Below are 72,089 nucleotides of genomic sequence, written 5' to 3' on the forward strand. Positions count from 1 at the left end.
TAAAGTTCAAAGGTTAAATAAACGTATGAAATCATCTTAATGAAAAATGTCGATAATGCGGAATGAGGTTATTGAGGAGACAAAATGCTCTCCGCAATTCACAAAAGCTATGCTTCAATCGTAAGCAGCTGATAATATTGAAAGAAAATATGTTTATTGATATCCAAAGTAATAGGGCATAGCCTCTATTTATAATGACAGGAAATTAAACTAATTAGGATAGAATTCTAATTCCTTATTTATGCAAACTTTATCTAAAAATAAAATAACCAAGTAAATCTTCCAGAATTATAGTCCTGAAAAGAATCTTCTATCTTCTTTAGCATGGTTCCACGTCAGTCTCTCCCGCTTGAAAAGAACTCGTCCTCGAGTTATCCGGAAGGGAGTAGTAGCTTCATGGTAATACGAGAGGTCCGCAACATTGAAGGTAGACGAAATTCCCATAGACTTGGGTAAATCCACAACATATGCGTTGTCATTGATCTTATGAAGAACTTGATATGGTCCATATTACTTATGCTGTAATTTACTGTATTTTCCAACCGAAAACGTTCTTTTCTAAGAAAAACCATGACCAGGTCGCCTACTTCAAAAACATTAACTCGTCGGTGCTTGTCAGCTGCCATTTTATACTTATGATTTGTGGCTTCCAATCGTTGTTGAACTTCTAGTTGAATAGCTTGCGAGTCTCCTGCTAACTTTACTGCATCAGAATTAGTCTCAGCCACGGGTGGTAATTTGACCAAATCTACCACATGTTGGGGTGCTTTCTGATAAACTAGTTAAAAGGGTGAACGCCCCAAGGAGCTGTGAACGGCACTATTAAAGGCAAATTCTGCTTGGGGTAAGGCGTAGTCCCATTGCTTTGGTCGATCCCCACAAATACAACGAAGAAGGTTACCTAATGTTCGATTCACCACTTCTGTCTGTCCATCGGTTTAGGGATACGCGGTGCTACTATACTTAAGCGAAGTATCAAACAACCGCCACAACGTGATCCAAAAGTGACTCAGAAATCTAGTGTCACGATCCGAAACAATGGAGCGAGGTACTCCATGAAGTCGGACGACTACACGAAAGAAAAGTCGGGCAACATTAGATGCATCAGATTTTTTTTACAAGTTATAAAGTGTACCATCTTCGAAAACCTATCTACCACCACAAAAATGGAGTCAACTCCGCGTTGTGTGCGAGGTAACCCAAGGACAAAACCCATAGAGAGGTCTTCCCAAATAGCTTCAGGTACGGGTAAAGGCATATATAATCTTGTATTCTGAGCCTGCCCCTTTGCTGTTTGGCAAATAAAACACTTGCGTACAAACTTACCTACGTCTCTCTTCAGTTGCGGCCAGTAGTATCGAGCTTCTAAGGCTGCGATGGTCTTTTCGCGACCTAGATGGCCACTAAGTCCATCCCCGTGCAAGTCATGAACCAATTTCTCTCTTAACGAACATTGAGTTATGCAAAGGCGGTTCCCTCTGAACAGATAACCGTCATGCTGTGAATAATCTTCGAAGGGGATTTTACTCCATATTTCCTTGAAATCTACATCATCAGCATAGAGTTCTCGAAAGAGTTCAAACCCCGTAACCTCTTGTGTCATAGTAACGAGCAACGTGGCACGACGGCTAAGAGCATCCGCTACTTGATTCTGGTGGCCCGATTTATGCTTAAGCGTGAATGGAAACTGTTGCAAATAAGACACCCATCGAGCATGCATTTTGTTTACCTGTTTTTGACTATTGATGTATTTCAAGGCCTGATGGTCAGTTAACAACACAAACTGATCTTGGATCAAGTAATGTTCCCAATGTTTAAGAGCGCGAAATACCGCATAGAATTCCTGATCATAGGTTGACCACTTTTGACGAGCCACACTTAATTTCTCGCTAAAGTACGCCACGGGTCGGCCCTCTTGAGAGAGGACAGCTCCAACCCCAATGCCACACGCATCACATTCAACAACAAATACTTTATCAAAGTTTGGGCGCTCCAAGACAGGGGCTGTACAAAGCTTTTGTTTGATGCTCGCAAAGCTGTTGTCTTGAGCGGTGCTCCATTGGACTTTCCCCTTCTTTAGACAATCAGTTAGCGGAGCTGTGATGGTGCTAAAATTCCGAATAAATCGTCAATAAATGGTGGCCAACCCAAGAAAGCTTCTAATTTCCGTTACTGATGTTAGAATGGGCCAGTCACGAATTGCTCGAACTTTGTCTTCGTCAACTCGAATGCCTTCACCGTGAAAGGACCCGTCCTAATCCATCAGGACGAATACATTACATCTGGTTACATCGCGAGGTACTTGACCTCTATATGGTACATTTTACAAACATTGCATTTGTTTTTAAAAGACAAACTTACATTACATCGAAAGTTGACGGCATGCATACCATTTCATAATATATTCAACTATAATTGACTTAATAATAATCTTGATGAACTCAATGACTCGAATGCAACGTCTTTTGAAATATGTCATGAAAAACTCCAAGTAATATCTCTAAAATGAGCAAATGCACAGCGGAAGATTTCTTTCATACCTGAGAATAAACATGCTTTCAAGTGTCAACCAAAAGGTTGGTGAGTTCATTAGTTTATCATAATCAATCATTTTCATCATTTTAATAGACCATAAGAATTTCATTTTTCAGTTCTCATAAATATACGTCCCATGCATAGAGACAAAAATCATTCATATGGATTGAACACCTGGTAACCGATATTAACAAGATGCATTTAAGAATATCCCCTATCATTCCGAGAAATCCTTCAGACATGATAAAAACGAATTCGAAGTACTAAAGCATCCGGTACTTTGGATGGGGTTCGTTAGGCCCAATAGATCTATCTTTAGGATTCACGTCAATTAGGTGTGCACTAATTCTCAAAATTAGTGATGTTCCCTAATTCTTAGGCTACCAAGCAAAAAGAGGCATATTCGGCTTCGATCATTCAACCATATAATATAGTTTCGATTACTTGTGTCTATTTCGTAAAACATTTATAAAAATTGCGCATGTATTCTCAGCCCAAAAATATAAAGGGTAAAAAGGCAAATGAAACTCACATAATGTATTTTGTAGTAAAAATACATATGATGACTTTGAACAATGCAGGGTTCACCTCGGATTCACGAACCTATATCAGGTATATATATTAATACATATTTATGAAATCAATTTAGTTTATATATATTTTATAATGTAATAAGGTTAATATCTTTATATATAATTATATTAATACTTATAATTTGTTATAATACTTATATGATATATAATTTGATTAATGTTATATCTATAATATTATATTAGTTAATATATTAAAAACATAATATTATGTAATATTCGTATACTTATGATATATCTGTTAAATATATTTTTTTATATAGATATCTTTCGTTTATAAAAATACTAATTATAATAATACTAAAATAATGATAATAATACTTAGGGTTAATGATGATAATAATAATAATAATAAAATAATGAAATTTTTAATAATAATAATGATAAAAATAGTTATAATAATAATAATAATAAAAATGGTAAAAGTAATAGTAATAATGATAATAAAAAAATAGTACTTGATTTAGTTTTATGATTATAACTTATAACATTCCTTGATCGGTGATTCACGAACGTTAAAACTTGTAAAAACTATATGATGACATATATATGGATATATATATATAGTTAACATGATACTATGATAAGAAAACATATCATAAAGTATATTAACAATGAACTACATATGTAAAAACAAGACTACTAACTTAATGATTTTTAAACGAGACATATATGTAACGATTATCGTTGTAAAGACATTTAATGTATATATATCATATTAAGAGATATTCATACATGATAATATCATGATAATATAATAATTTAAAATCTCATTTGATATTATAAACATTGGGTTAACAACATTTAACAAGATCGTTAACCTAAAGGTTTCAAAACAACACTTACATATAACGACTAACGATGACTTAACGACTCAGTTAAAATGTATATACATGTAGTGTTTTAATATGTATTTATACACTTTTGAAAGACTTCAATACACTTATCAAAATACTTCTACTTAACAAAAATTCTTACAATTACATCCTCGTTCAGTTTCATCAACAATTCTACTCGTATGCACCCGTATTCGTACTCGTACAATACACAGCTTTTAGATGTATGTACTATTGGTATATACACTCCAATGATCAGCTCTTAGCAGCCCATGTGAGTCACCTAACACATGTGGGAACCATCATTTGGCAACTAGCATGAAATATCTCATAAAATTACAAAAATATGAGTAATCATTCATGACTTATTTACATGAAAACAAAATTACATATCCTTTATATCTAATCCATACACCAACGACCAAAAACACCTACAAACACTTTCATTCTTCAATTTTCTTCATCTAATTGATCTCTCTCAAATTCTATCTTCAAGTTCTAAGTGTTCTTCATAAATTCCAAAAGTTCTAGTTTCATAAAATCAAGAATACTTTCAAGTTTGCTAGCTCGCTTCCAATCTTGTAAGGTAATCATCCAACCTCAAGAAATCTTTGTTTCTTACAATAGGTTATCATTCTAATACAAGTTAATAATCATATTCAAACTTTGGTTCAATTTCCATAACTATAACAATCTTATTTCAAGTGATGATCTTACTTGAACTTGTTTTCGTGTCATGATTCTGCTTCAAGAACTTCGGGCCATCCAAGGATCCATTGAAGCTAGATCCATTTTTCTCTTTTCCAGTAGGTTTATCCAAGTAAATTAAGGTAGTAATGATGTTCATAACATCATTCGATTCATACATATAAAGCTATCTTATTCGAAGGTTTAAACTTGTAATCACTAGAACATAGTTTAGTTAATTCTAAACTTGTTCGCAAATAAAAGTTAATCCTTCTAACTTGACTTTTAAAATCAACTAAACACATGTTCTATATCTATATGATATGCTAACTTAATGATTTAAAACCTGGAAACACGAAAAACACCGTAAAACCAGATTTACGCCGTCGTAGTAACACCGCGGGCTGTTTTGGGTTAGTTAATTAAAAACTATGATAAACTTTGATTTAAAATTTGTTATTCTGAGAAAATGATTTTTATTATGAACATGAAACTATATCCAAAAATTATGGTTAAACTCAAAGTGGAAGTATGTTTTCTAAAATGGTCATCTAGACATCGTTCTTTCGACTGAAATGACTACCTTTACAAAAACGACTTGTAACTTATTTTTCCGACTATAAACCTATACTTTTTCTGTTTAGATTCATAAAATAGAGTTCAATATGAAACCATAGCAATTTGATTCACTCAAAACGGATTTAAAATGAAGAAGTTATGGGTAAAACAAGATTGGATAATTTTTCTCATTTTAGCCACGTGAAAATTGGTAACAAATCTATTCCAACCATAACTTAATCAACTTGTATTGTATATTATGTAATCTTGAGATACCATAGACACGTATACAATGTTTCGACCTATCATGTCGACACATCTATATATATTTCGGAACAACCATAGACACTCTATATGTGAATGTTGGAGTTAGCTATACAGGGTTGAGGTTGATTCCAAAATATATATAGTTTGAGTTGTGATCAATACTGAGATACGTATACACTGGGTCGTGGATTGATTCAAGATAATATTTATCGATTTATTTCTGTACATCTAACTGTGGACAACTAGTTGTAGGTTACTAACGAGGACAGCTGACTTAATAAACTTAAAACATCAAAATATATTAAAAGTGTTGTAAATATATTTTGAACATACTTTGATATATATGTATATATTGTTATAGGTTCGTGAATCAACCAGTGGCCAAGTCTTACTTCCCGACGAAGTAAAAATCTGTGAAAGTGAGTTATAGTCCCACTTTTAAAATCTAATATTTTTGGGATGAGAATACATGCAGGTTTTATAAATGATTTACAAAATAGACACAAGTACGTGAAACTACATTCTATGGTTGAATTATCGAAATCGAATATGCCCCTTTTTATTAAGTCTGGTAATCTAAGAATTAGGGAACAGACACCCTAATTGACGCGAATCCTAAAGATAGATCTATTGGGCCTAACAAACCCCATCCAAAGTACCGGATGCTTTAGTACTTCGAAATTTATATCATATCCGAAGGGTGTCCCGGAATGATTGGGATATTCTTATATATGCATCTTGTTATTGTCGGTTACCAGGTGTTCACCATATGAATGATTTTTATCTCTATGTATGGGATGTGTATTGAAATATGAAATCTTGTGGTCTATTGTTACGATTTGATTTATATAGGTTAAACCTATAACTCACCAACATTTTTGTTGACGTTTAAAGCATGTTTATTCTCAGGTGAATATTAAGAGCTTCCGCTATTGCATACTAAAATAAGGACAAGATTTGGAGTCCATGTTTGTATGATATTGTGTAAAAACTGCATTCAAGAAACTGATTTCGATGTAACATATTTGTATTGTAAACCATTATGTAATGGTCGTGTGTAAACAGGATATTTTAGATTATCATTATTTGATAATCTACGTAAAGCTTTTTAAACCTTTATTTATGAAATAAAGGTTATGGTTTGTTTTAAAAATGAATGCAGTCTTTGAAAAACGTCTCATATAGAGGTCAAAACCTCGCAACGAAATCAATTAATATGGAACGTTTTTAATCAATAAGAACGGGACATTTCAGTGTTACTTAATGTCTTAAATATATCATTAAGCGTAATCATAACCATATTCACTTTCATCTTAATATATCTTCTTTTATATCATAATCATAATCATAATAATAATAATAATAATAATAATAATAATAATAATAATAATAATAATAATAATAATAATAATAATAATAATAATAATAATAATAATAATAATAATAATAATAATAATAATAATAATAATAATAATAATAATAATAATAATAATAATAATAATAATAATAATAATAATAATAATAATAATAATAATAATAATAATAATAATAATAATAATAATAATAATAATAATAATAATAATAATAATAATAATAATAATAATAATAATAATAATAATAATAATAATAATAATAATAATAATAATAATAATAATAATAATAATAATAATAATAATAATAATAATAATAATAATAATAATAATAATAATAATAATAATAATAATAATAATAATAATAATAATAATAATAATAATAATAATAATAATAATAATAATAATAATAATAATAATAATAATAATAATAATAATAATAATAATAATAATAATAATAATAATAATAATAATAATAATAATAATAATAATAATAATAATAATAATAATAATAATAATAATAATAATAATAATAATAATAATAATAATAATAATAATAATAATAATAATAATAATAATAATAATAATAATAATAATAATAATAATAATAATAATAATAATAATAATAATAATAATAATAATAATAATAATAATAATAATAATAATAATAATAATAGAAGTACTACCTTAAAAAGCTCCAACAAAATAAATTGTCTCAGCCCGGACTCGAACTCAAGACCTCCCGCTAAACACCCACACCCTCCTAACCGTTGAACCATTAGTTCATTTCTGTAATAAATCGTTCGCTTAAATATTTAACACATACGAAACTGATACCATCTTCCTCAACACATCATTATCTTCGCATCATCTAAACATCATCAATCTACTCGATCATTTGAATATTTGTGATCAATATCTCGTTCTCCATTTATGATCATCATCCTTTGATGATCATACTATCATCATTGGTTGCGGAAAAAAAAAATATAGGAACATCAAGTAGTCTCCTCAACTTTACGTCTCTCAAATCAAAACAATAAAATAAAATAAAATAAAAACGTCCACTTACTAAAGTGTTTATGATTACCGGCACTTTTATCTTATGGGTGGGACTTCACTTTAAAACAAAAATAAAAGCATTAGGTATCATGGATTATCCACTGGTTGGCCATTAGATCCCATGTCCACATGCAATATTGAATTTGGTGTTGTATTCTATAATCCATCCGTCCCATATCTTCATTACCTTTTTTTTTTAAATGAACCCATGGCACTTTAGTTAGTGCTCGACAGAAAGGATATATACCGCAGCCCCACAATGAAAGTATTCGATGGCCCAAATCATATTGAAACAAGTGTCGGCAATGAAAAGGAAAAAGGGTACTCATTTGTCTATATCATGCTTTTCATGATATCTTGGTATATATACTCATCTTATGGTAATCGTTTGGATGGAAAAAAATTATATCCGCAGCTTCATGATCAATTGGGTTGTGTTTAGTGACCCTATTCGAAATAGGAAGAAGTGATAGCAACAATGATCGAAGGTGGTGATAATATAGGTGATAGCGGCGGTTTTTACCAAGGAGGTGAAGAAGAAAAAAAAAATGAAATGGTGATTTGTTTATGGTGGATGAAAACATGAAATGAGAAAAATATAGAAAGGTGGTAGTGTGTGTCGATTGTTACTCCAGCATAAAGAATTCTCTGTGTTGGTAATAGTTGTAATGATCTCCAATGGTAATAAAATATAGAAGAAACCGAGTTGCAAGTGAAGATGTTGGGTGTTCGTTTAATCATGGAGAAGAGAGAGATATGAGTGAGAGAGAAGGGTGAAGGAGATGGTGATAATCAAGTAAGTTTTGGTTTCGTAAATTTCTGTTTTAATTCCCATTAGCAAGAGTTAATAGTAGTTATATAAACGAATCAAATGAGGTTAAACGTATAATTGTAGTAGTATACTTGTTTGTTATCTAGTAATGGTGGTCGACAGAATATTTCATGATCAGACAGGGATGAAGAAAAGAAGAGAAAGAAAATGGAATTGATGGTGATGTGTAACAAATTTCTGTTATTTGTTCCGTAATGGATTTGAAGTCGACTTGTAACCATTAATCAGTCATTAACAGGAAACAAAAATAGTGTGCAGTTTGATTGTGAAGGCTAACGGATTTTGTTCCTTATGAAATTGATTTATACAATCTTGAGACAGAAAACAAAAATTAGCTATAGTTCTGATCGAGACATTCAACTGAATCTGATTCCTAATGATTTTTACGTATGATATTTATATAAATATTATATTATTAATAATTAATAATTAATATACATAAATAATTGTAATACTTTTAATATTAATAATAATAAATAATATTTCAAACAAAAATATAATTTCTGTTAGTAAGGAGAATAATAGAAATAATAACATTTAAATTAATAATAATACCAAAATAATAATATAAAAAATGATACCAAAAATAATGATATTTAATAATGATAAAAAAAATATTATTAATGATAATAATCATATCACTATCCTAATTGTAATACTATTTATATTATTACTGATAATAATACTAATACACAATGTGTGTGTGTGTGTGTATATATATATATATATATATATATATATATATATATATATATATATATATATATATATATATATATATATATATATATATATATATCCGTTTTTTTATATCTTATACGTCATATATTTAAAATAATAATATTAATAATACTAATATAGATGTTAATATTGAAAGTAATAATAATATTACTATAACAACTATAATTTAACTTGCTTAATATCAATCGAAACATCAAATGAGTATTACAATCATTTAATATTTATTTTTAATATCCATAATTTATATATAGAGATATATTTTAAATAATAATTATTATAATATCCTATTTTTATTTTATTAATTTTTAATAACAACAACATATAATATACTTCAATTTATATTTCGAATTATTATTTATATATACATACACAAATATCTATTTAAAATTAATTGTTCGTGAATCGTCGAGAGCAGTCGAAGGTCAATTGATTATATGAAACAGTTCAAACCTTTTTGAGACTCGACCTTACAGACTTTGCTTATCGTGTCGAAAACATATATAGATCAAGTTTAAATTTGGTCGAAAATTTCTGGGTCGTCACAGTACCTACCCGTTAAAGAAATTTCGTCCTGAAATTTGATTGTGGTGGTCATGGCTGACAATAAGTATGTTTTCATGACGCATACAAGCTAAAAATTTAGAGTTTTATCATCAGTGAGTAATTTGATTAAAACAATTCGATTACTCGAAGAGTACAAATGAAGTTATCACTAAATAGTGAAATGAGACAGACAAGTTTCATCATGACTTTTGACTAGTCATGGTTGAATTCCAGATTTCAAGGGATTTCAAAGAAAATCTTCGAAATCTAAAAGATTTGATTCTTCGGCTAGGAAGAAAATTAAGATCTCTATAATTAAATACGGTGATCTGCCTCGATTACTCTGTCTGATATTTCCATTATAAATTAAACTCTTCCGTTCCATTATTCTCACCATTCTTATACTTTCTTTCTTAGTTCCTACATCCAAAAGATTGTGAAAATGCTTAATCTCATTCTAATCCTTGATATTTTCCTAATTATCATTTCTGTCATCCTTCCTTTCAATCTTCCACCAGAAAAATCTGTTTACTTCTACTATTACCTTGGGGTGATACTATTCTTAATTCTACCGTGTCTTTATATTGCTATTCGTATTAATATCCACGGTTTGTAACCTCCGTGTTGTTATTGGGCTTTATATTTTCTCTTATATCTTGGAGCTCTTTGCCTTTTTATTATCTTCTCGATCTTTGGTAAAGCGAGTAACGGTCCAGAATTCGTAAGTATGGAAATTCGAATGAACTTAATGTTCTAAACAAGAAAGAATGTAATGGCACGATTTGATTTGTCAAATTACCAGAATCACTGAGAATAGAACTATCAAGAATATACTATCTTAATGTGTTCAGAAGTTAAGCAGAATGAAAGAGTTATGTAACATGGCACATGATGACGTTATGATCTGTGAATCATCACGTCCCATTAAAAACTCAGCATGACTTACTGTAATATAATCACGTTGATCAAGTGTCATTATATTATACTAACTCATGCTTCAGTTCCCAACACTACTTCAAAATCATTCATATTTTAAACTTGAAGGTTTTAGAATTTAGAAACTAAAATAGTTTCTTTTATGATGTAACACAGATAGCACGAAGAGATAACTAATTTCGGATAAGAAGAGTTATGAAAATATCCTCAGAAATATCGAAGATATTTATGATGATATTTTCAGAATTTCTAAGATCGAAGGTTGATGAAGAAAGATTTTCCACAAGATTTAATATGAGTATAGAGCAAGGTTTTCTCTAAAGATTTCATTGGATACAGAATTATCTGGATTCTTTGAATATAGGGTTTGGTCCTTGTATTTGTCCTTGGCCTCCTTCGTGGTTAGCTCAATCCGTTTTCCAGTTCCAACTTTTTTATTTTTTTTGAGCTTTTCCAACATACTATTCTTTATTATCAAACTTCTGGCTGTTAAGATCGTTTACAGTTTTTGCTGCTTCATTCAGCTTTTTCAACATTCCGAGTATTGATTCGTAGACTAGGTGCTTTTCAAAATTTCAGAATGGAAGGTCATAATTCTAAGAGATAAAGGTTATATGTATACCTATAACTGTTGTTGTAGAATTGTTGCGATATTCAAAATACTGATTGCTGATTCCCGGTAATTGGTATGACAATACTCGTTACAAGATGCAGACGAATACATGATAAGGTTTTAATGAACAAATATAATGGTTCTTCGAAGAGACTTAAGCCAATGAGTAATGAAGTTGCTGGTAAGTTTACTGCTAATGTGGCGGAATATAAAAGGTTCCCCGACAACGATGACGAAAGGCAGACTTATATATCAAGGCTATAATAAGGCTAATCCGAATGAAAGTCGAAGTTGACTTGCTGGAACTGTGACAAAATTTGTTAATTTGGAAAGAGATTGCAAAATTATTTTCGGTAATAACAACGTTAAAGGAATTAGCACAGCTACGTGTTAAACGTTTACTCAGTTTCCGAGAGTTTTTCAGGTGCATAACTATATGTATCAATCTTTTCTTCCGTAGGTAAAGTGCGGTTGATTCATCCTTTCGATTGGGGTGTTTTCAAGAATCATGAAAGGTTTGAACGCAGATTGTAATCGTCAAGATACAAATGAGGTTTAAGATGAGATCAAGTGGCAACTTGAAGAAATGTTTAGTTTCATATGTTATAATCAATATTTTAATTCATTTTAATTGTCCAATGTTATTAGTCCACAGTCGATAGTCCACAATTAACAGTCCAATAATTCATATATAGTTTAATATATAATATTCGAATTAATTAATACGTATCGTGACCCGTGTACATGTCTCAGACTCGATCACAACTCAAAGTATATATATTATTATAGAATCAACCTCAACCCTGTATAGCTAACTCTCGCATTACTGCATATAGAGTGTCTATGGTTATTCCAAATAATATATATAGATGCGTCGATATGATATGTCAAAACCTTGTATACGTGTCCCGATATTTAAAGTGCGTAAAATAAATAACAGAAATTAAATGACGATAAATAAAATTGCGAGAATAAAAATTGCGATAATAAATTACGATAAATAAATTGCGATAATTAAATTGCGATAATGTAATAGGGAATTAACAGTTAGCTAGGAACAGTTAGCTAGGATTTTGTTAGCTGGATTCTTAACAAAATTTCTCATAGTTAATTTGTTTGTTTCTAACAAATTTTATTTTGTCCAATGTTTTCTTCATTATGCCACTTGTCGGATTCTGATAGGTCAAAATCCAAATATGAAATTGAATGAAAAGGGTTATTCTGCGGTGAACGGATACGTATATCTGTGGATGTAAGTAGGATAGTAAATGGCTTGTTGAATCAGATTCGAAGAATGTACAGTGTAATTTATTAATGTGAAATCTAAATATTCCTTGGGTATTACCTACCCGTTAAAATATTTTCATCATTAACAATTTGTACAAAAGAATTTTTAATTACAATCTTTATGAAAACATATATACATATATATTTTCTTCAGATGTAATCATGGATTTAATGAGTTAATATGATATTAATCTCATTTGCTTTACCGTTAGAACAAGAATACATAATCTCTAAAACATTAGAGATTACATAATCGTCATGACGAACGAAGATAAATGAGGTATAACGATACGTAGAACGAAGATAATCGATGTAGGATGTCATGTAGTACGATGATTATGCTGGAGGTACAGAATGAGATGTTGAGGCATGGATTGTTGATGGTACAGGTGCTGTTACTGATGGTACTGTTGGTGTCGGTGATGTTGCTGAAGCTGGTAAATTTTGCACCATAGTCTCCAAATTGATTACTCGAGCGCGAAGTTTGTTGACTTCTTCTATTATTCCAGGATGATTGTCGGTCGGAACGAGCGGATGAATAAGATCTAGAATTCGAGATAGTATATAATCATGACGAGGTACTCTGGAAATGAGAGAGAAAATGGTATTACGAGCAGGTTCGCCGGTAAGTGCTTCAGGTTCTTCGTCAAGAGGGAAATTTGGTTGGTGGAAAATATCGCCTTCTTCTCGTCTCCATTGATTGAGTCGACTACGAACTCAGCCCCAATTCATCCAGAATTGATGATGGCTGATTGGTTGATTCATTCCGGTGACGCTATTTCCGGAGCTTAGGTGAACATCCATTTCAGAATAGCTGTCGGAATAACTATCGGAATAACTATCGGAATCTGAGGACTCGAACTGGTTGAGGGATTCATCTCGTACGATCAGATGAAGGATTTTCGATAAGAAATAGATTATAGGATGTAGATTAGTACCCTGCAATACATAATTTACATATGCATATATAATACTAAAATCCCATAAGTTACGGAAGAATCTACGAAAGCTGTCAGACAAAGGTAACAATAACAGATACGCTAATATATGAATTTATCTATACACTGTCTATACAATAGAGGCAGTAAGACGTGTCTAGACTTTAAGGATGATAAGCAAATAATTTTCGACACTAAATGATAAGCAACACTTTTGACATGCAGACACGGTCGAAGTCCAGACCCACTAGTGCATCTCAACAACTATCAGTTAGACGCACTAATGCAAGACCTGGTTCGCTAAGACCACCGCTCTGATACCAACTAAAAGGACCCGTCCTAATCCATCAGGACGAATACATTACATCTGGTTACATCGCGAGGTACTTGACCTCTATATGATACATTTTACAAACATTGCATTCGTTTTTAAAAGACAAACTTTCATTACATCGAAAGTTGACGGCATGCATACCATTTCATAATATATCCAACTATAATTGACTTAATAATAATCTTGATGAACTCAATGACTCGAATGCAACGTCTTTTGAAATATGTCATGAAAAACTCCAAGTATAATATCTCTAAAATGAGCAAATGCACAGCGGAAGATTTCTTTCATACCTGAGAATAAACATGCTTTCAAGTGTCAACCAAAAGGTTGGTGAGTTCATTAGTTTATCATAATCAATCATTTTCATCATTTTAATAGACCACAAGAATTTCATTTTTCAGTTCTCATAAATATACGTCCCATGCATAGAGACAAAAATCATTCATATGGATTGAACACCTGGTAACCGACATTAACAATATGCATATAAGAATATCCCCTATCATTCCGGGAAATCCTTCGGACATGATAAAAACGAATTCGAAGTACTAAAACATCCGGTACTTTGGATGGGGTTCATTAGGCCCAATAGATCTATCTTTAGGATTCGCGTCAATTAGGCGTGCACTAATTCTCAAAATTAGTGATGTTCCCTAATTCTTAGGCTACCAAGCAAAAAGGGGCATATTCGGCTTCGATCATTCAACCATATAATGTAGTTTCGATTACTTGTGTCTATTTCGTAAAATATTTATAAAAATTGCGCATGTATTCTCAGCCCAAAAATATAAAGGGTAAAAAGGCAAATGAAACTCACATAATGTATTTTGTAGTAAAAATACATATGACGACTTTGAACAATGCAGGGTTGGCCTCGGATTCACAAACCTATATCAGGTATATATATTAATACATATTTATGAAATCAATTTAGTTTATATATATTTTATAATGTAATAAGGTTAATATCTTTATATATAATTATATTAATACTTATAATTTGTTATAATACTTATATGATATATAATAATTTGATTAATGTTATATATATAATATTATATTAGTTAATATATTAAAAACATAATATTATGTAATATTCGTATATTTATGATATATGTGTTAAATATATATTTTTTATATAGATATCTTTCGTTTGTAAAAATACTAATTATAATAATACTAAAATAATGATAATAATACTTAGGGTTAATGATGATAATAATAATAATAAAAAATAATGAAATTTTTAATAATAATAATGATAAAAATAGTTATAATAATAATAATAAAAATGGTAAAAGTAATAGTAATAATGATAATAAAAAAATAGTACTTGATTTAGTTTTATGATTATAACTTATAACATTCATTTTTATCATGTCTATATAATAATAACATCGTTCTTAATACTTAATGTCTTAATTATATCATTAAGCGTAATCATAACCATATTCACTTTCATCTTAATATATCTTCTTTTATATCATAACAATTAATAATATTAATAAAAGAAAATAGAAGTACTACCTTAAAAAGCTCCAACAAAATAAATTGTCTCAGCCCGAACTCGAACTCAAGACCTCCCGCTAAACACCCACACCCTCCTAACCGTTGAACCATTAGTTCATTTCTGTAATAAATCGTTCACTTAAATATTTAACACATACGAAACTGTTACCATCTTCCTCAACACATCATTATCTTCGCATCATCTAAACATCATCAATCTACTCGATCATTTGAATATTTGTGATCAATATCTCGTTCTCCATTTATGATCACCATTCTTTGATGATCATACTATCATCATTGGTTGCGGGAAAAAAAATTAGGAACATCAAGTAGTCTCCTCAACTTTACGTCTCTCAAATCAAAACAATAAAATAAAATAAAAACGTCCACTTACTAAAGTGTTTATGATTAACGGCAATTTTATCTTATGGGTGGGACTTCACTTTAAAAAAAATTGAAAGCATTAGGTATCATGGATTATCCACTGGTTGGCCATTAGATCCCATGTCCACATGCAATATTGAATTTGGTGTTGTATTCTATAATCCATCCGTCCCATATCTTCATTACCCTTTTTTTTTTTAAATGAACCCATGGCACTTTAGTTAGTGCTCGACAAAAAGGATATATACCGCAGCCCCACAATGAAAGTATTCGATATTCGATGGCCCAAATCATATTGAAACAAGTGTCGGCATAAATGAAAAGGAAAAAGGGTACTCATTTGTCTATATCATGCTTTTCATGATATCTTGGTATATATACTCATCTTATGGTGATCGTTTGGATGGAAAAAAATTATATCCGCAGCTTCATGAGCAATTGGGTTGGGTTTAGTGACCCTATTCGAAATAGGAAGAAGTGATAGCAACATGATCGAAGGTGGTGATAATATAGGTGATAGCGGCGGTTTTTACCAAGGAGGTGAAGAAGAAAAAAAAATGAAATGGTGATTTGTTTATGTTGGATGAAAACATGAAATGAGAAAAATATAGAAAGGTGGTAGTGTGTGTCGATTGTTACTCCAGCATAAAGAATTCGCCGTGTTGGTTGCAGATGGTGTAAATCGAACAAAAGGGTGATAGTTGTAATGATCTCCAATGGTAATAAAATATAGAAGAAACCAAGTTGCAAGTGGAGATGTTGGGTGTTCGTTTAATCATGGAGAAGAGAGAGATATGAGTGAGAGAGAAGGGTGAAGGAGATGGTGATAATCAAGTAAGTTTTGGTTTCGTAAATTTCTGTTTTAATTCCCATTAGCAAGAGTTAATAGTAGTTATATAAACGAATCAAATGAGGTTAAACGTATAATTGTAGTAGTATACTTGTTTGTTATCTAGTAATGGTGGTAAACAGAATATTTCATGATCAGACAGGGATGAAGAAAAGAAGAGAAAGAAAATGGAATTGATGGTGATGTGTAACAAATTTCTGTTATTTGTTCCGTAATGGATTTGAAGTCGACTTGTAACCATTAATCAGTCATTAACAGGAAACAAAAATAGTGTGCAGTTTGATTGTGAAGGCTAACGGATTTTGTTCCTTATGAAATTGATTTGTACAATCTTGAGACAGAAAACAAAAATTAGCTATAGTTCTAATCGAGACATTCAACTGAATCTGATTCCTAATGATTTTTACGTATGATATTTATATAAATATTATTAATAATTAATAATTAATATACATAAATAATTGTAATACTTTTAATATTAATAATAATAAATAATATTTCAAAAAAAATATAATTTCTGTTAGTAAGGAGAATAATAGAAATAATAACATTTAAATTAATAATAATACCAAAATAATAATATAAAAAATGATACCAAAAATAATGATATTTAATAATGATAAAAAAAAATATTATTAATGATAATAATCATATCACTATCCTAATTGTAATAATATTTATATTATTACTGATAATAATACTAATACACAATGTATATATATGTATATATATGTATATATATATATATATATATATATATATATATATATATATATATATATATATATATATATATGTATATATATATATATATATATATATATATATATGTATATATATATATATGTATATATATATATCCTACGCCGTTGATACCTGTGGTTTGTTCATTTTTTCATCATAACACCTAAACTTTAAATTTTGCATCGTTGGTACCTGTGGTTTCATTAAGTTACCTAGTTACTACCCCAGCTAACGACAGTTTATTTTTAAAGGTTAACCCCTAACATGTGCCACGCATGTGAGGGTAATTTCATCCTTTTATTTAATTTTTTTCTTCATGTAAAAACACTTTAATAGCCCCAAATCGATGTGAGGGCATATGTGTCAAAATTTACAATAATAAACCAACATACAATTCACAATAATCTAAAATGCCCAAATTCAATCAATTAAACACTATCACACAAATCACTTACAAAAGATAGAAAAAAGTCAGTAGCATTATGTCGAAGTATAGCATTCCCTTAATCATGTATGAGATAACAAAAATATTTCCAAACTCTTAATGAACTATCAAATAACAGCAGTAAGTTTCAATTGATCTGACCATATCGTTATGTTCTTTGTGTATGTGTTATTATAACTAGCTTACTTAACAATTTAAAATCTCAGATGATACGTCGTGGTGGTAGTCGTCGTCGTCGTGGTGGTGGTCGTGGTGGTCGTCGTGGTGGTCGCGGTGGTGGTCGTGGTGGTCGCCGTCGCCGTCGCGGGAGCGGTCGCATTCGCGGGCGCCGCCGCAGCAGCAGCAGCGGGCGCGGCAGCAGCAGCAGCAGGAGGAGGAGAGAATAATAATTGAAAGGAATGTAATATAAAATAAATTATACGTATCCTCGAGTTGAAATGATAATAAAAGAAAGGAAAGGAATATAAGAAAAATAAACATTTTTACAATTATATATTATTTGTAAGTATTGAACAAACATGATTTAAAAATAAATTATATGATCAATATATAACATTTGCCAGTTATTAGTTTTATACATATTATTTTTTAACACGAGAAAAAGTAGAGAAAAAATAGTTAGTTATTTTTTTTTTTTAATATATTATTTTTTTTATGAGATAATATGATGATTAGATTTAATTTTAAGATAAACATGTAGGTTTTCCTTCCAATCCGCCCAAATATGAGCGGTAAGTGTTGTTAACAAAAACATTTACTCTCCTTCCCAAATTCACTCCTCCCCTTTTCCTTTCCACTTAAAATAAAAACTCGAGAATTGCCAATTATTTTTTAATCCGCTCAACTCCTTTCCTTTCCACCCTAAAAAAAACTCGGGAATGCAACGTAATGGCTCGTTCAATACTAAAAGAGAATGTTTATACTTTTTATAATTTTCATCCGAATTTAGATATTGTAGGTTTAACCTTTGCTAGTAAAGCTATGATTAACAGTCCTGATAATTCTATCACAATTTAATTGTTCACACTCATAAATAAATAGACATTATGAATCGAATTTACTAAACTAGCCCTAATTTATACTTATCAAAACATATACTGGTAAAATAGTTGAAGATCATCCACAAATGTAACAAGACAGCCATGGCACACCAAATCTAATCAATTTAAGACCTAGTGACAACTACTTCGAGTCTCTCCTCTTAAAAATATCCATGGAATTTATATCTTGAAAGCCAGATTGCCTCGGAGAGGTTTTACCGACCCGTATTCAGGACTCAAGTCTGACCCGCCTACCACTCGGGATGGTTTAAGGTTCGGATCCCTGTAATGCGGTTCGAATTTCCGCCCTAAAACGTGTGCGTGCGTGGCAAATAAAAATATTTGATGCCAACACTTGCATTTTAAATTTAAAAAGATTTGACGACAGTTTTAAAATTTTTTAACAAAATTCAAACGCAAAGATCGGACAAAACCGAACCTTTCAAATGCGTTATAGTTTTGCAACATTGTTTTCGATGTTTATTTTGAGTGAAAAGCAAAGATCGGACAAAACCGCACATTTCAAACGCGTTATAGTATTGCGACATCGTTTTTTTCGATGTTTATTGAGTGAAAACACAAAGATCGGACAAAACCGCACCTTTCAATCACGTGATTACATATACCACAAATTATCAAGTCATATTATCTCAAGTGAAATTTGAACCCCAAACAATTTCATAAGATTTGTCTACCCAAATAAAAAAAGATGACCCAAAACGTGTATAACTCAAAATAGAACATCTTAAAACTTGCATCACTTTATCATAATGAAAGTTATGTATTGCCATGGGTCCTGTTTTCTTTCATAATCATGACAAACTCTAAAGACACCCGCAGGGAAGTTACAAGTCATTGAATCACATAATAACTTTTCAAAAAAAAAAAAAAAAAAAAAAAAAAAGACAATCACAAAAATACCATACAAACCACGAATTTAACAAAGATACAATGATTACCAATTACCATAAGATAGTCTCTACTATTAGTTGTATTTTTCTTCCCTATAGTCTCTACTATTAGTTGTATTTTCCTTCCCTCGCATATCAAAGTGAACGCAACATCGCACTAGAGTTTTTTTTTTTTGGAAAAGGGGACGGTACCCCGGAAAAATTTATATCAACCAAATAAAAATGAATACATGGGGGGATGTTATTTAGTGGAACATCCGGCACTAGAGTTACAGAACTCCATATCCATGAAGTCCTGCAACAACAGAATAGACATGCTTAGCTAAGCATATGAATATTAAGAAAGGATAGTGTATCAAATGCAATCAAATACGTGATGCGAATGCTGATTGGATTAAAGAATAATGTTGGTTCTTCCTATGTCAGGCAATCCAAACCCAAATCTTTGAAAATAGGTCCATTGGGTTCTTTCCATTCTACTCCAAACCTGCTGGGTCCAAATATCTTTAAAAAGCCTAATAACTAATTTAGGTCCATCAGGTCAAACATATAGATCTAACAAGTCGTACCCAAAAGACCAAAACTGAAATTTTGATAAACGAGAAGTTGAAGACGAGGGTAAAAAAATTAAGCATGGCAATCGGGTACCCAAACGGATTAGATTTCCTAAACAGGTCAAGACCTGTTTTCCTCGTAAGATTTTTTGAGATAGAAGTCTCTTATACATTAATTAAGCAAATAAGACTAATATGCTTATTTCCATTCTCATACGAGGCCTAAAAGTTTATTGGCAACAGATTGACACGAAGTGATTCATCATCCACCAACATAAGCCGATCGTTAGGAGTATTGATCAAGTTGAGACTTTTTATTCTCGGGATCGTTAAATCACTTTAACACGAATTCAATCCTTCCAAATCATCTTCCTCTTCTTTGAGTCGAATCATGCATCACATTGGAACATATCTCATACTCCATGTATAACTTCTTCAAACCGTTTACAACACTGTCCACTTTTGTTGCTTTAAGGCGTGCATCATTGATGCCAAATTTATCAAAACAATATTCCACTATCTTTACCTTATATCGTGGACCCAGGATAATAACAAAAGACATTAACTCTTCCAATACTTATCAAATTTTACCTTCATCTCACGTGTCATTCTACTTATAATTAAATGAGATTCTCTTTTTTCTTGTATACACCGTTGAATTCTCCACACATTAATTAAAATACAAGTTAGATGCCGGATAATAACTCCCAAAAAACAATATTGTGATGACATAAAAATTTTCCAAGATCTATTTTAATGATTTTATTCTTGTCTATTCTAAATGTGTTAGGCATGTTGTTGAATCATTATCTACTAACTGCAAAAGTTCAAAAGCCCACCAATAGACTAATACACAATCAAACATTAAATATGTAGAATTGCATCAAGTGATTTTCTTAACTTACATGTCAACCACACTGCAATGAAAGGTGTTCAATGCATTCGGAAAATTTAAACCTTCTAGTCTCGCTCCCAATTCTCGAACTTTTTCAATGACATTTTGAATAACTTTTGATCCTGATTGCACAATAAGATTTAACACATGTTTTCCGCAACGTATATGCATGAAATTCCACTTACAAAGAAAACCATCATTTGGTGTTAAACGACTCTTCAAAGAATCAACTAAGTTATTAATGTATAAAGCATTATCTAACGTAACCGTGAAAGCTTTTATCTCAATGTCACAACCTTTTAAAAAGTTAATCATATACTCTACTAATAGTGTACCGCCATGGAGAGGAGGTATAACTCGAAAGCTCAACACCTATTTATTAAAACCCAACTTTCATCAACGTAGTGAGCATTTAACAAACATATGACAACGGTTGTAATAGATGTCCACAAAATCGGATTTAAAACAAAATCTACTAGTTACATTCCCTAACTTATGTTTAACAATCGCTTTTTCGATCCGAAAAATCTTCGGAAGATCCACATCCGCCTTCTAGTTACTTACACATAGATTTTTACATCCAGATACAAAGACGATAACAAGAAAAAAAGCAAAGGCGGATCTGAAGATTTATGAGAGAGAAAAAGAGATTCTTAAACATAAGTTACGGAACATAACTAGTAGCATGTCTTACATCCGATTTATGGTCTTCCATTACAACTAATGGTTACATATCGTTGACTACTCACTACGTTAATGAAAGTTGGGCTTTAAGAAAAAAAGTGTTAAGCTTTCAAGTTACAACTCCTCCCCACAGTGGTACACTATTAGCAGTGTATGTGATTAACCATTTAATAAAGAGTCATTTAACATTAAATGATGGGTTGCTTTGCAAGAGGGTTTTCATGCATACATTGCGGAGAGCATGTGTTAAATCTTATTGAGCAATTTAGGAATGAAAGTTATTTAGATGCCATTGAAAAAGTTCAAGAGTCGGTCGATATGTTAAAGGGAGTGCGACTAGAAGTTTCAAATATTCCGAATCCATTAAACACCTTTCATTGAAAGGTGGTAGACATGTGTGTCAAGACATAGTTACTTACTCGATGGACTTCTACATATTTAATGATTGATTGTGCATTAGACGGACTTATGAACGATTGGAATTAGTGTATAATGATTTTACAACATGAACACATTTTGAGTGGACAAGAATAGAATCAATCAAACAGTTCGAATACCTTTTTATGTCATCACAACATTGTTCGGGAGCTATTATCCAACATATAACTTGTATTTTAATAATGTGTAGGAAAATCAACGGTGTATACAAAAAGAGATAAGAGAATTATGACTCGATTATAAGTCGAATGACATGTGAGATAAAGGTAAAATTCAACAAGTATTGAAAGAGTCATAGTATTGTTTTGTCTTTTGCTATTATATTGAATCCACGATATAAGGTGAAGATAGTGGAATGTTGTTTTAATAAACTTGAAATCAAGGATACAAGCCTTAAAACAAAGTGGACAGTGTTGTCAACGATTTGAAGAAGTTATACATGGAGTATAAAATATTCTCCAATGTGATTCATGATTCGACTCAAGGAAAAGGAAGTTTAAATGGGGATAAAGGTGTAACAGTTGATTCAGATGGATTCGATTCATATCATAGTAGATTTAGCTCTTTAAAGTGGCATTGTAGAGAAAGAGAGTGAGGATTAAGAACGAACAAAATACCTGTTTTTAAGTTTATTTTATAACTGTATGGCTATTAAAATATGTTAGATCAGATTGTATGTTTGACTTTTGAACCATGTTGGATCATATTGTTTGACCTCTGGATATGTTAGATGTTTGAGTTTTGAAACATGTGTAGATCTAATTATATTAATGATTTACCAACTACATAGCTCATTTATGCTCAATGTAAGGCTTCTATCTCATTTAGAAAATCTTACGAAGAAAAAGAGTCTTGACCTGACGCGTTTGGGTTTGGTCTGTTTAGACCAAAACCCGACTCAACCAGACCTGATTGCCAGGCCTAATTTCCCGCTTTTATGGTTTTCATTCGTCATATATGATAACATAGAGATGTGATCTCGGGACACAAATTTCTCTATTCAGACCCGCTCTTTCTATATTTTCTCAATATTAAACTTTGGTGTCTACAATCCTATCGACATTTAGAACCCACATTCTTAATATTTTATTAACTCGTGGTTCCTCATCAATATCATTTTTCACTAAATCACTGTCATGGGCCACTATCCTTATTTTGCAATCGAATGTGGTCACATTACATGTATGTTAGCTTGAAATGGGCATCATACCTCCCTCTCATTCCACTTCCACTCCTACCATCAGTATATGACACATGATGATAACATATTGTCTGGTTAGGGCAATCTTCATTTTTATCTCAGTTTTCACGACTAGTTGATGGGCTAAATAACTTTATTTGGCTGATTTATCATCCATCAACTTACTTAAACAAAAGCAAGAGAACTAATCACACATCAAACTAGGGTATCATATCTCAGGCTTCATGATGACTATCTTCAATGCTACATAGCATATGGCCAAAACTATGTGTTTTTATTGAGTTATAAGCACTTGTATAAACTCAACTTCAAGGTTGCAAAACTCGCGACTCGGAGAGAACTCGGCATGAGGTTTTTGAGGAGTTCTCGGCGACTCGGGGAGAACTCGGATGTTGACTTTCGTTGACTTTTTAATTTTTTGGTATATTTTATATATATTTAAGTTTAGAATATTATTTATCAACTTATAGAGCTCACATATGTTATTCTCATCCCATTTATTTATATTTTTAACTCTTTTTTCCCTAAGCTTTTCTTCCTTGGCTCAAATTCTGACAAATAACTTCCAATTTCAGTCATCAAAATTCATTTTCTAGCCCCCAAGAAAATGAAAAAGGTGAGAAACAAAAAAAATGAAAATTTTGCAGGTTTGACCGGCGTTGACTGAGTTGACCAAAGTTGACCGAGTTTTGACCGAGTTTGTGGCCGATTTATCGTTTCCTCCGATCCTCTGATTTCTCCCCGAGTACTCGGCCGAGTTTTGCAACACTGCTCAACTTTGAGCTCTTAGTGAGCTATTTAAGTCCTATGTATGAGTATTGAGAGGCTGCCATTAATCTAGCTCAAATCGTGCAATTAAAATTACAATTAACGATTGACTCGAGCTCCATCAAGTCAAACTCTAGTGACCTTTTAAGTGAGCTTGTGTGATTAATATTTGAGCACAGTTTCTCATAGATATTTCCAAGCCATGTAAGCTCTCAAGTTGAATTCAATTTTTTTCCAAACGTTGCTTGAGCAAGCATCGTGAAAGAACATCGAGCTATCGAGTTCACTCGTAAAGGTGTTCAGGCCGAGCTCAAGCCACAAGATTAAGGCCATCCACAATGCAAATTTGACCGAATAAAGACCGAAGTTTAAGTATTAAAAGAACAAGAAAGAAGACATAAAAAATGAATGAATGACTTAATATCATTCTTTCAGTCATCAAAATTCATTTTCTAGCCCCCAAGAAAATGAAAAAGGTGAGAAACAAAAAAAATGAAAAATTTGCAGGTTTGACCGGCGTTGACTGAGTTGACCAAAGTTGACCGAGTTTTGACCGAGTTTGTGGCCGATTTATCGTTTCCTCCGATCCTCTGATTTCTCCCCGAGTACTCGGCCGAGTTTTGCAACACTGCTCAACTTTGAGCTCTTAGTGAGCTATTTAAGTCCTATGTATGAGTATTGAGAGGCTGCCATTAATCTAGCTCAAATCGTGCAATTAAAATTACAATTAACGATTGACTCGAGCTCCATCAAGTCAAACTCTAGTGACCTTTTAAGTGAGCTTGTGTGATTAATATTTGAGCACAGTTTCTCATAGATATTTCCAAGCCATGTAAGCTCTCAAGTTGAATTCAATTTTTTTCCAAACGTTGCTTGAGCAAGCATCGTGAAAGAACATCGAGCTATCGAGTTCACTCGTAAAGGTGTTCAGGCCGAGCTCAAGCCACAAGATTAAGGCCATCCACAATGCAAATTTGACCGAATAAAGACCGAAGTTTAAGTATTAAAAGAACAAGAAAGAAGACATAAAAAATGAATGAATGACTTAATATCATTCTTTCAGTCATCAAAATTCATTTTCTAGCCCCCAAGAAAATGAAAAAGGTGAGAAACAAAAAAAATGAAAAATTTGCAGGTTTGACCGGCGTTGACTGAGTTGACCAAAGTTGACCGAGTTTTGACCGAGTTTGTGGCCGATTTATCGTTTCCTCCGATCCTCTGATTTCTCCCCGAGTACTCGGCCGAGTTTTGCAACACTGCTCAACTTTGAGCTCTTAGTGAGCTATTTAAGTCCTATGTATGAGTATTGAGAGGCTGCCATTAATCTAGCTCAAATCGTGCAATTAAAATTACAATTAACGATTGACTCGAGCTCCATCAAGTCAAACTCTAGTGACCTTTTAAGTGAGCTTGTGTGATTAATATTTGAGCACAGTTTGTCATAGATATTTCCAAGCCATGTAAGCTCTCAAGTTGAATTCAATTTTTTTCCAAACGTTGCTTGAGCAAGCATCGTGAAAGAACATCGAGCTATCGAGTTCACTCGTAAAGGTGTTCAGGCCGAGCTCAAGCCACAAGATTAAGGCCATCCACAATGCAAATTTGACCGAATAAAGACCGAAGTTTAAGTATTAAAAGAACAAGAAAGAAGACATAAAAACTGAATGAATGACTTAATATCATTCCTATCTTTTTCTGGTATTAAACAGAACTACCTACTATCATTATAGCAAATAAAAATCTACTCACTACACCTTCCTCTAGTGCCCGTTGTGATTTTAGTGCATGAGAGTGACATAAGATATTATAATCAGTCGACACGTAACTACCGCAACTGAACTGACATTCCAGAACCTCAATACCTATCAACTGATAACCATCAACGCATACTAACATAATTATCTGTCAGGATATGTAACCATGAATAAAATTACAGCACCATTTGCTTCCCAGAACCTCAATGCCTATCAACTGATAAATACCAACTTCCTTTAAATTTTAATAATTTATCAACTGGTAACAATGCATGGTGTCAGTTAGGTGTGATACTTAGAATCATTAAAGTAAATGCTATGGCTTCTGGAGAAACTGGTTATCATATCTACTGCAGCAGAAACAGTCAAACACACACTCGTTAATTCATATTGAATTAAATTTAATTGATTTACGTTAAGTATAACATTCCGATTTTTTACTTCCCTATATATGTAATTGCATCACAATCAAGCACCGCAAAGTGCATACACAACTTGCAGCATAGTGCAAGTGAAGTTTGGGGTCAGCAGGGCTTAGTAAAAAGGCAGAGAGTAAAACTAACCAAGGTATGTGTCAAGCCCAAATCATAAAAACATTTTAAAAAATGCAGGAGCACCAATAAGTTGCGTTGCATCACAGGACAGTTTGCAAACACCATGTCATCTTGAAAAGGAAAAAGCTAAAACGAAAACATGAAAGAAACAATGAATAATACCTTTTACTTCGGGTTTCTAAGTACAATGATGACAGAATCACCTCGAAGAAACATCTTGCTAATGAACCTGTCTTTGTTAACTGGAAGAGCTTTCTTCTTGCCTTTTCCTGTCTTGGGCACCTAGCAAATAAATAAATTTACAAAATCATAGAAGGCACAAAACATTTTTGAACAGAGAAAACAAATCAAAAAATGAAAATAAGATAAGGACTGCAACACAAGTTAGTTTCATGACAGAACTAACCTCAGTCCACATCTCTCTAACATTCTCCAGTACCATGTTGCAGTGCCGATCAAACGCCCTAACACGGCCCAAAAGCTTCTTATTATTTCTGCAATTAATAAGAACCTGCATTTGCAACACAATCACATAAAACAAACCAGCCTAAACAAAATCAATATTAACTGTGACCTATATGCAGAGGCACTATTTAAAAGTTGAATAATCCTTTCAAGTTGCACTGAAATCTTAAAACAGTTCCACTAACTAATAGAGGGCAAACTGAATGCGTAAATATATAAAAAGAAAATGTTACCTGAGTATTGTTTTTAACACTCATCATCAAGACAGAAAGTGGACCGGTGTTGAACTCCTCTTCCTCATTCTTCGTCTGCAAAAAGGTTTAACATGAAACAATTATATATCGATAACCTAATTTTGTTCAAAAAAAAATTGGTCAAAAATAAGTAACCAGATATTACATTAAAAAAATATACTCTTAACTCAAATTAACCTATAATTTCATACTACAATTACTTACTGGTGCATCTTCTTCCATCGGTCGACTGGAAAATAAAAACAAAATCAATAAATATAATTAAATTTAGTTAAGTAAAATTTACTTAAGCACAACACACGTGTATGAGTGTGACAGTGTGTGCGTGTGTGCAATAATGAATGAAACTGAAATCACCTCATCTTTGAAGTAGTAAGAAGAATGAAATCGATAACGTAATCTGAATGAAATAAAAATGTTAGGGTTTATGATACAGAAACCCTAAAAAAACAAAAAATATGGAGACGAGTGAGGGGAATTAATTTAAAATAAAGTTATAAGCACAGTCCCTATGGTTTGAAAATTGGAGAATCAGTTCCTAAACGTTTTTTTAACAAAGTCACTCGGTGTGAGTGGTTTGCAACTATTACAAAGACAGTGCCTCATGTACAAGGCATGTGTGCAAGGCGTGTGCTTTGACTCGACATGATTTTTTAACACCCGTTAAACGAAGGGATTGTCTATGCAACATTTGCAAACCACAATGACTGGCCAAGTGATCACGTCAAAAGAAAATTATCCATTGAACCTGTAATTTGATACAAACCATGTGCACTGTCCTTGTAGAATTATCTTAATTTAATGATTATTATTCTAAGAATAAAATCACTTATGGTTATCGTGAACACGCTTAAAAGTGCGGTAGATTAGAAAAATTGTCACCTTAAAAATAATAATGTAGCACTACATACAATAGTTTTAGCGCTCTTATGGCTGTTGCTAAAAAAAAAATCTTTAATTTAATTAAAAAGTTAAAACACGTACATAGTTACACTTTGATAATCGTGCAAAATCCAAATGAGATTTGGATAAGTGAGGGTGTTAAACATGTAACATCCCGTCTTTTTCCGTTAATTTATTTTAACACCCGTCTTTTTTTATAGATAATATCTTTCGTCATCTATATTCGTACTTTTCGTTAACTAATGTTCTTGATATTCCCGTTATTGGATTATAACATCTTCCGTTTACTCTAGCGCGTTTAAAATATTTCGTTTGATTAATTCCCGCACCCGACTACAAATTTGAGGGACTAATCTTGCCACTTGGACAAATTTGGTTGACTAGTCATCACCTCCCACCATTTCCTCCTCATTTCTTTTCTTTTTGATTTTCTTTCATTTATCTCTTCCAAACTTACATCCTTTCCACATTCATCACAAAATCATCATCTAAATCAAATCTAGCAAGCTAACATCAAAACATATTACATATTTGGAATCCTCTCTTCGTCCTCTACAACTTGATACCAATTTCATCTCGTTTGGGTAATTTTTCTAAAACTCTAGATTTCATGTTCTTAGTGTTTTTGACTTGAAATGGTGTTAATTAGTGTCTATGGCTCAAGTCTAACATGAATATGTGTTTAGTTTGCTCGATTTGTTGTTTTGAGTAACTAGCATGAACACTTGAAATGGGTGTGCTTAATCTTTAATTTTGGATGATTAAATGTTGTTTAAATGTTAAAGTTCATGTATTAAATGTGTTACTAGCATCATTAGCTTCAATTTGATGTGTAGGTTGACTTGGGAAAACTTCACTAACATGATTATTGATTTCATGATTCTTGGTTAGGGTTTGATGAACTTTAAAATGGATTTTTGATGCATTGAATGCTATGTAATGTTGTTAGTAAGTATTTAGTTGCAATGTATGTTTAATTACCTTCGAAACGGCGTATCGTATGTGTAAATTGGATTCTCGAATCACCATTTGCATTTTTGAGCTTGAAACGTTAAATAATGACCTTTCGGCGAGATTTCGGTTATTGTAAATGATGTTTTTGTTTAATGAAATGTGTTTAGTTGTATTCCTTGTTAAATTACCTTTCCAACGATATAAGATACGTGTTTTGAATTTTTACAATTCATAAGTTATGTTTGTTTGAAGTTTGGTTCGAGCATATACATGAAACAGCCCAGCATTTTTTTCTAGTGTTAAGCCGCGGCGCGGCTCCTCTAGCCACGGCGCGGCTTAAAGCATGAAAATGGGGCTGTCCAAAATTATCAATTTTCGTAAAATTCTAACTATGCTACGCAACTCCGATTGACATAAAACTTGGCCAACATGCTTATATATGACTTCTAAGCTTAGAAAAATTGTCCGAGACCCAACCCGAACACGTTGACATTTTTGTTGACTTTGACCAAAGTTTGACTTTTAGTCAAACTTAACCAAATACTTATGCAATCGTTCTAATCTTCTTTTATACTTGATTCTTGCATGAAACTTGACAACGTGATTCACATGCTATATAATCGAGTCATAACGAGTCATAGGACTAATTGAACACATTTCGCCGACCTTGTGTCGTAACCGGTTAATTGATACAACTTACTTGTTTAGGTCGAGGCTAAGCAACTTTCATGCACACGTTTACTTTGTGAAGTACTTTTATACTCGTGCACCCGAGGTGAGATCATAGTCCCACCTTTTCAACAACTTTTATTCTTTTAAATCGTGGGCTGAGAAACATATACTTTGTTATATCTTGTACTACTTACTTTTATGCTTTGAACACAAGTACGAAGAAACAAACATTCCACAGCGAGTTTGAACAAAAATCCTCAATTCGATTATCATTAGTTACACTTGCCGGGTGTAAGCGAGAACTTATGTTGTATGGCCATACGGGTTTGACAAACCCTCATTCGGATGGTTTGCTACCGTTATGCGGATGAAATATATTTTCGAAAAACAGTGTATGTTCTAACACTATTGTGATGGGGTTCTATGGAAGGAAAGTTAAGTCTTGATAATTGGGTGCTCGCGAACATACTTTTGGAATGCAAACGATTTGGATATTCAACGTTATGGAAATACAAAATCTTGTGGTTCAAAAACAACATTTATTAATACACCTATGATTTTACCAACATTTTTCGTTGACAGTTTTCTATATATTTCTCAGGTTCATGAATGGCTATTTGATACATGCTTCCGCGTACACTTATACTTGCTTGGGGTCAAGCATACATGCATACACTCTGATTACTTGCTTGGAGTCAAGCATACATACATACGCTAGTGATAGCACCTTTGGATTCAAGCATATTGTTTACATATTTACGCTATTTATAGCAACCGTGATTTTCAACTTATTATGTCGCAAGTTATTTCATTAATACTTCATACTTTTGTAAACTTAAACTTGTTGTCGAGCCGTTTGGTAAACTAAACTTTGTAAGTCTTGTACGTTTCAAATGATTGCGACATAATTTTGGTCAAACGCGTCTCATTTATGGACTATGACCACGTAACGGGACCTAAGTTAACGGCGCCGTCAATGACGATTTTGTCGGGTCGTTACAGATGGTATCAGAGCGTTGGTTGTAGGGATCTAGGATGTGCATTAGTGTGTCTGACAGAGTCGTTAGGACACATTAGTGAATCTAGACTACAACCGGATAGTTAATCATTGCATCCTGACTTGCATTTGCTATATATAGCACTTACTTGACTACTTGTGCATTTATACTTGAATATTCTTAGGTGAACTCCATAATGGTACCAAACTTTCATCATACGAATTCGTATTCTGCCACTTTCTGGTAACACACGTAAATTCAAGATTCATACGCGTAAGGATGACGACGACTTCATTAGTCACACTAGTTCGGGAACTCTGTCTCCTCGATTGTTATTCATCACCATCCCGGCTTACTATCCACAAGTGTTGTAAAGTTACCACCACTACTTTAGATGGGTATCGTCATCACTATCTATCACTACGGTTACGTACTACTCGTTATCATAATTCGTTACTCTTTTCGTACCTAAAGACATTATTGTTTGACTTGAACCGCATTGACGTGAACAACCAATTATACACTTCCCTCGGGATACGCATCTTCAGAGTTGCACTAATTCTTTCGATTCAATACGAGTCACGTTAGAGATGTCGCTATACTTTGTTCATTTTAAATCTTCACGATTACACGAACTTGAATCTATGGAGTGATGTGGGAATGGAGGTATGAGTTAGCGTAATATAACGACACTCAATCAACGTGGTTATATTACGGTAAGTCATACCAAAGTTCTAATGACACGTGATGGTGGTTGGACTCGATCAACCTAATCACCATCATGTGCCATGTACATGACTTCATTTTTCTTATTGGAGATCTGAAAACTCCGAGAATATTGATAACAACCATACCAGGGACACACCTTCGATTATTGCTGAACCATATTTATGCTTCCGAATGAATGACAAATTCTTTCGACTTCAAAACATATGTTACACGTGTATACTATCTCGTTTTGGCACGGTTTTATCGACGAACTACAATGTGATGCCCCGTACAAAACCATCGTGTACGAATCATCAACAACAGGATCATTACAAGATCAAATACTATATGCCGTTTCAAAATAAGTTTGCATTCATGAATATAGGTGACGTCTTAACCAACGTCAAATGTTTAACATACGAAAGTGTGCTTCTACGAATAGAAGGCATTAATAATAGTACGTGACCCATAGGTCGTTACAAATCATTGTTTCAAAAGTGTCATAGTTTGAATGCAAAATAAATGTTCATGCGGAGATATCTCTAAAAGCAGTGGGAGTCTACAGCAAGTCTAGTACAACGGAAGCAATCATACCCTTAAGCACCTGAGAAAAACATGCTTAAAAATGTCAACACGAATGTTGGTGAGCTATAGTTTAAATATAACAGTAATGTAAGGTAGGCCACGAGATTTCCGTGCTTCAAACAGCGTTTCAAAACAATATGAAAAGTATATGTTCAACTGTGGGCACTTGGTAACTAACTTAACGTTTATAACCCCCTAAAAGTACACTTGGCGAGTGCGTATGTTTACGAAGTATTAAACACCCGTTAAATGCTAGCGTGACTAGCCCGAGTGGGGATGTCAAACCCTATGGATCCATATCTAAGATTCGCGTTCACCGGTTCAAAGACCAATGACTAAACGTTACCGAGCTAAGGGGAAAGTTTATGCCGTTGTATAACCCACACATATATAAAGTTTAAGTACTCGTGCCTAGTATGTAAAACACAAAACGCGCATGTATTCTCAGTCCCAAAATAGTTAAAGTAAAAGGGGATGCTATAACTCACAGTGGAAAGTAGTAAAAGTCGATACGCGGGAATAGTAAGCAAGTGGTTGGTCCGGAAGGTCCTCAAACTAAGTCAAAAGTTACTAAGTCAGTAAATCGTTCCCAAAGGTTTAAAAGTGTGTAAATTAGGTCTTAAGTACCATCATCATTCATCATTAAACAAAAAGTGTAAAGTAAGTTTTAAGTCAAGACTAGGTTTTGAAACAAGGACTGACTTCGTTCAGTCACCACGACCTCTATACAAACTGAAATGGGGTGAGACCAGTGGCCATGGCTCCATATATGAGTCCCCTAGATACTGACCAATTTACAGAACCAAACTCGTCTTCGTTTGACCATGGTGACGGTTTAAGTGCGAGTAGGTCAGAAATTTCAGCACAGTGTTAATAGGGTGTAGTGACTTTCGGGACCCCATAGATCCTAAACCTAACTCGGATTAAGACGGGGTCTAAACAGAAAATCATCTACTCGAACTGAACTAACTGAAAATCAGATATCCAGTAGCCCAGGTGGTCTGATAAGACCTAGAAAACAGTAAGAAAGGTGTTCTGATGGATTCTTGGTGCTTGATGTTCATCACGGTTCTCATCCTTGATGCTTATAGCTTCAAGTGTACAACTCGTTGATGTGTTTGCATCATATTTACCAAGTTTTGACCATCATAACACTAGTGTAAGTCTAAGATAAGTATCACAACTCATTTAAGGGTTGTAAGTAGTTTGATGAACCAAAGTTACATCAAGATCTTAGATCCGACACATACAAGAGTTCTAATAGTAATATTAAGCTATAAACTTGTAAGTAAACTAAATAAACAAGATCTTAAGTTGTAGAACTTAGATCTTAGTTAGATCTTAAAGATCCTAGACTAGAAAGTCTAGATCTAGTGTTCTTAAGTTAGATCCTAAGTTATAGAACTTGGATCTTTACTTTAATGAAACCATAAGTTATGAAACTTAGATTTTAATCTTGTAAAATGTATATAAGCTTATAAGCTCTTGTTTACAACAAAATTGGAAGACCATAAAGCTATAGAAACTTAGATCTAACATAAGTGTTTGAAGTTATAACTAGAAAGTTAAACTTCCATGTTCTTGAACTTACAAAGTTTACTTTAGTTTCAAGAAATATGAGATCAAGTTTAACTAGTAATACTTAACCAAATGAACAACATCACAACTTTAAATAAATGAAATGAAGAAATAAACTAAAGTTACAAGTATTATGTTCATGTTTGTTTCATACATGAGAAGATTCAAATCAAAGTTTGAATCTTAAGAAAATAATCTTCAAGTCTACAAAACATGAACACAAAGAAGATCATCAAGTTTATTGAAATGTCCCGTTCATATTGATTATAAACGTTCCATATTAATTGATTTCGTTGCGAGGTTTTGACCTCTATATGAGACGTTTTTCAAAGACTGCATTCATTTTTAAAAACAACCATAACCTTTATTTTATCAATAAAGGTTTTAAAAACATTACGTAGATTATCAAATAATGATAATCTAAAATATACTGTTTACACACGACCATTACATAATGGTTTACAATAGAAATATATTACATCGACATATGTTTCTTGAATGCAGTTTTTACACAATATCATACAAACATGGACTCCAAATCTTGTCCTAATTTTAGTATGCAACAGCGAAAGCTCTTAGTATTCACCTGAGAATAAACATGCTTTAAATGTCAACAAAAATTTTGGTGAGTTATAGGTTTAACCTATATATATCAAATCGTAACAATAGACCACAAGATTTCATATTTCAATACACATCCCATACATAGAGATAAAAATCATTCATATGGCGAACACCTGGTAATCTGTAGTGACCCGAACTTTTCCATGTTTATATATATTAATTGAGATTGATATTTACATGATTAAATGTTTCCAACATGTTAAGCAATCAAACTTGTTAAGACTTGATTAATTGAAATATGTTTCATATAGACAATTGACCACCCAAGTTGACCGGTGATTCACGAACGTTAAAACTTGTAAAAACTATATGATGACATATATATGGATATATATATATATAGTTAACATGATACTATGATAAGTAAACATATCATTAAGTATATTAACAATGAACTACATATGTAAAAACAAGACTACTAACTTAATGATTTTTAAACGAGACATATATGTAACGATTATCGTTGTAAAGATATTTAATGTATATATATCATATTAAGAGATATTCATACATGATAATATCATGATAATATAATAATTTAAAATCTCATTTGATATTATAAACATTGGGTTAACAACATTTAACAAGATCGTTAACCTAAAGGTTTCAAAACAACACTTACATGTAACGACTAACGATGACTTAACGACTCAGTTAAAATGTATATACATGTAGTGTTTTAATATGTATTTATACACTTTTGAAAGACTTCAATACACTTATCAAAATACTTCTACTTAATAAAAATGCTTACAATTACATCCTCGTTCAGTTTCATCAACAATTCTACTCGTATGCACCCGTATTCGTACTCGTACAATACACAGCTTTTAGATGTATGTACTATTGGTATATACACTCCAATGATCAGCTCTTAGCAGCCCATGTGAGTCACCTAACACATGTGGGAACCATCATTTGGCAACTAGCATGAAATATCTCATAAAATTACAAAAATATGAGTAATCATTCATGACTTATTTACATGAAAACAAAATTACATATCCTTTATATCTAATCCATACACCAACGACCAAAAACACCTACAAACACTTTCATTCTTCAATTTTCTTCATCTAATTGATCTCTCTCAAGTTCTATCTTCAAGTTCTAAGTGTTCTTCATAAATTCCAAAAGTTCTAGTTTCATAAAATCAAGAATACTTTCAAGTTTGCTAGCTCACTTCCAATCTTGTAAGGTGATCATCCAACCTCAAGAAATATTTCTTTCTTACAGTAGGTTATCATTCTAATACAAGGTAATAATCATATTCAAACTTTGGTTCAATTTCTATAACTATAACAATCTTATTTCAAGTGATGATCTTACTTGAACTTGTTTTCGTGTCATGATTCTGCTTCAAGAACTTCGAGCCATCCAAGGATCCATTGAAGCTAGATCCATTTTTCTCTTTTCCAGTAGGTTTATCCAAGGAACTTAAGGTAGTAATGATGTTCATAACATCATTCGATTCATACATATAAAGCTATCTTATTCGAAGGTTTAAACTTGTAATCACTAGAACATAGTTTAGTTAATTCTAAACTTGTTCGCAAACAAAAGTTAATCCTTCTAAATTGACTTTTAAAATCAACTAAACACATGTTCTATATCTATATGATATGCTAACTTAATTATTTAAAACCTGGAAACACGAAAAACACCGTAAAACCGGATTTACGCCGTCGTAGTAACACCGCGGGCTGTTTTGGGTTAGTTAATTAAAAACTATGATAAACTTTGATTTTAAAGTTGTTATTCTGAGAAAATGATTTTTATTATGAACATGAAACTATATCCAAAAATTATGATTAAACTCAAAGTGGAAGTATGTTTTCTAAAATGGTCATCTAGACGTCGTTCTTTCGACTGAAATGACTACCTTTACAAAAACGACTTGTAACTTATTTTTCCGACTATAAACCTATACTTTTCTGTTTAGATTCATAAAATAGAGTTCAATATGAAACCATAGCAATTTGATTCACTTAAAACGGATTTAAAATGAAGAAGTTATGGGTAAAACAAGATTGGATAATTTTTCTCATTTTAGCTACGTGAAAATTGGTAACAAATCTATTCCAACCATAACTTAATCAACTTGTATTGTATATTATGTAATCTTGAGATACCATAGACACGTATACAATGTTTCGACCTATCATGTCGACACATCTATATATATTTCGGAACAACCATAGACACTCTATATGTGAATGTTGGAGTTAGCTATACAGGGTTGAGGTTGATTCCAAAATATATATAGTTTGAGTTGTGATCAATACTGAGATACGTATACACTGGGTCGTGGATTGATTCAAGACAATATTTATCGATTTATTTCTGTACATCTAACTGTGGACAACTAGTTGTAGGTTACTAACGAGGACAGCTGACTTAATAAACTTAAAACATCAAAATATATTAAAAGTGTTGTAAATATATTTTGAACATACTTTGATATATATGTATATATTGTTATAGGTTCGTGAATCAACCAGTGGCCAAGTCTTACTTCCCGACGAAGTAAAAATCTGTGAAAGTGAGTTATAGTCCCACTTTTAAAATCTAATATTTTTGGGATGAGAATACATGCAGGTTTTATAAATGATTTACAAAATAGACACAAGTACGTGAAACTACATTCTATGGTTGAATTATCGAAATTGAATATGCCCCTTTTTATTAAGTCTGGTAATCTAAGAATTAGGGAACAGACACCCTAATTGACGCGAACTCTAAAGATAGATCTATTGGGCCTAACAAACCCCATCCAAAGTACCGGATGCTTTAGTACTTCGAAATTTATATCATATCCGAAGGGTGTCCCGGAATGATGGGGATATTCTTATATATGCATCTTGTTAATGTCGGTTACCAGGTGTTCACCATATGAATGATTTTTATCTCTATGTATGGGATGTGTATTGAAATATGAAATCTTGTGGTCTATTGTTACGATTTGATATATATAGGTTAAACCTATAACTCACCAACATTTTTGTTGACGTTTAAAGCATGTTTATTCTCAGGTGAATATTAAGAGCTTCCGCTGTTGCATACTAAAATAAGGACAAGATTTGGAGTCCATGTTTGTATGATATTGTGTAAAAACTGCATTCAAGAAACTGATTTCGATGTAACATATTTGTATTGTAAACCATTATGTAATGGTCGTGTGTAAACAGGATATTTTAGATTATCATTATTTGATAATCTACGTAAAGCTTTTTAAACCTTTATTTATGAAATAAAGGTTATGGTTTGTTTTAAAAATGAATGCAGTCTTTGAAAAACGTCTCATATAGAGGTCAAAACCTCGCAACGAAATCAATTAATATGGAACGTTTTTAATCAATAAGAACGGGACATTTCAGTTGGTATCAGAGCGTTGGTCTTAGAGAACCAGAATTTTGCATTAGTGTGTCTTATCGAGTTTGTTAGGATGCATTAGTGAGTCTGGACTTCGACCGTGTTTACTTGAAAAATGATTGCTTAACAAATTTTGTTGGAAACTATATATTTTTAACATGTGAATATTATGTGATATATTAATCTCTTAACGCGTTTGATATTATGTGATAGATGTCTACCTCTAGAACAAGTCCCATTGACTCACCTAATAATAATGAAGAGTCAAATGTAAATTGGAATGATTCGTGGACTGATTCACAAGTTCCCGAAGAGGAACCGGAAGAAGAGTCGGAACCGGAAGAAGAATCGGAACCGGAAGAAGAATCGGAACCGGATGAAGAAATAGAACCGGTGGGGGAAATAATAAAACGGTTAAGTAAAAGAAAATCCTCAACCAACCGACCAAGGTTAATTATGGTCAATGGTGTTTCCGCCAAGGAAGCAAAATATTGGGAGGATTACCAATTCTCCGATGAATCGGATTCCGACAAGAATTCCGATGATGTTATAGAAATTACCCCAACTGAATTTAAAAAGGCAAAAGAAAATAATAAGGGAAAGGGCATAAAAATAGAGAAATCTAATTCCAACCCCGATGAACTTTATATGTATCGGCAACCCCCGAAGTCCTTAAGTTGTAACAATGACCCGGGAACCTCTAAACCACCAGGTTTTTCTAAACCAATGTGGACAACGACGGCTCGTATTAGGGGAACATCATATATCCCTAGAAACTTGGCAAAACGAACCAAAACCGAAGAAGAAGAAACGAGCGAGTCGGAATAAGATAGTTGTATTCGTGTGGTGTAATATATGTAATATAGTGTTCTTACGCTTTATGATATATGTAAAAATTGCTTGTATTAATAAGTATTTTTTTATGAATCTAACTCTTGTCTATTTTACAGTTTAAAAACACAAAATGGATAGACAACCCAATATTTTAAGAGACCTACCCGGAGACATGATTGATGAAATCTTGTCTAGAGTCGGCCAGAATTCCTCGGCACAACTATTTAAGGCGAGATCAGTTTGTAAGACATTCGAAGAACGTTCCAAGAATGTCTTGGTTTATAAGAGACTTTCGTTTGAAAGATGGGGGATATCACATTGGGAAACCCATAAGTTACGATGTGTTTACTTTGACGCATATATTGCGGGGAACCCAAATGCTATTTTACGCAACGGGTTAAGAAATTATTTTGACTCAATATATCCGAATATTGGACTTCGTGATTTAGAAAAAGCGGCTAACATGCAACATAAAGAAGCATGTTATGCTTACGGATTAGTAATGTTCGCTTCTCACCAAAGTGAGAACAAGAACATCGGGCTACAACTATTAAACAAAACGTTTCCACAAGTGACGGAGTCGGTAATTGGGGTAAGAAATGAGGTTTTTAGATTATTACGGGACTGTTGGACATTACGTAACCCTCGTCCCTTTGACGACGTTACAACACGCTGTCTTATCAACGGCCATAACGGTTATGTTGCACAAGACCAAGGATGGGAAGTAGTCCTAGTAAAACCAGAATGCATGACTTGTTTCTGGACGTATGAATTACGTGTCTTTATTGCCTTTGCTGAACGACTTGTGTACTAGCTAGAATTATCTTCACAACTATCTTGTATCAAAGTTATTGTGTGCTATATTTCATGCTTTATGTAAAATAAGCGGTATTGTAAGTTTGTAAAATATTGTATAAAAGTTTGAACGCGAAATATTATTATAATCAGTTTTTCATATAGAATTGTAGTAGTTGAATTGTATATTAGCTACTAAGTATGAACTTAACGGGTAGGTACTACCCGAATTTAAACTTATAAAACGCTAATATGATGAAAAAGCTTTTATAAATGAGTTCATATTATGCTACGAAATACTATTAACTACTCTTAATATTCTGTATGATTAACTTGTTCCATTTAACTATTTTGAAGGAAATGGCACCGACTACTCGACACACCGTGAATATGAATGAAGAGGAATTCCGTACTTTTCTAGCTTCAAACATAGCCGCAGTACAGGCTGCGCTACATACCAACAATAACCTTGGATCTAGCAGTACAGGAAATCGTGTAGGATGCACCTACAAAGAATTCACTGCCTGCAAACCTTTGGAATTTGATGGAACCGAAGGACCGATCGGATTGAAACGGTGGACCGAGAAGGTCGAATCGGTGTTTGCCATAAGTAAGTGTACTGAAGAGGACAAAGTAAAGTACGCTACGCATACCTTCACAGGTTCTGCGTTAACATGGTGGAATACCTATCTAGAGCAAGTGGGACAAGACGATGCGTATGCACTACCGTGGTCAGCATTCAAGCACTTGATGAACGAGAAGTACCGTCCCAGAACCGAGGTCAATAAGCTCAAGACAGAACTTAGAGGGTTACGAACCCAAGGATTTGATATTACCACGTACGAAAGACGATTCACAGAATTGTGCCTATTGTGTCCGGGAGCATTCGAAGATGAGGAAGAGAAGATCGACGCGTTTGTGAAAGGATTACCGGAAAGAATCCAAGAAGATATAAGTTCACACGAGCCCGCCTCCATACAACAGGCATGTAGAATGGCTCACAAACTCGTGAACCAAATTGAAGAAAGAATTAAAGAACAGACTGCTGAAGAGGCCAATGTGAAGCAAGTCAAAAGAAAGTGGGAGGAAAACGGTGATAAGAATCACCAATACAACAACAACAGCAATTACAACAATAATCGCAACAATTATCCCAACAATCGCAACTACAACAAACGGCCCAACAACAGCAACAACAACAACAACAGTAACTACAACAATCATCCCAACAACAATAATAACCGCAACAACAACAACAATCAGAAGCAGCTATGCCAAAGGTGTGAAAAGAATCACTCGGGGTTCTGCACCAAATTTTGCAACAAGTGTAAAAGAAATGGTCATAGCGCGGCGAAGTGTGAGGTCTACGGACCAGGGGTTAATAGAACGAAAGGAACAAATGGTGTCGGAACGAGTAATGGCGGAGCAAGTAGTGTCGGAGCAAGTTATGCCAATGTAGTTTGTTATAAATGTGGAAAACCGGGCCACATTATTAGAAATTGCCCGAACCAGGAGAACACGAATGGACAAGGCCGTGGAGGAGTTTTCAATATTAATGCGGCAGAGGCACAGGAAGACCCGGAGCTTGTTACGGGTACGTTTCTTATTGACAACAAATCTGCTTACGTTTTATTTGATTCGGGTGCGGATAGAAGCTATATGAGTAGAGATTTTTGTGCTAAATTAAGTTGTCCATTGACGCCTTTGGATAGTAAATTTTTACTCGAATTAGCAAATGGTAAATTAATTTCAGCAGATAATATATGTCGGAATCGAGAAATTAAACTGGTTAGCGAAACATTTAAGATTGATTTGATACCAGTAGAGTTAGGGAGTTTTGATATGATAATCGGTATGGACTGGTTGAAAGAAGTGAAAGCGGAGATCGTTTGTTACAAAAATGCAATTTGCATTATACGAGAAAAAGGAAAACCCTTAATGGTGTACGGAGAAAAGGGCAACACGAAGCTACATCTTATTAGTAATTTGAAGGCACAAAAACTAATAAGAAAAGGTTGCTATGCTGTTCTAGCACACGTCGAGAAAGTACAAACTGAAGAAAAGAGCATCAATGATGTTCCCGTCGCAAAAGAATTTCCCGATGTATTTCCGAAAGAATTACCGGGATTACCCCCACATCGATCCGTTGAATTTCAAATAGATCTTGTACCAGGAGCTGCACCAATAGCTCGTGCTCCTTACAGACTCGCACCCAGCGAGATGAAAGAACTACAAAGCCAATTACAAGAACTTTTAGAGCGTGGTTTCATTCGACCAAGCACATCACCGTGGGGAGCTCCTGTTTTGTTTGTCAAGAAGAAAGATGGTACATTCAGGTTGTGTATCGACTACCGAGAGTTGAACAAACTTACCATCAAGAACCGCTACCCACTACCGAGAATCGATGACTTATTTGATCAACTACAAGGCTCGTCTGTTTATTCAAAGATTGACTTACGTTCCGGGTATCATCAAATGCGGGTGAAAGAAGATGATATTCTAAAGACTGCTTTCAGAACACGTTATGGTCATTACGAGTTTATGGTCATGCCGTTTGGTTTAACTAATGCACCAGCTGTGTTCATGGACCTTATGAACCGAGTGTGTGGACCATACCTTGACAAGTTTGTCATTGTTTTCATTGATGACATACTTATTTACTCAAAGAATGACCAAGAACACGGTGAACATTTGAGAAAGGTGTTAGAAGTATTGAGGAAGGAAGAATTGTACGCTAAGTTTTCAAAGTGTGCATTTTGGTTGGAAGAAGTTCAATTCCTCGGTCACATAGTGAACAAAGAAGGTATTAAGGTGGATCCGGCAAAGATAGAAACTGTTGAAAAGTGGGAAACCCCGAAAACTCCGAAACACATACGCCAGTTTTTAGGACTAGCTGGTTACTACAGAAAGTTCATCCAAGACTTTTCCAGAATAGCAAAACCCTTGACTGCATTAACGCATAAAGGGAAGAAATTTGAATGGAATGATGAACAAGAGAAAGTGTTTCAGTTATTGAAGAAAAAGCTAACTACGGCACCTATATTGTCATTGCCTGAAGGGAATGATGATTTTGTGATTTATTGTGATGCATCAAAGCAAGGTCTCGGTTGTGTATTAATGCAATGAACGAAGGTGATTGCTTATGCGTCTAGACAATTGAAGATTCACGAACAAAATTATACGACGCATGATTTGGAATTAGGCGCGGTTGTTTTTGCATTAAAGACTTGGAGGCACTACTTATATGGGGTCAAAAGTATTATATATACCGACCACAAAAGTCTTCAACACATATTTAATCAGAAACAACTGAATATGAGGCAGCGTAGGTGGATTGAATTATTGAATGATTACGACTTTGAGATTCGTTACCACCCGGGGAAGGCAAATGTGGTAGCCGATGCCTTGAGCAGGAAGGACAGAGAACCCATTCGAGTAAAATCTATGAATATAATGATTCATAATAACATTACTACTCAAATAAAGGAGGCGCAACAAGGAGTTTTAAAAGAGGGAAATTTAAAGGATGAAATACCCAAAGGATCGGAGAAGCATCTTAATATTCGGGAAGACGGAACCCGGTATAGGGCTGAAAGGATTTGGGTACCAAAATTTGGAGATATGAGAGAAATGGTACTTAGAGAAGCTCATAAAACCAGATACTCAATACATCCTGGAACGGGGAAGATGTACAAGGATCTCAAGAAACATTTTTGGTGGCCGGGTATGAAAGCCGATGTTGCTAAATACGTAGGAGAATGTTTGACGTGTTCTAAGGTCAAAGCTGAGCATCAGAAACCATCAGGTCTACTTCAACAACCCGAAATCCCGGAATGGAAATGGGAAAACATTACCATGGATTTCATCACTAAATTGCCAAGGACTGCAAGTGGTTTTGATACTATTTGGGTAATAGTTGATCGTCTCACCAAATCAGCACACTTCTTGCCAATAAGAGAAGATGACAAGATGGAGAAGTTAGCACGACTGTATTTGAAGGAAGTCATCTCCAGACATGGAATACCAATCTCTATTATCTCTGATAGGGATGGCAGATTTATTTCAAGATTCTGGCAGACATTACAGCAAGCATTAGGAACTCGTCTAGACATGAGTACTGCCTATCATCCACAAACTGATGGGCAGAGCGAAAGGACGATACAAACGCTTGAAGACATGCTACGAGCATGTGTTATTGATTTCAGAAACAGTTGGGATCGACATCTACCGTTAGCAGAATTTTCCTACAACAACAGCTACCATTCAAGCATTGAGATGGCGCCGTTTGAAGCACTTTATGGTAGAAAGTGCAGGTCTCCGATTTGTTGGAGTGAAGTGGGGGATAGACAGATTACGGGTCCGGAGATTATACAAGAAACTACCGAGAAGATCATCCAAATTCAACAACGGTTGAAAACCGCCCAAAGTCGACAAAAGAGCTACGCTGACATTAAAAGAAAAGATATAGAATTTGAAATTGGAGAGATGGTCATGCTTAAAGTTGCACCTTGGAAAGGCGTTGTTCGATTTGGTAAACGAGGGAAATTAAATCCAAGGTATATTGGACCATTCAAGATTATTGATCGTGTCGGACCAGTAGCTTACCGACTTGAGTTACCTCAACAACTCGCGGCTGTACATAACACTTTCCACATCTCGAATTTGAAGAAATGTTTTGCTAAAGAAGATCTCACTATTCCGTTAGATGAAATCCAAATCAACGAAAAACTTCAATTCATCAAAGAGCCCGTCGAAATAATGGATCGTGAGGTTAAAAGACTTAAGCAAAACAAGATACCAATTGTTAAGGTTCGATGGAATGCTCGTAGAGGACCCGAGTTCACCTGGGAGCGTGAAGATCAGATGAAGAAGAAATACCCGCATCTATTTCCAGAAGATTCGTCAACACCTTCAACAGCTTAAAATTTCGGGACGAAATTTATTTAACGGGTAGGTACTGTAGTGACCCGAACTTTTCCATGTTTATATATATTAATTGAGATTGATATTTACATGATTAAATGTTTCCAACATGTTAAGCAATCAAACTTGTTAAGACTTGATTAATTGAAATATGTTTCATATAGACAATTGACCACCCAAGTTGACCGGTGATTCACGAACGTTAAAACTTGTAAAAACTATATGATGACATATATATGGATATATATATATAGTTAACATGATACTATGATAAGTAAACATATCATTAAGTATATTAACAATGAACTACATATGTAAAAACAAGACTACTAACTTAATGATTTTTAAACGAGACATATATGTAACGATTATCGTTGTAAAGATATTTAATGTATATATATCATATTAAGAGATATTCATACATGATAATATCATGATAATATAATAATTTAAAATCTCATTTGATATTATAAACATTGGGTTAACAACATTTAACAAGATCGTTAACCTAAAGGTTTCAAAACAACACTTACATGTAACGACTAACGATGACTTAACGACTCAGTTAAAATGTATATACATGTAGTGTTTTAATATGTATTTATACACTTTTGAAAGACTTCAATACACTTATCAAAATACTTCTACTTAATAAAAATGCTTACAATTACATCCTCGTTCAGTTTCATCAACAATTCTACTCGTATGCACCCGTATTCGTACTCGTACAATACACAGCTTTTAGATGTATGTACTATTGGTATATACACTCCAATGATCAGCTCTTAGCAGCCCATGTGAGTCACCTAACACATGTGGGAACCATCATTTGGCAACTAGCATGAAATATCTCATAAAATTACAAAAATATGAGTAATCATTCATGACTTATTTACATGAAAACAAAATTACATATCCTTTATATCTAATCCATACACCAACGACCAAAAGCACCTACAAACACTTTCATTCTTCAATTTTCTTCATCTAATTGATCTCTCTCAAGTTCTATCTTCAAGTTCTAAGTGTTCTTCATAAATTCCAAAAGTTCTAGTTTCATAAAATCAAGAATACTTTCAAGTTTGCTAGCTCACTTCCAATCTTGTAAGGTGATCATCCAACCTCAAGAAATCTTTGTTTCTTACAGTAGGTTATCATTCTAATACAAGGTAATAATCATATTCAAACTTTGGTTCAATTTCTATAACTATAACAATCTTATTTCAAGTGATGATCTTACTTGAACTTGTTTTCGTGTCATGATTCTGCTTCAAGAACTTCGAGCCATCCAAGGATCCATTGAAGCTAGATCCATTTTTCTCTTTTCCAGTAGGTTTATCCAAGGAACTTAAGGTAGTAATGATGTTCATAACATCATTCGATTCATACATGTAAAGCTATCTTATTCGAAGGTTTAAACTTGTAATCACTAGAACATAGTTTAGTTAATTCTAAACTTGTTCGCAAACAAAAGTTAATCCTTCTAAATTGACTTTTAAAATCAACTAAACACATGTTCTATATCTATATGATATGCTAACTTAATGATTTAAAACCTGGAAACACGAAAAACACCGTAAAACCGGATTTACGCCGTCGTAGTAACACCGCGGGCTGTTTTGGGTTAGTTAATTAAAAACTATGATAAACTTTGATTTTAAAGTTGTTATTCTGAGAAAATGATTTTTATTATGAACATGAAACTATATCCAAAAATTATGATTAAACTCAAAGTGGAAGTATGTTTTCTAAAATGGTCATCTAGACGTCGTTCTTTCGACTGAAATGACTACCTTTACAAAAACGACTTGTAACTTATTTTTCCGACTATAAACCTATACTTTTCTGTTTAGATTCATAAAATAGAGTTCAATATGAAACCATAGCAATTTGATTCACTTAAAACGGATTTAAAATGAAGAAGTTATGGGTAAAACAAGATTGGATAATTTTTCTCATTTTAGCTACGTGAAAATTGGTAACAAATCTATTCCAACCATAACTTAATCAACTTGTATTGTATATTATGTAATCTTGAGATACCATAGACACGTATACAATGTTTCGACCTATCATGTCGACACATCTATATATATTTCGGAACAACCATAGACACTCTATATGTGAATGTTGGAGTTAGCTATACAGGGTTGAGGTTGATTCCAAAATATATATAGTTTGAGTTGTGATCAATACTGAGATACGTATACACTGGGTCGTGGATTGATTCAAGATAATATTTATCGATTTATTTCTGTACATCTAACTGTGGACAACTAGTTGTAGGTTACTAACGAGGACAGCTGACTTAATAAACTTAAAACATCAAAATATATTAAAAGTGTTGTAAATATATTTTGAACATACTTTGATATATATGTATATATTGTTATAGGTTCGTGAATCAACCAGTGGCCAAGTCTTACTTCCCGACGAAGTAAAAATCTGTGAAAGTGAGTTATAGTCCCACTTTTAAAATCTAATATTTTTGGGATGAGAATACATGCAGGTTTTATAAATGATTTACAAAATAGACACAAGTACGTGAAACTACATTCTATGGTTGAATTATCGAAATTGAATATGCCCCTTTTTATTAAGTCTGGTAATCTAAGAATTAGGGAACAGACACCCTAATTGACGCGAACTCTAAAGATAGATCTATTGGGCCTAACAAACCCCATCCAAAGTACCGGATGCTTTAGTACTTCGAAATTTATATCATATCCGAAGGGTGTCCCGGAATGATGGGGATATTCTTATATATGCATCTTGTTAATGTCGGTTACCAGGTGTTCACCATATGAATGATTTTTATCTCTATGTATGGGATGTGTATTGAAATATGAAATCTTGTAGTCTATTGTTACGATTTGATATATATAGGTTAAACCTATAACTCACCAACATTTTTGTTGACGTTTAAAGCATGTTTATTCTCAGGTGAATATTAAGAGCTTCCGCTGTTGCATACTAAAATAAGGACAAGATTTGGAGTCCATGTTTGTATGATATTGTGTAAAAACTGCATTCAAGAAACTGATTTCAATGTAACATATTTGTATTGTAAACCATTATGTAATGGTCGTGTGTAAACAGGATATTTTAGATTATCATTATTTGATAATCTACGTAAAGCTTTTTAAACCTTTATTTATGAAATAAAGGTTATGGTTTGTTTTAAAAATGAATGCAGTCTTTGAAAAACGTCTCATATAGAGGTCAAAACCTCGCAACGAAATCAATTAATATGGAACGTTTTTAATCAATAAGAACGGGACATTTCATAATCGACATTAACAAGATGCATATTTAAGAATATCCCCATCATTCCGGGACACCCTTCGGATATGATATAAATTTCGAAGTACTAAAGCATCCGGTACTTTGGATGGGGTTTGTTAGGCCCAATAGATCTATCTTTAGGATTCGCGTCAATTAGGGTGTCTGTTCCCTAATTCTTAGATTACCAGACTTAATAAAAAGGGGCATATTCGATTTCGATAATTCAACCATAGAATGTAGTTTCACGTACTTGTGTCTATTTTGTAAATCATTTATAAAACCTGCATGTATTCTCATCCCAAAAATATTAGATTTTTAAAAGTGGGACTATAACTCACTTTCACAGATATTTCCTTCCTCGGAAATAAGACTTGGCCACAGATCGATTCACGAACCTATACAAATATGTACATATATATCAAAGTATGATCAAAATATAATTACAACCATTTTTATTATGTTTTAAAGATTTGAGTGTATTAAGTCAGCTGTCCTCGTTAGTAACCTACAACTAGTTATCCACAGTTAGATGTACAGAAATAAATCGATATATATTATCTTGAATCAATCCACGACCCAGTGTATACACGTCTCAAGCTAGATCACAACTAGAGTATATATATTTTTGGAATCAACCTCAACCATGTATAGCTAACTCCAACATTACTGCATATAGAGTGTCTATGGTTGTTCCAAATAATATATATACATGGGTCGATATGATATGTCAAAACATTTACATACGTGTCTATAGTATCCCAAGATTACATAATATATTAGAATACATGTATAATACAATATAAGTTAGCTAGGATATGATTTGTATAGATTTGTTAAACATTTCCCGTAGCTAAAATAATCAAAAAATATCCAATCTTATTTTACCCATAACTTCTTCATTTTAAATCCGTTTTGAGTGAATCTAATTGCTATGGTTTCATATTGAACTTAAGTTTATGAATCTATACAGAAAAAGTATAAGTTTATAGTCGGAATTATAGGTTACAAGTCGTTTTTTTAAAGGTAGTCATTTCAGTCGAAAGAACGACGTCTAGATGACCATTTTGGAAAACATACTTCCACTTTGAGTTTAACCATGATTTTTGGATATAGTTTCATGTTCATAAGAAAAATCATTTTCCCAGAAGAACAACTTTTAAATCAAAGTTTATCATAGTTTTTAATTAACTAACCCAAAACAGCCCGCGGTGTTACTACAACGGCGTATATCCGGTTTTACGGTGTTTTTCGTGTTTTCCGGTTTTAAATCATTAAGTTAGCATATCATATAGATATAGAACATGTGTTTAGTTGATTTTAAAAGTCAAGTTAGAAGGATTAACTTTTGTTTGCGAATAATTTTAGAATTAACTAAACTATGTTCTAGTGATTACAAGTTTAAACCTTCGAATAAGATAGTTTTATATGTATGAATCGAATGATGTTATGAATATCATTACTACCTCAAGTTTTTTGGATAAAGCTACTGGAAATAAGAAAAATGGATCTAGCTTTAAAGGATTCTTGGATGGCTTGAAAGTTCTTGAAGCAGAATCATGACACGAAAACAAGTTCAAGTAAGATTTTCACTCGAAATAAGATTGTTATAGTTGTAGAAATTGAATCAAAGTTTGAATATGAATATTACCTTGAATTAGAAAGATAACCTACTGTAAATAACAAAGGTTCCTTGATCTTAGATGATTACTTGGAATGGATTAGAAAGCTTGGAAGTAGACTTGCAAACTTGGAAGTATTCTTGATATTTATGAAACTATACTTATGGAATTTATGAAGAACACTTAGAACTTGAAGATGGAACTTGAGAGAGATCAATTTGATGAAGAAAATTGAAGAATGAAAGTGTTTGTAGGTGTTTTTGGTCGTTGGTATATGGATTAGATATAAAGGATATGTAATTTTGTTTTCATGTAAATAAGTCATGAATGATTACTAATATTTTTGTAATTTTATGAGATACTTCATGCTAGTTGCCAAATGATGGTTCCCACATGTGTTAGGTGACTCACATGGGCTGCTAAGAGCTGATAATTGGAGTGTATATACCAATAGTACATACATCTAAAAGCTGTGTATTGTACGAGTACGAATACGGGTGCATACGAGTAGAATTGTTGATGAAACTGAACGAGGATGTAATTGTAAGCATTTTTGTTAAGTAGAAGTATTTTGATAAATGTCTTGAAGTCTTTCAAAAGTTTATGAATACATATTAAAACACTACGTGTATATACATTTTAACTGAGTCGTTAAGTCATCGTTAGTCGTTATATGTAAATGTTGTTTTGAAACCTTTAGGTTAACGATCTTGTTAAATGTTGTTAACCCATTGTTTATTATATCAAATAATATGTTAAATTGTTACATTATCATGATATTATGATATATAATATATCTTAGTATGATATATATACAGTTAAATGTCATTACAACGATAATCGTTACATATATGTCTCGTTTCGAAATCATTAAGTTAGTAGTCTTATTTTTACATATGTAGTTCATTGTTAATACACTTAGTGATATATTTACTTATAATTTAACATAATTAACCAAGTGTATCAATATCTTAATATGATTCATATGTACCTAGTAAGACGTTGTTATAACGATAATCGTTATATATATCGTTTTCGAGTTTCTTAATTTAATAGTCTCATTAGTATGTATATAACTCATTGTTAAAATACTTAATGAGATACTTACTTATAATAAAATCATGTTAACTATATATATATAACCATATATATGTCATCGTATAGTTTTTACAAGTTTTAACGTTCGTGAATCACCGGTCAACTTGGGTGGTCAATTGTCTATATGAAACCTATTTCAATTAATCAAGTCTTAACAAGTTTGATTGCTTAACACGTTGGAAACATTTAGTCATGTAAATATCAATCTCAATTAATATATATAAACATGGAAAAGTTCGGGTCACTACAGTACCTACCCGTTAAATAAATTTCGTCCCGAAATTTTAAGCTGTTGAAGGTGTTGACGAATCTTCTGGAAATAGATGCGGATATTTCTTCTTCATCTGATCTTCATGCTCCCAGGTGAACTCGGGTCCTCTACGAGCATTCCATTAAACATTAACAATCGGTATCTTGTTTTGCTTAAGTCTCTTAACCTCACGATCCATTATTTCGACGGGTTCTTCGATGAACTGAAGTTTTTCATTGATTTGGATTTCGTCCAACGGAATAGTGAGATCTTCTTTAGCAAAACATTTTTTTAAATTCGAGACGTGGAAAGTGTTATGTACAACTGCGAGTTGTTGAGGTAGCTCCAGTTGGTAAGCTACTGGTCCGACACAATCTATAATCTTGAATGGTCCAATGTACCTTGGATTTAGTTTCCCCCGTTTACCAAATCGAACAACGCCTTTCCAAGGTGAAACCTTAAGCATGACCATTTCTCTAATTTCAAACTCTATATCTTTTCTTTTACTGTCCGCGTAGCTCTTTTGTCGACTCTGGGCGGTTTTCAATCGTTGTTGAATTTGGATGATTTTCTCGGTAGTTTCTTGTATTATCTCCGAACCCGTAATCTGTCTATCCCCCACTTCATTCCAACAAATTGAAGACCTGCACTTTCTACCATAAAGTGCCTCAAACGGTGCCATCTCAATACTAGAATGATAACTGTTGTTGTAGGAAAATTCTGCTAACGGTAGGTGTCGATCCCAACTGTTTCCGAAATCAATAACACATGCTTGTAGCATGTCTTCAAGCGTTTGTATCGTCCTTTCGCTCTGCCCATCAGTTTGTGGATGATAGGCAGTACTCATGTCTAGACGAGTCCCCAATGCTTGTTGCAATGTCTGCTAGAACCTTGAAATAAATCTACCATCCCTATCAGAGATAATAGAGATGGGTATTCCATGTCTGGAGACAACCTCCTTCAAATACAATCGCGCCAACTTCTCCATTTTGTCATCTTCTCTCATTGGCAGGAAGTGTGCTGATTTGGTGAGACGATCAACTATTACCCAAATAGTATCAAAACCACTTGCAGTCCTTGGCAATTTAGTGATGAAATCCATGGTAATGTTTTCCCATTTCCATTCCGGGATTTCGGGTTATTGAAGTAGACCTGATGGTTTCTGATGTTCCGCTTTGACCTTAGAACACGTCAAACATTCTCCTACGTATTTAGCAACATCGGCTTTCATACCTGGCCACCAAAAATGTTTCTTTAGATCCTTGTACATCTTCTCCGTTCCAGGATGTATTGAGTATCTGGTTTTATGAGCTTCTCTAAGTACCATTTCTCTCATATCTCCAAATTTTGGTACCCAAATTCTTTCAGCCCTATACCGGGTTCCGTCTTCCCGGATATTAAGATGTTTCTCCGATCCTTTGGGTATTTCATCCTTTAAGTTTCCCTCTTTTAAAACTCTTTGTTGCGCCTCCTTTATTTGAGTAGTAAGGTTAGTGTGAATCATTATATTCATAGATTTTACACGAATGGGTTCTCTGTCCTTTCTGCTCAAGGCATCGGCTACCACATTTGCCTTCCCCGGGTGGTAACGAATCTCAAAGTCGTAATCATTCAACAATTCAATCCACCTACGTTGCCTCATATTCAGTTGTTTCTGATTAAATATGTGTTGAAGACTTTTGTGGTCGGTATATATAATACTTTTGACCCCATATAAGTAGTGCCTCCAAGTCTTTAATGCAAAAACAACCGCGCCTAATTCCAAATCATGCGTCGTGTAATTTTGTTCGTGAATCTTCAATTGTCTAGACGCATAAGCAATTCTTTTCGTTCGTTGCATTAATACACAACCGAGACCTTGCTTTGAGGCGTCACAATATATCACAAAATCATCATTCCCTTCAGGCAATGACAATATAGGTGCCGTAGTTTTCTTTTTCTTCAATAACTGAAATGCCTTCTCTTGTTCATCCTTCCATTCAAATTTCTTCCCTTTATGCATTAATGCAGTCAAGGGTTTTGCTATTTTGGAGAAATCTTGGATGAATCTTCTGTAGTAACCAGCCAATCCTAAAAATTGACGTATATGCTTCAGAGTTTTTGGGGTTTCCCACTTTTCAACGGTTTCGATCTTTGCCGGGTCCACCTGAATACCTTCTTTGTTCACTATGTGACTGAGGAATTGAACTTCTTCCAACCAAAATGCACACTTTGAAAACTTAGCGTACAGTTTTTCTTTCCTCAATACTTCTAGCACTTTTCTCAAATGTTCTTCGTGCTCTTGATCATTCTTTGAGTAAATAAGTATGTCATCGATGAAAACAATGACAAACTTGTCAAGATATGGCCCACACACTCGGTTCATAAGGTCCATGAACACAGCTGGTGTGTTAGTCAATCCAAACGGCATAACCATAAACTCGTAATGACCATAACGCGTCCTAAAAGCAGTTTTTGGAATATCATCCTCCTTTACTCGCATTTGATGATATCCAGAACGTAAATTGATTTTTGAATAAACGGACGAGCCTTGTAGTTGATCAAATAAGTCGTCAATTCTCGGCAGTGGATAACGGTTTTTGATGGTAAGTTTATTCAACTCTCTGTAGTCAATACACAACCTAAATGTACCATCCTTCTTCTTGACAAACAAAACAGGAGCTCCCCATGGTGATGTGCTTGGTCGAATGAAACCACGTTCTAATAGTTCTTGCAGTTGGCTTTGCAGTTCTTTCATCTCGCTGGGTGCGAGTCTGTAAGGAGCACGAGCTATTGGTGCAGCTCCTGGCACAAGATCTATTTGAAATTCAACAGATCGATGTGGAGGTAGTCCCGGTAATTCTTTCAGAAATACATCGGGAAATTCTTTTGCGACGGGAACATCATTGATGCTCTTTTCTTCAGTTTGTACTTTCTCGACGTTTGCTAGAATAGCATAGCAACCTTTTCTTATTAGTTTTTGTGCCTTCAAATTACTAATAAGATGTAGCTTCGTGTTGCCCTTTTCTCCGTACATCATTAAGGGTTCTCCTTCTTCTCGTACAATGCGAATTGCATTTTTGTAACATACAATCTCTGCTTTCATCTCCTTCAGCCAGTCCATGCCAACTATTACATCAAAACTCCCTAACTCTACTGGTATCAAATCAATCTTAAATATTTCGCTACCCAGTTTAATTTCTCGATTCCAGCATATATAATCTGCTGAAAATAATTTACCGTTTGCTAATTCGAGTAAAAATTTACTATCCATCGGTGTCAATGGACAACTTAATTTAGCACAAAAATCTCTACTCATATAGGTTCTATCTGCACCCGAATCAAATAAAACGTAAGCAAATTTATTGTCAATAAGAAACGTACCCGTAACAAGCTCCGGGTCTTCATGTACCTCTGCCGCATTAATATTGAAAACTCTTCCGCGGCCTTGTCCATTCGTGTTCTCCTGGTTTGGGCAATTTCTAATAATGTGGCCCGGTTTTCCACATTTATAACAAACTAGATTGGCATAACTTGCTCCGACACTACTTGCTCCGCCATTACTCATTCCGACACCATTTGTTCCTGTCGTTCTGTTAACCCCTGGTCCGTAGACCTCACACTTCACCGCGCTATGACCATTTCTTTTACACTTGTTGTAAAATTTGGTGCAAAACCCCGAGTGATACTTTTCACACCTTTGGCATAGCTGCTTCTGATTATTGTTGTTGTTGCGGTTGTTATTGTTGTTGGGATGATTGTTGTAGTTGTTGTTGTTGTTGTTGTTTTGTTGTAGTTGCGATTGATGTTGCGATTGTTGGGATAGTTGTTGTTGTTTTGGTGACTCTTATCACCGTTTTCCTTCCACTTTCTTTTGACTAACTTCACGTTGGCCTCTTCGGCCGCCTGTTCTTTAATTCTTCCCTCAATCTGGTTCACTAGTTTGTGAGCCATTCTACATGCCTTTTGCATGGAGGCAGGCTCGTATGAACTTATATCTTCTTGGATTCTCTCCGGTAACCCTTTCACAAACGCGTCGATCTTCTCTTCCTCATCTTCGAACGCTCTCGGACACAATAGGCACAATTCTGTGAATCGTCTTTCATACGAAGTAATATCGAATCCCTGTGTTCGTAACTCTCTAAGTTCTGACTTGAGCTTATTGATCTCGGTTCTGGGACGGTACTTCTCGTTCATCAAGTGCTTGAATGCTGACCACGGTAGCGCGTAAGCAGCATCTTATCCCACTTGCTCTAGATAGGTATTCCACCATGTTAACGCAATACCTGTGAAGGTATGCGTAGCGTAATTCACTTTGTCTCCTTCAGCACACTTACTTATGGCAAACACCGATTCAACTTTCTCGGTCCACCGTTTTAATCCGATTGGTCCTTCGGTCCCATCAAATTCTGAAGGTTTGCAGGCAGTGAATTCCTTGTAGGAGCATCCTACACGATTTCTTGCGCCGTTAGCTGTATTGCTAGATTCAGAGTTATTGTTGGTATGTAGCGCGGCCTGTACTGCGGCTATGTTTGAAGCAAGAAAGGCACGAAATTCCTCTTCGCTCATTGATAATACTAAAAACGAACATATATTTCATAGCATTATTCCTCAAGAAAGACAAGCTTTTAGTTGCAATTTTTCTATTTACAAGTGATATTCGTTTAAATAATAAAAGGTGAAGACAAAAGACAGATTCGACGAATTGAAGACGCAAACGACCAAAAAGCTCAAAAGTACAAAATACAATCAAAGAGGTTCCAATTATTGATAAGAAACGTCTCAGAATTACAAGAGTACAAGATTCAAAACGCAAAGTACAAGATATTAAATTGTACGCAAGGACGTTCGAAAATCCGGAACCGGGACCAGAGTCAACTCTCAACGCTCGACGCAACGGACTAAAAATTACAAGTTAACTATGTATATAAATATAATATAATATATAATTAATTATATAAATTATATATATATTATATTTATATAATAAACCGTCGGCAAAGAAGATCCAAACTTGTGTGAGCTGTAAAAGCAAACTCCGCGAGTTGCGGAGTTTGTAGTGAAAAAATACCGCGACTCGCGGAGATACCCTGGACAAAAATGCCTATAAAAGCCAACGCATTTTGATCGTTTTTAATCATCTTTTTCCTTCTTCATCATACGTAAATTATATATATATATATTTATATTTTAATTTTAAATCCTAATAATAAGGGTATGTTAGCGAATGTTGTAAGGGTGTAAGTCGAAATTCTGTCCGTGTAACGCTACGCTATTTTTAATCACTGTAAGTTATGGTTAATGTTATTTTTAAATTAATGTCTCGTAGCTAAGTTATTATTATGCTTATTTAAATCGAAGTAATCATGATGTTGGGCTAATTACTAAAATTGGGTAATTGGGCTTTGTACCATAATTGGGGTTTGGACAAAAGAACGACACTTGTGGAAATTAGACTATGGGCTATTAATGGGCTTTATATTTGTTTAACTAAATGATAGTTTGTTAATTTTAATATAAAGATTTACAATTGGACGTCCCTATAAATAACCATATACACTCGATCGGACACGATGGACGGGGTATTTATATGTACGAATAATCGTTCATTTAACCGAACACGGGAATGGATTAATAGTCACTAGAATTATTAAAACAGGGGTGAAATTATATACAAGGACACTTGGTGTAATTGTTAACAAAGTATTAAAACCTTGGGTTACACGCAGTCGATATCCTGGTGTAATTATTAAACAAAGTATTAAAATATTGTTACAGTTTAAGTCCCCAATTAGTTGGAATATTTGACTTCGGGTATAAGGATAATTTGACGAGGATACTCGCACTTTATATTTATGACTGATGGACTGTTATGGACAAAAACCAGACGGACATATTAAATAATCCAGGACAAAGGACAATTAACCCATGGGCATAAAACTAAAATCAACACGTCAAACATCATGATTACGGAAGTTTAAATAAGCATAATTCTTTTATTTCATATTTAATTTCCTTTATTTTATATTTAATTGCACTTTTAATTATCGCACTTTTATTTATTGTTATTTAATTGCACTTTTAATTATCGTACTTTTTAATTATCGCAATTTTATTTTATCGCACTTTTATTTATCGCAATTTCATTATCGTTATTTACTTTACGCTTTAAATTAAGTCTTGTATTTATTTTTAATATTTTACATTAGGTTTTAACTGCGACTAAAGTTTTAAAAATCGACAAACCGGTGATTAAATGGTAAAAACCCCCTTTATAATAATAATATTACTTATATATATTTGTATTTTTATAAAATTAAAACTAATATAGCGTTAAGCTTTGGTTAAAGATTTTTCCCTGTGGAACGAACCGGACTAACTAAAAACTACACTACTGTACGATTAGGTACGCTGCCTATAAGTGTTGTAGCAAGGTTTAAGTATATCCACTCTATAAATAAATAAATAACTTGTGTAAAATTGTAGCATATTTAATAGTATTTCCTAGTAAAATATAATACTATTTCGTATACACCTCGCATAGAACCAAGTATTTTTGGTGCCGCTGCCGGAGACTTAAAATCTAGCTTAAAAGCAGGAAGCGCAACGCTATATAAAAAAAAAGATTTTTATTTTTAGTTTACTTTTATAAAAAAATACGCTTTTGTAAAAATACGTTTTAAATATTCGAAAACATAAAAAGAAAAACAAAAAATTTATATATTTTTAAGAGTTTGTTAAATATTTAAGTTTTATAAAGTTTCTTTATTTTTATTTTATAAAAATATAAGTTTTATTTAAATATTTTGTTTTTATTTAAAACATAAAAAAAACCGAAAAAATATATATATAAATCTATTTTTAAGATTTTTATTTATAAAATTATAAAGTATTTTATTTCTATCTTAGTTTTTTTTAAATATAAGTTTTATTTAAATTATATAAATATATTAATTAAATTAAAAATTGAAAAATAAAAAATATATATATATATAAAAAAAACAAAAACCTGTCGAACAAAACCCACACCTGATTTGAATTTTCATCCTCCGCGACCCGCGGGGTTTGCTGGTACGTGGCACCGCAACTCGCGGAGCCACCCTGACACGCCACAGGAAGCCCTAGTTCAAAATTAATTACGGTTTTATTATTAATTATTTATATAAACTCTAATTAGGATTAATTATTTAGTTTAGTTTTTAGATTTAATTTGTATATTTAGTTTAATTTGTTTAAATAAGTTATAAAATTAATAGTTTTATTAAAAAAATAATATAAAAATAATATTTTTATAAAAATTGTACTTTTTACAACTTTTAGTATATTTTTATATTTTGTCCCTTTTTAATTATTTTAGCGTAATATTTGTATTTTATCACTCGTACTTAGTTTTAAACTTAGTTTTTGCCATAGTTATTTTTACTTCTAGATTTTTAAGCTTTGCCGTAAAATCCCTTAAGTGCTTTCTCTTTAGACTAAGATTTAGGTACTTTAGAATTTTGCGACACCTTTTTAAGTTTTAGTACCTTTTTAAGATATTGCCATTTGAGATATAGTTTTACTTGTAAGCTTTAATATTTTTAGACGCAACTTTTAATTTTTAGTTTTTAGTTCCTTTTTAAGTTTTGACGCACTACTTTCTTATTTTTATTTTTCGACGCCTTTTACCTATGTATCAATTATCACTCCAATTAGTAATCTCAATTTGCAATTTTAATTTTAAGTTAGTGATAGTAATAAGGTTGGGTTAGTCGAGTGTTTTAAAGTTTTTTAAGTCACTCTTTTTCTTTCTTATTTTTCGACGCCTTTTATTTTTCAACCCTTTTCTTTTTCGACCTTTTTCGACGCGCTCTTTTTCTTTCTTATTTCTCGGCATTCTAGTTTTAGGATATAGAATTTTTTCTACTTCTTTTCTAAATTTCTTAAAATTACGAAAATTTATTTTAAGTGGTTAAATTGATAGGCATCAAAATTTTCTGGTTCATAGTAATAGTTGGATTTGTACGTGGACCGGGTTATTGGAGCCAAACAGTACTCAATTATATTGAGACCAAACGAATCCTGCCCCTCTGCTGCATCTTTTGGCTATTCGAAACGTGGGCAAAATCAGAAAAGTCTATTAATTGGATAACTTATATAATTTTTCTTTCCTTTTAAAAAACTAATAGGATATTCAGTGAATGCACCGAGCAAGACGTTCACCACCTTTTGTACGTTCACCACCTGTAACTAGATCAAGACATCTAACAAATATTGTCGCCGTTGATTTTTCTTTAGAATCGTCATCCAGTCGACCAAGTACTCCAATTCAAATTTTCGATAATCCATTTTTTGAACCCGACCTCACAATTGAGAATCCGGAGAATATTCAGGGACAATTCATAGATCCTGAACCATTAATTTTTCCTCCGGAACCACCAATTATTCAAACAGAGATTGTTGAGGAACGAACCATGAAATCAGAATCCTCTAGTGATTCAGATTCAACAAATTCAATCATGGAGAATCTGGAACCTTTAAGTATGGAAGACCGAATGAGAGCTAAACGCACTGGCCAAGGTCACGCAATTACTCATCCAGACATTAATGCGCCAGATTATGAAATCAAAGGACAAATTCTACATATGGTGACTAATCAATGCCAATTTAGTGGTGCGCCGAAGGAAGATCCAAATGAACATCTTCGTACCTTTAATAGGATCTGCACACTATTTAAAATAAGAGAAGTTGAGGATGAACAGATATATCTCATGTTATTTCCCTGGACTTTAAAGGGAGAAGCCAAAGATTGGTTGGAATCGTTACCTGAAGGGGCGATCGATACATGGGACGTTTTAGTTGAAAAATTTCTTAAACAATTCTTTCCGGCATCTAAAGCCGTAAGACTTCAAGGAGAAATTGTTACATTCACACAGAAACCGAATGAAACTCTATATGAGGCATGGACTAGATTTGGAAAGTTATTAAGAGGATGTCCGCAACATGGTTTTGACACTTGTCAAATAGTACAAATATTCTACCAAGGATGCGACATCACTACAAGGAAAGACATCGATATAGCAGCTGGTGGTTCTATTATGAAGAAAACCGAAACTGATGCTTACAAAATTATTGATAACACTGCTTCCCACTCACATGAGTGGCACCAAGAAAAAGATATCATTAGATTATCTAAAGCAGCTAGAGCCGATTCTAGCCATGACTTAGATTCCATTTCAGCAAAGATAGATGCTGTCGAGAGACGAATGGAAAAGATGACTAAGGATATACACCCAATACGAATTAGTTGTGAGCAGTGTGGAGGACCACATTTGACAAAAGATTGTCTCAGTATTGAACTAACAATGAAACAAAGAGAGAATATTTCATACATAAACCAAAGGCCTGGAAATAATTATCAGAATAATTATCAACCGTCAAGACCGATTTACAATCAAAACCAGAATTATAACCGAAATGTTCCATACAACAACCAACAAGGACCTAGCAATCAACAAGTATCCAACAATACTTACAATCAGCAAAGACCTAATTTCCAAAACAAACCACCACAAACCGATGATAAAAAGCCGAATTTAGAAGATATGATGACGAAGCTAGTTGAAACTCAAACACAGTTTTTCACATCTCAAAAACAAACCAATGAACAAAATGCTCAAGTATTTAGAAATCAACAAGCTTCTATTCAAAATTTGGAACAAGAAGTAAGTAACCTAGCAAGGTTAATAGGTGAAAGAAAACCGGGAAGTTTACCTAGTGATACAAATGCTAACCCCCGGAATGAAACAGCTAAAGCCATTACCACAAGAAGTGGTACAACACTTAAACCACCTGAAATACCTGAAATTTCTGATGAAGCTATTCCTACTCCACAAGAACCACAACCTGAACAAGATAAGGAAAAAGAACCGGTAGTTGAAAAGGTTAATGAAGATAACACAGTTAAGGCTAAACCTTATGTTAAACCATACCAACCACCACTTCCTTACCCAAGTAAACTGAGAAAATAAAAACTTGAAGCCGAGCAATCCAAATTCTTGGATATGTTTAAACAGATAAATGTAAATCTTCCTTTCATTGATGTGATTTCAGGAATGCCTAGATATGCTAAATTTCTGAAAGATCTAATATCAAATAGAAAGAAAATGGAAGAACTCTCGGCCGTTACTATAAATGCTAATTGTTCAGCAGTGCTGTTGAATAAGATACCAGAAAAACTATCTGATCCAAGAAGTTTCACAATTCCATGTTTTCTGGGTAGTCTTAGTTCAATAGAAGCATTGGCAGACTTAGGTGCTAGTATAAATTTAATGCCGTATTCACTATACACTAAACTAGACCTTGGAGAATTGAAACCAACACGAATAAGTATACAACTAGCCGATAGATCAATAAAATATCCTAGAGGGATAATGGAGAACATGCTAGTTAAGTTGGTACTTTAGTATTTCCAGTAGATTTTGTTGTTCTGGACATGTAAGAAGATTCTCAAGTTCCTCTCATATTAGGAAGACCATTCTTAAACACGGCTAAAGCAATGATATACGTGTTTGGTAAGAAACTGACCCTAAGTATAGAGGACGAGAGTGTTACCTTTTCAGTTGATAGAGCAATGCAACAACCGCAATCTGCAGATGATACATGTTATTATATTCATACTATAGATTCACATGCAGAATTATTAGAAGAATTTCCAGAATTACAAGGAACAGGAGAATGTTCTTTAGGAGAAGGAACTGAACCAATTGATGAAACTGAAATGTTAGCTACACTAATAGCTAATGGATATGAACCAACAACAGAAGAAATTCAAATGCTAAAAGAAGAAGACAGATATCGATACAAATCATCGATAGAAGAACCTCCGACATTAGAGTTAAAGCCACTTCCAAACCATTTGGAATACGCTTATTTACATAGTGAATCTGAATTACCTGTAATAATATCGTCTTCTCTTACTGAAAATGAGAAATCACAACTCATTTCTGTGTTGAAAGCTCATAAACCAGCCATTGCATGGAAAATTCATGACATTAAAGGAATAAGTCCTTCGTATTGCACACATAAAATCCTTATGGAAGAAGGTCATAAAACGTATGTGCAACGCCAACGAAGACTAAATCCTAATATGCAAGATGTTGTTAAGAAAGAAATTATTAAACTGCTAGATGCAGGTTTAATTTATCCAATTTCTGATAGTCCATGGGTAAGCCCAGTTCAATGCGTGCCTAAGAAGGGTGGCATGACTGTCATTACAAATGAGAAAAATGAGCTTATTCCTACTAGGACTGTAACAGGATGGTGTGTGTGTATTGATTATAGAAAATTAAATGACGCCACCAGAAAAGATCACTTTCCCTTACCTTTTATTGATCAAATGTTGGAAAGGTTAGCCGGAAACAGTTACTATTGTTTTCTAGATGGTTTTTCCGGATACTTTCAAATTCCAATTGCACCCGAAGATCAAGAGAAAACCACATTCACTTGCCCTTATGGTACTTTTGCTTACAAACTCATGCCATTTGGACTTTGTAACGCCCCTGCAACCTTTCAAAGGTGCATGATGGCAATTTTTCACGACATGATAGAAGAATGCATAGAAGTTTTCATGGATGACTTTTTAGTCTTCGGTGATACATTTGAAACATGTTTAGTTAATCTGGAACGAATGCTTATTAGATGCGAACAATCAAATCTAGTTCTTAATTGGGAGAAATGTCATTTCATGGTTAAAGAAGGCATCGTTCTTGGACACAAAATTTCAAAGAAAGGAATTGAAGTGGATAGAGCTAAAGTAGATGTAATTGCTAAACTTCCACATCCCACCAATGTTAAAGGAGTTAGGAGTTTTCTAGGGCATGCCGGTTTTTACCGACGTTTCATAAAAGATTTTTCTAAAATTGCCACTCCTATGAATAAACTCCTAGAAAAAGATGCCCCATTCATCTTTTCAGATGAATGCATTAAATCTTTAAATATTCTTAAAGAGAAACTCACTAATGCGCCGATCATGATAACACGAAATTGGAATTTACCGTTTGAACTTATGTGCGATACAAGTGATTTTGCAATGGGAGCCGTTTTAGGACAAAGGATTGAAAAACGATTTCAACCTATATATTATGCTAGTAAGACATTACAAGGAGCACAAACAAATTACATAACTACTGAAAAAGAACTCCTTGCTATTGTCTTTGCTTTTGACAAATTTCGTTCATATCTCGTTCTAGCTAAAACGGTGGTCTATACCGACCATTCTGCTCTTAGATAAGTATTTTCGAAACAAGATGCTAAACCAAGATTAATCCGTTGGATCTTACTATTACAAGAGTTTGATATTGAAATCCGAGATAAAAAGGGAGCAGAAAATCTCGCCGCTGATCATCTTTCTCGTCTTGAAAATCCCGAATTAGAAGTTCTAAATGAATCGGCCATACAAGACAACTTTCCTGATGAATATCTATTAAAGATAGATTATAATGAAATTACATGGTTTGCAGACTATGCAAACTACTTAGTATGTGGATTCCTTGAGAAAGGATTGTCGTACCAAAAATGAAAGAAATTCTTTAGTGATATAAAACACTATTTCTGGGAAGATCCACATTTGTTTAAAAGTTGTCCCGATGGAATAATACGCCGATGTGTATTCAGAGATGAAGCTAGTAAAATCTTAAACCATTGTCACACAGGACCAACAGGAGGGCATTATGGGCCTCAACTAACTGCAAGAAAAGTTTATGATGCTGGATTCTATTGGCCTACAATTTACAAAGACGCACACCTTCTTTGCAAATCCTATGATGCTTGTCAAAGGACCAGAAAAATAAGTCAACGTGATGAAATGCCACAAAATGTCATTCAAGTATGTGAAGTATTTGACATTTGGGGTATTGACTTTATGGGTCCATTTCCAAAATCTCATAATAATCTCTACATTCTCGTAGCCATTGATTATGTATCTAAATGGGCGGAAGCACAAGCTCTCCCAACTAACGATGCAGGAGTTGTAGTCAACTTTTTAAAACGTCTTTTTGCAAGGTTTGGAACACCGAAAGCTTTAATAAGTGATCGGGGAACTCATTTTTGTAATAATCAACTTGAGAAAGTTCTTAAAAGATATGGAGTAACTCATAAAATCTCCACTGCTTATCATCCACAAACAAGTAGACAAGTTGAAAATACCAACCGAGCTTTAAAACGTATTCTAGAGAAAACCGTAGGATCAAATCCGAAGGAATGGTCCATAAAATTGGAGGATGCACTCTGGGCTTTTAGAACAGCCTACAAAACTCCAATTGGAACCACACCTTTTAAACTCTTTTATGGAAAAGCATGTCATCTTCCAGTAGAAATTGAACACAAAGAATTTTGGGCTTTGAAGACATGTAATCTTGATTTACATGAAGCTGGACGTCTACGGTTAAGTCAATTAAATGAAATTAGAAGAATTAAGACATGAAGCATACGAAAATTCGTTAATCTATAAGGAAAGAACGAAGAAATGGCATGATAAAAGAATCAGAAGTTCAAAAGAATTTAAAGAAGGAGACAGAGTTCTTCTTTTCAATTCACGATTCAAGCTATTTCCTGGAAAATTAAAATCAAGATGGTCTGGACCATTCATAGTCAAAAGAGTTTTTCCATACGGAACAGTAGAATTAATAAATTCAAATGGGATTGAATTTAAGGTTAATGGTCACAGAGTTAAACACTACATAGATAGTCCGATGGAAGTTGACAACGAAGTTAATCACAATTTCTATACCACAGCTAACTAAGTGTGGGGAGAATCAAGTCTTTAAAGAATAATATGTATTTCTGTTAGAGTTAGATTTTCTGTTTTCATGTAGTTCTCGAAAATGGAACCCGAATGGTCTTTTCCTAGCAGACCCTAAAGAACTAGTCTTCTCCCCCCATTCTGAATTTTTATTTTTTTTAGGTTTTTACGAAATGAAGACTTCCTGTGAATTAAACCATGGTCTAATGCTACACGCTTTGATCACTAAACGTAATAATGACACACTTCCGAGTGAAATAGTATCATTAATCAGAGGTAAATTGGATAGAGTAAGAAAAAAATCCAGATGCGAAGATAATAAGTTACAATTTGGTAAAGAAAAATCAAAATCCGCAGCGAAAAGAAGAGCACGACACCTTGAAAGATGTCACAAATGCGGAAAATGGTCACACGAAGTTAAATGTTCAAATAATCAAACATATTCAAATACCGAATTTGTTACTCTATGCAGAGACGGACCGTTCATATGTTTGGAAGAAAAAACATTAAATGCTCGAGGTTACGCCTATGTAGCCATGGAAAACCAATTAGTCCGACTATCTTATGAGTGGGATAGAGCATATCACTAAGAAATATATTTCACAGGTAAGTTTGTACAGTTTTTATTTTTATTTTTATTTTTAACCTTTTGATAATAAACGCTAATTTGTTCGCTATAAAGTATTAAATTGGTATTCGATGAAATTAGGTCTTGCGACCGAAATTATTGATATCATACAAAAATTTATTACATCACTGCGAAATTTAACGTTTATTCTTAAGGTATAAATATCTTTAATCAATCAACCCAAAATATTTCAAAAATTCGTCATAAGTTAAATTAGGTCATGGAACCAAAATTACTTTACCGAAAAGAGGGGCGCATATTTTTGATAATATTTGATTGATTAAAGTGGGATAAAAGACCAAAAAGATTTTTAATTTTATTTTTACCATTTTTTTTAAAAATTAATATATAAATATTAATTTAATATTGTAAACTTATTTAAAATTGTAAATATTTGAAAAATTAATATAAGTTTGTATGTATAAAAACAAAAATATAATATAAGTTTGGTGTGAATTTTTAATTTTATACATTTTAAATTTAAGTTTGGTGTGAATTTAAAAACAAAAATTTACTTTATTTCGCTAAGTTAAAAATATGATTTTTAAAATTCGTCGTGAGTTGAAGACTAGGTCGTTGAACCGAAATTGCTTTACCCGAGGGAGGGACGAGAACTTTTATTATCATTATTTTTAATCTTATTGAATTAAAGTATGCCAAAAACATTAAAAAACCCAAAAAATCTTTGCTTTTAAAACCGCGCTTTAAATTGACAAATTTTAAAATTTTGTCGAGGGACGGACTAGGACATCGTTCCAAAATGACCTCGTCCTAAAACCCAAGGAAAACAAAATTTTAAATTTATTTTATATTTGTTTTATAAGTTAAGGTTTTTATAAAAAAAAAATAAATAAATAAATACAAACGCCGCGACTCGCGGAGTTTGTAAAGGGTAAATGCCGAGACTCGCTGAGTTCAGAAAAAAACGAAAAAATAATAACTGGTCGATCAGACCAGTTTCTCTCCCCATTTCCACATTTTACTGCGAAAAACACCCGAAAAAACACACACAAATCCGCAATTTTTGGCCATTTTTCATCAAATCTTTCACAAAATCATGTTGAGAAGAATGCTATCAAGGAATTACTCAAGGAAAACGGTAAATTTCTACACCTAAACACCATTTAATCCGAAAATTAGTGTTCTTGAACAATTTTATACCCAATTCGATTTTGATGCTTTTTAGTGTAATTATGCTTAAATTGCTTATATATTATGCTTGTATAACCTAGATTGATGCTATTTAACATGATTAGAAGCCTTAAACTTCAAATTTAGAGTAATCTAGGGTTTGTGTTCTTGAGCAATTTGGGGCTTTTTGATATAAACAGGTTATGGCCGATTTTTGTCATGAATTATTGCTAAATTAAGTAGTGTAACATGTTTAGGTAGTTAAATGATCCAAACTTTAAGCCTAAACATGATTTTTGAGAATTAAAGTGGACTTTTTCAAGTCTAAATTCATGAACTTGATTTTTGAAAGATAATGCCATTTGAAACTTGTTTAATTGCTAGTAATGATTATTTTGACATTTTATTTGAGTTGAATGCTTATGAACTTGGTGAACATTTTCGTATATGCTTATTTGAAAAAGTGTAGATTTGATAAAAATATGAAAATGAGCATAAGTTTGATATAAATTGAACACGTCATTGTAATTATTTTGATTGATGATTTTGCTGACACTAATGCATATTTGGATGCACAAAAATTGTGTTTGATGTGTTTTGCAGACTGAAAGGGGTGAATCTTCATCCCAAGCTCGCATTGCTCCTCCTGAGAATGCGGAACAACAAGATGTTGATAACCATTACAAACAAGATATACCTCATCCAGTTATGACATATTCAGATATGCACGTGGAAAATTTGCACCCGAACTTGAGATTAGACAGACGTTGGATAGATTATCCAAAATACCAAAGGGGCTTGCACACTTTTCATTCTAAAGCTGTTGAAGTACCTAGGGTAATAGAATGGGAACCGTTAGAAGCTGTAGAATTGGCCGAGCCAATTAGAGAATTACTTACACAGAGGTATGGTAATTCTACTTTTAAGGATTGGGTACGATTATTCAACATGCGTAGACCTGTATATAAAGTATGGTGTGAAGAATTATTGTGTAGTATAGAAATAAATGATCGGGTAGCTAGTTTAACCGATCGAAGTTTTATTAGATTTTTGTTAGGAGGTTCGATGCGCCACATGTCTCTACCAGACATGGCTCAGGCCTTACGTATATATACGCCTGAGGAGCTAGCCTCTGCCGATTATCGAGGGTTGATATTAAATGGTAGGAAGATTGATGAAAATTTTGATACGCATGGTGTATGGAGTCAAATGACTAGCCATCACCGATTTAAAGGGGGAAATTACTCTTATTTGGATATAGATAGAGCTGAGTTAAGAGTAATTCACAGGTTTCTAGCGAACTCGATTACACAGCGAGGTAAAAATAAGGAAAAGGTAAACGAGCAAGATTTATTTTACCACATATGTATTCGAGACCCACAAAGTGCTGTAAGTATACCTTATTGTGTGAGTTATTATTTATCAGCTATGGTTAGGGGGATGAGACCGCACAGTATAATAGGAGGTGGTATATTTATTACATTAATTGCTAAGTATCTCAATGTGGATATAAGTCGGGGGGATTATTAATCGAAGAACCAGAACCCCACGATACAATTGGTTTAAATGTATATCATGGTGCTAAGGTTTTGAAGAGGCGAAATAACGCCGCAGTAAGATATAATAGAAGACATCCACAGGTTGAGAGAAATCAACAGCCAGGTAATGTGGGAGGGGGAAATGAAATGACAGAAATGCAAAGGTTTATAGCTTCACAAGAGTATGAAAATGCTAGACATCGAGCATTTGAAGATTGGCAAGTTCATCAAAACCACATCATAGCTCATTGCCAACATATAGGTAGACACTATATTCCTACTTCAAAGCCCGTATTCCCTCCCTGGTCTATAGAGATCCAACCACTGTATCCTACTTATAACCCAGCTGAAGCATTTTATAACACATACGGTTACGCATGGAACCCCTACTGGTATCAGTAACAACCCTAGATTATTTAGTTTTATTTATTTTATTTTTGTAATGTTACTACATTTAACACTTATGTTGATATTGTAATAGTTTTTATAATTTTCTAACTTTTATTATTAGATTTTAATAATATTTGAATGTGGGGTAATATACCAAACTTCAAAAATATGTATATATGTTTGCAGTTTATCTTATGTACATAACAGGGTCAAATAACGCATTTTCAAAGACTGGCATTAAGTTCAGCAAAAGCTACTAATTTTGACGACAAGATGCAAAATATATGTAAAATAACAACAAGACGGAATTAACAAATGATGTGCACCATTTATCATTCAACACAAACAACAATATGTTTGGAAACTTTGGTAAAATTTAATCATTTTTCTACGCTAATCACCCTCAATAATTTAAATTGTTACTGATTTCTTGCAAATGAGGGCATTGCAAGATCTTAAGTGTGGGAAGGGGTTAAATTCTTTCGAATTTTAAAATTTTTACTTTAAACACTTGGTTACCATTAAAAATACTAGTAACGCAGTAGTTGTATTAGCATCTAGTGCTCTCTGATAATAAAGAACAGTCCCAGTCTTATATACTGACTACCCAATTCTAGTAAAATTTTTCAAAATTTTCAATTAAATGAACTCAAAATCATGTTTATACATATTTATGAACGATAAAACTAGGTGTTAACACCGAAATTATTGTTACCTTGAAAAGGACATAAATTGAGAAACAAACCAAAATGTTAGAATCCATTTAAAATGAAATAGAGGACAATAAAAAGATAAATAAAGGAAAATAAAAGCCAAGTGTGGGAAATTTTTACCAAGTTATTCAAAACATATATCACATATTTCTGTAACAAATAATTAAAGATACTTTTGCTTTGGACTAAACTAAACAGTTTTACCCGATTTACTGTAAGAAAGATGGATCTACACGATGAATCAATTCCATCATTAAAAGGAAGTAAAGTCTTCCGAAAGAGAAACGCGCTTCTTGATTTAGGTCAAGAAGTTGTCGTCCAGACCAGCTGTAGGTTGACGAAAAATCTAGAAAAGTCATCACTAAAATCAGCAGGAAATCCACGGACCTCAGCATCAAACAGGGTCGCCAAGTGGTCAGATTTATCCTAACCATGAGAAGGATTTATCGCGTACAATGGGAGGGCGCCGTGCAAATTAGCTGGATAAGACTAATGAATCAGATCCCCAGAAAGGATAATCTCCTTAAAGATCAAAAATCAGCTTTTAAGACTGATATTACTCAATCCTTGAGATTGACTTTAAAGATTGAGAATTACAAACTCATGGAATTCAATGATATCTAAACTCGAGCTTGAACGAGAAAATATTTTGATCAAAATTTCAAACCGATTTGTTTTCTGAAAACCTATTTTCAATGCGTTCATTACCATTGAACGTAAAATCCTAGGAATTCACCTGTAATTCATTAGGTCACCTGAACCAAATCGGGTGTCAACCGTAAGAATGGTGGTTGCATAGCATGGTCAAAGACAGGACCTTGTGCCAGACCGAAAAATTATAAGGGTGAGCTTTACTATTGCTCCTACAAAGGATAGTAATTGCGTCCGACACATTATAGACCATAATTAAAAGAATGTCAGGGGACATTGCCTTAACAGTTGCTTGTTCAACGCTTTCCTTTACAACCGGACGGTAGTTTATCGAAAGGTAATATACGGAGCAAGTATACTAGACGTGTTGCTTTCCTAATACAAGGTTAGCAAGTGGGTGACACAAAACCACAAGTTTTGAGCTAAAATTTTCAAATCTGAAACCCACCAAACCCACAAAAAGAATTTGCAAACACCGGTGAAGGGTTATTCCGAAAAACTTATCTAGGGTAAAAACTAGATTTAATTTTCAAAAGATCAAATGTTTTCATAAAGATCCAATTTCTTTAATGGATCTAAATTTTTATAGTCATGTGGGACTGTAAAACCACATCGTTACTACCATTGTTTATACCGCCGTATATAAATCACTGATGTACAAAGTGTGAAGAATAAAGAAGTGATTCTAGTATTTCAAGACTATATTGCTTGAGGACAAGCAACGCTCAAGTGTGGGAATATTTGATAATGCTAAAAACGAACATATATTTCATAGCATTATTCCTCAAGAAAGACAAGCTTTTAGTTGCAATTGTTCTATTCACAAGTGATATTCGTTTAAATAATAAAAGGTGAAGACAAAAGACAGATTCGACGAATTGAAGACGCAAACAACCAAAAAGCTCAAAAGTACAAAATACAATCAAAGAGGTTCCAATTATTGATAAGAAACGTCTCAGAATTACAAGAGTACAAGATTCAAAATGCAGAGTACAAGATATTAAATTGTACGCAAGGACGTTCAAAAATCCGGAACCGGGACCCGAGTCAACTCTCAACGCTCGACGCAACGGACTAAAAATTACAAGTTAACTATGTATATAAATATAATATAATATATAATTAATTATATAAATTATATATATATTATATTTATATAATAAACCGTCGGCAAAGAAGATCCAAACTTGTGTGAGCTGTAAAAGCAAACTCCGCGAGTTGCGGAGTTTGTAGTGAAAAAATACCGCGACTCGCGGAGATACCCTGGACAAAAATGCCTATAAAAGCCAACGCATTTTGATCGTTTTTAATCATCTTTTTCCTTCTTCATCATACGTAAATTATATATATATATTTATATTTTAATTTTAATTTTAAATCCTAATAATAAGGGTATGTTAGCGAATGTTGTAAGGGTGTAAGTCGAAATTCTGTCCGTGTAACGCTACGCTATTTTTAATCACTGTAAGTTATGGTTAATGTTATTTTTAAATTAATGTCTCGTAGCTAAGTTATTATTATGCTTATTTAAATCGAAGTAATCATGATGTTGGGCTAATTACTAAAATTGAGTAATTGGGCTTTGTACCATAATTGGGGTTTGGACAAAAGAACGACACTTGTGGAAATTAGACTATGGGCTATTAATGGGCTTTATATTTGTTTAACTAAATGATAGTTTGTTAATTTTAATATAAAGATTTACAATTGGACGTCCCTATAAATAACCATATACACTCGATCGGACACGATGGGCGGGGTATTTATATGTACGAATAATCGTTCATTTAACCGGACACGGGAATGGATTAATAGTCACTAGAATTATTAAAACAGGGGTGAAATTATATACAAGGACACTTGGTGTAATTGTTAACAAAGTATTAAAACCTTGGGTTACACGCAGTCGATATCCTGGTGTAATTATTAAACAAAGTATTAAAATATTGTTACAGTTTAAGTCCCCAATTAGTTGAAATATTTGACTTCGGGTATAAGGATAATTTAACGAGGATACTCGCACTTTATATTTATGACTGATGGACTGTTATGGACAAAAACTAGAAGGACATATTAAATAATCCAAGACAAAGGACAATTAACCTATGGGCATAAAACTAAAATCAACACGTCAAACATCATGATTACGGAAGTTTAAATAAGCATAATTCTTTTATTTCATATTTAATTTCCTTTATTTTATATTTAATTGTACTTTTAATTATCGTACTTTTATTTATTGTTATTTAATTGTATTTTTAATTATCGTACTTTTTAATTATCGCAATTTTATTTTATCGCACTTTTATTTATCGCAATTTCATTATCGTTATTTACTTTACGCTTTAAATTAAGTCTTGTATTTATTTTTAATATTTTACATTAGGTTTTAACTGCGACTAAAGTTTTAAAAATCGACAAACCGGTCATTAAACGGTAAAAACCCCCTTTATAATAATAATATTACTTATATATATTTGTATTTTTATAAAATTA

General features: G+C 33.2%; 1 protein-coding gene across 3 annotated transcripts; it reads right to left on the bottom strand.

Annotated features, from left to right (window-relative positions):
• Positions 1-20,069: 20,069 nt before the first annotated feature.
• Positions 20,070-28,083, bottom strand: LOC139875496 (uncharacterized). Of its 3 annotated transcripts, XM_071862833.1 has the most exons (7): positions 27,943-28,083; positions 27,790-27,814; positions 27,565-27,639; positions 27,273-27,377; positions 27,029-27,148; positions 20,279-20,313; positions 20,070-20,172 (listed from the first exon to the last, which is right to left on the bottom strand). In XM_071862833.1, the coding sequence occupies exons 1-5, from the start codon at positions 27,945-27,947 to the stop codon at positions 27,032-27,034; spliced, it is 327 nt and encodes a 108-aa protein (XP_071718934.1). In that variant the 5' UTR covers positions 27,948-28,083; the 3' UTR covers positions 20,070-20,172; positions 20,279-20,313; positions 27,029-27,031. The 3 variants fall into 3 exon arrangements, with proteins under 3 accessions (XP_071718934.1, XP_071718942.1, XP_071718937.1); XM_071862841.1 differs by lacking the exons at positions 20,070-20,172; positions 20,279-20,313 and adding an exon at positions 26,179-26,662; XM_071862836.1 differs by lacking the exons at positions 20,070-20,172; positions 20,279-20,313 and having other exon boundaries at positions 26,883-27,148.
• Positions 28,084-72,089: the final 44,006 nt, after the last annotated feature.

This window comes from Rutidosis leptorrhynchoides, chromosome 1 (assembly GCF_046630445.1).
Source record: "Rutidosis leptorrhynchoides isolate AG116_Rl617_1_P2 chromosome 1, CSIRO_AGI_Rlap_v1, whole genome shotgun sequence".
NCBI classification, from domain to species: Eukaryota; Viridiplantae; Streptophyta; class Magnoliopsida; order Asterales; family Asteraceae; genus Rutidosis; species Rutidosis leptorrhynchoides.

Excerpts from the sequence above, each read along its gene's own strand:
- LOC139875496 (XM_071862833.1), bottom strand. Across the intron at positions 27,640-27,789 it reads CGATGGAAGAAGATGCACCA|ACGAAGAATGAGGAAGAGGA; the intron begins GTAAGTAATTGT and ends ACCTTTTTGCAG. Across the intron at positions 27,149-27,272 it reads TTAGAGAGATGTGGACTGAG|GTGCCCAAGACAGGAAAAGG; the intron begins GTTAGTTCTGTC and ends TTTATTTGCTAG.